This window comes from Physella acuta, unplaced genomic scaffold (genome assembly GCF_028476545.2).
Source record: "Physella acuta isolate Inbredline_101_S28 unplaced genomic scaffold, ASM2847654v3 ptg002435l, whole genome shotgun sequence".
Lineage (NCBI taxonomy): Eukaryota > Metazoa > Mollusca > Gastropoda > Physidae > Physella > Physella acuta.
The window spans coordinates 1-54,107 of NW_026733920.1; the positions used below are offsets into that span (position 1 = coordinate 1).

The window sequence follows — 54,107 nt, forward strand, 5'->3', positions numbered from 1 at the left end:
GTGACATTGTGTGACATCGTGTGACATTGTGTGGACATCGTGTGACATTGTGTAACATCGTGTGACATTGTGTAACATCGTGTGACATTGTGTGACATTGTGTGACATTGTGTAACATCGTGTGACATTGTGTAACATCGTGTGACATTATGTAACATTGTCTAACATTGTCTAACATTGTCTAACATTGTCTGACATTGTGTGACATCGTGTGACATTGTGTAACATTGTCTGACATTGTGTGACATTGTGTAACATCGTGTAACATTGTGTGACATTATGTGACATCGTGTAACCTTGTCTGACATGGTGTGACGTTGTGTGACATTGTGTGACATCGTGTGACCATTGTGTGACATCGTGAAACATTGTGTGACATCGTGTAACATTGTGTGACATCGTGTGACATCGTGTAACATTGTGTGAAAGCTACTTTTTGAGCTTTTACTTCATCCCCAGGACTGCCCAATTTCCCCACTGACTAAATCTGGTGAACCATTCTACGCCCGTCTCCCGTTCACCCTGTTCTACTATTTGACCTTGACCCGTGAGTAGTAGGGTGGGTGGGTGGGATGACCAGAGCTGACACACTCAGAAAACGTTGATTGAATTAGTTGGACCATAAGAATATGGCACACAAATGTCTAAAAATATGGCACACAAGTGTCTAAATATGGGGCCACACAAAATTTATGTCTAAAAATATTTCACACAAAAGTCTAAAAATATTGCACACAAATTTTAATGTCTAAAAATCTGGCGCACAATTATCAAAAAATGTCAGACAAATGTCTAAAAATATAAATGTCGTATATGACTAGACAGTACAAACAGTGACCGTGTCGTCAGATAAAGTCAACATTAGGTGCACACGTCGATTAGACTGTAACACGGCTTACACTAAAACACAACACGGAGCATAAATAACTTCTAAGCTAGGCGGACCGTTTGGTCTATATATCGTTGGTGTGTCATTAGTTGCATGAGGTTATCATTGGTCTATATATCGTTGGTGTGTTATTAGTTGCATTAGTTTATCACTGGTCTATATATCGTTGGAGTGTTATTAGTTGCATTAGTTTATCACGAGTGTATGGATTTTGGGAGGTCGCGACGACACGGCTAGTGTTGTTGTTGGTGAGGATCAATATACAGTATTGCTGAGGGTCAAGAAATGTTGACCAGTGTTGATGAGGGTCAAGAAATGTTGACCAGTGTCGATGAGGGTCAAGACATGTTGACCAGTGTTGATGAGGGTCAAGACGTGTTAATCAGGGTCAAGACGTGTTTAACGAGGGTCAAGACGTGGTTAACGAGGGTCAAGACGTGTTAACGAGGGTCAAGACGTGTTAACGAGGGTCAAGACGTGTTAACGAGGGTCAAGACGTGTTAACGAGGGTCAAGACGTGTTAACGAGGGTCAAGACGTGTTAACGAGGGTCAAGACGTGTTAACGAGGGTCAAGACGTGTTAACGAGGGTCAAGACGTGTTAACGAGGGTCAAGACGTGTTAACGAGGGTCAAGACGTGTTAACGAGGGTCAAGACGTTAACGAGGGTCAAGACGTGTTAACGAGGGTCAAGACGTGTTAACGAGGGTCAAGACATGTTGACCAGTCTTGTTGAATGTCTACTAACATTGACAGCCCAGCGCCGAACGCTGGTTATCATCAACAGAAACGATGATGTTGGTCGTCCGTTCTTCTATCTCGCCGCTCCTTAAAACCTTGCACCTACTGTGTCGTGAAATTGCTTGTGTTGTACACGGGGTGTGACAATGCAAATATGTAATTGAGACAAGCGCTGCATGTTATCCCATATCTTGCTCCATCTGATATCAGCCTCAACTATCTAGTTAAGTGGCTGCTCTTAAAGCGCGTTCAACTTTATACGAAAGGAGGAGACGGTTGACTACTGGGGTTCCTGTATAGTTTCTATTGGTCGGTGTAACATTATATTTGTTTTTTTTTGTTAAATTGTATCAAGTGGTGTACCAAAGTCTAGTGATTGTGTACGTATAATTAAAGGCTTAAACTTAAATAAAATTAAAGTTTTCGTCTTTAAGCTTAGATCAACTTCATTAAATTTGATACAGACATACTTTGTGTATTGTTAGTTAGCGGTATTTTTGTTTAGGATTTTTCATTTCAATAAAACGTCTTTAATAAATAATCACCAAAGTTGAAATTTAAAAAATTAGTCCTCAACTCCGTCTGCTTGTCTGTGATCCGTCTGTCTGTGCCCATTCTCGTAACTCAATTTCGACCCCCTGCGGGCCTCTTTTAAAAGATTATAAAAGTTTTCAAATAATTCTGTCATTACTTTTTTCCTAGACTCTAACAGGCTTATAAGTTATTCTGTCTGTAGAGTCTATTTTCTACACGTTTATATTTTGATATCCTTACCACAAATTTTGATATCCTTACCACAGTAAACTTGCAGGCCTACTATACACATTCTTCATAGCCTACATTCTACAAGTTAATACTTTTATATCCTCAGCCGTCAGCGAGTTGTTGGCTGTGTGCGAGTTGTTGGCTGTGTACATGTAAAGATGGACGACCCTGCAGACGGAGTTGTCTTCCGACCAAAGCCCACCCCTAGAGGCCTTCTCTCCGCCTTGCTGGACTCGTCAGAAGATGAGGGCGACGGTGGAGTGCCCAGCCGGCCGGCCAGGAGCATCGACAAGACGGCAAGAGATCAGCTGAGCTTCGACTCCGAGGAAACCCTCTACACCAACGTGTCTGCTGCATTAAACGGGACTGGGGTACCTAGAACTGACGCTAAACTGTATGAAAGTGCCAACAATTCACCGTCGAAAAAAATTGCGCAGCTTGAGAAGTCGAACTCTTTTGGATTTGGAAATATTAACAGTCCATCTGACCACTCGAATGGTTTGAGCGATTCCTTCAATCAACGGTTGACACAGAAAGTACCTCCCTGGTTTTGGGTAGATTTATCCAGGTAGGTGAATGAGAATGTTTTGGGTAGATTTATCCAGGTAGGTGAATGAGAATGTTTTGGGTAGATTTATCCAGGTAGGTCAATGAGAATGTTTTGGGTAGATTTATCCAGGTAGGTCAATGAGAATGTTTTGGGTAGATTTATCCAGGTAGGTCAGTGAGAATGTTTTGGGTAGATTTATCCAGGTAGGTCAGTGAGAATGTTTTGGGTAGATTTATCCAGGTAGGTCAGTGAGAATGTTTTGGGTAGATTTATCCAGGTAGGTCAGTGAGAATGTTTTGGGTAGATTTATCCAGGTAGGTCAGTGAGAATGTTGTGGGTAGATTTATCCAGGTAGGTTAGGTGGACCTTATGAATTGTGCAGTAGATATGTATTAAATATGTAATGGTTGGGTGGGTGGCATTATCTGTGTGGTTGTAGAGGGAACGTCGAGATTTTTTTTTTTTTTGGGGGGGGGGGGGGGGGAAATGACATTATTTGTGTGGCTGGGTTGTCATGACTTGTGTGGTTGGGGGGCGTGATTTTTATGGGTGGGTGGAGTGACATGATTTGTATTGCTGTGGTGGTGGTGGGGGGGAGTGGCATGAATTTTATCTTATTTAGTTGAACAGCTAACCACTGACATAAAATTAAATTGTGAATAAAACTTTCTATATTTAGATCAGCCACTGAAGAAAAGCTAAAGGAGCTGCCAGATGGATCTTTCCTTGTGAGGAACTCTTCCACAACAGTTGGAGAATTCACATTAACTGTCAGGTAGGGTTTAGTTCTTGACTTGTTCAAGTTTTTCTTGTGAGGAACTCTTCCACAATAGTTGGAGAATTCACATTAACTGTCAGGTAGTGTTTAGTTCTTGGTTTGACTTGTTCAAGTTTTTCTTGTGAGGAACTCTTCCACAACAGTTGGAGAATTCACATTAACTGTCAGGTAGGGCTTAGTTCTTGACTTGTTCAAGTGTTTCTGTCAGTTTAGAGCAGCAATGTAGAGTAGTCTAGACACAGTAACATAGTAACAATCTTTGACCTATAGGGCTGGTAAGTAGGTCACCAACCAATTCTATGGCTCAATAAAACCTGCATAAGCTATAGAACTGGTTGGTGACCTACTTACCAGCCCTATACTGAAATTGTTAAGCAGGTTGGGCATTTGCAACTGGTTGTGGCAGACTAAGGGGACACTAAATAATGTGGCATTAATATCTTTATTAAGGATCTCAAAGTGTTTACTGATAGTCTCTATGAATATAACAGAAACAGAAAGACTCCAAAATGTCAACTTCTAAATGGTCCTTCTAAATTAAACAGGCACAAAAGGCCACACAAATATAATACAACCTTATCTAGCAGGCAGGGCGTAGCGACCCTTCCAGGCACCCGGGGACAAACTTTTGATTTGCACCCCCCTCGAAGTTTTGATTTGCACCCCCCTCCTTTCAAACTTTCAATTTGTTTTACCAAGCCATTTTGGCGCCCCCCCCCCCCTAAGGTCGGCGCAAGGGACTTATGTCCCCCCCCCCCTGCCCGCTATGCTAGCAGGCTACAAGTCCTAGTTGTGTTATTGAGGTCTTGTGTGACTGTAACTGTTGCTGTTAAGTCAATTCTTTTATGACTGTAGCATTTGCTATTAAGTCTATCAATTTTTAAAAAAATCTCTACTTTATACTCTGCCAGTACAACTGTTTATATAACGGTGTCAGTGTTTGATGAAGTAAATTGTTTTTTCTCTAGGCAAGATGGACAGTGCAAAAGTTTGAAAATACTGTCCCATGGTGGACGTTATGGGCTGAGGAAAAATGAATGCACCTTTGATTCCCTGACAGAGCTAGTGGAGTACTACAGCAGACACACACTGGCAGATTTCAACAAAAACCTCACCACAAAGCTAGTCTATCCTGTCACCAAGGTGTTTTTTTTTTCTTTACAACATTCATAAATTTATAGTGATAGGTTTAGTTAGGTATCTTTGTTGATGTAGATTTATGTTATCAAATTTTATTAGAACAATATTTCAAGTAAGCAACTGAAGTCTGCTGCCTTCTATTAAAAATGAATATTGTTTGTCTGCAGCCGTCCATACGAAGAGTGCATGTTTATGATGCCTTATCTCACCTCGCAAACCTGGGCAGATGTTTACAGAAAATGAAAATAGAGTATGCACTTCTGCAAAAAAAGCAATTTGACTCTAATCATGTGAGTTTAGTTTTGTCTCAAGATTTTAGATTTTTCAATGTTCTTCACAGTGTAATATATTTTTAACTGATTATTCATTTATTGTTAAAAAAAAATCAGTAATTTATTCTATAACAAATACTTTTCAATCAGTTTTAATTTAGTGTCTTCCTTCAACTACAAGATTGAGTCAGTGATAACAGTTGAAGTTATCCCTAAAATGTTTAAAACAATTTCTCTATTAGTAGTCATCCTCTCATTGATGGGGGGTAACACTACAATGTGGAGACAGTTGTCAACATGATAACTATGATGACTTTTTTCCTTCAAAGTCACATACAAAGCAAAACATGTTGTTTGATAAAATAAATGCCTGTTGCAGTAAACTTGTTGATGCCTACATTTGTTATTGCCTAGTGAACAAATCCCAGCCCAAGTATTTCTATACCTACATATATTATTGTTTGAGGAACAAATCCCAGTCCTAGTATTTCTATACCTACATATATTATTGTTTGTGGAAAAAATCCCAGCCCAAGTACTTCTATACCTACATATATTATTGTTTGAGGAACAAATCCCACCCCAAGTATTTCTATACCTACATATATTATTGTTTGAGGAACAAATCCCAGCCCAAGTATTTCCTCTTCATACCTACATATATTATTGTTTGAAGAACAAATCCCAGCCCAAGTACTTCTATACCTACATATATTATTGTTTGAGGAACAAATCCCAGCCCAAGTATTTCCTCTTCATACCTACATATATTATTGTTTGAAGAACAAATCCCAGCCCAAGTACTTCTATACCTACATATATTATTGTTTGTGGAACAAATCCCAGCCCAAGTATTTCTATACCTACATATATTATTGTTTGTGGAACAAATCCCAGCCCAAGTATTTCTATATTATTGTTTGTGGAAAAAAACCCAGCCCAAGTATTTCTATATCATTATTTGTGGAACAAATCCCAGGTGGAGTAAACTATGTCTCACATTTCTCTAACCAGGAACTAATGCAGGCACAGATGGAAGCCAAAGCGTTGGATGCGGCCAAAGAAATGTTTGACAATTTCATCAACACCAGCCACAACAGTGAAGATGAAATGGACGAGTTAGGGAAATTAAGTGATGACAAAAAGAACATGTAAAAATTTTTATTGAATAACAAATTCAAAAACACGTGGCATCTAGGAAGTAATTTGTCAACATTTTATTTACCAAACTTAAAACATTGTTTTGGATTTACTGTATAATTTTGTGTTTTTAGGTTGAAAACCAACTCACTAATGGCAGCCAAAAAACAAATGATGATATGTGAACAAGCGCAGAAGGCCTGGAACACTGTGAAGAGCAAGGATAGTGAACAAATACTTCTGCTACAAAACTTGAACGCATACGTGTCAGATCTGATGGACAAAGAGGAGCAGTGTGCTTGTTTTAGAGAGTAAGAGCCAATTTTGTTCAGTAGGAGATCCTGCCAACTGTTTTCTGACGGGCAGATGAGTTAAAACTGTTTATTTTTGTTTAACACCATAGTAAACTTTTTTCCTAGACCTTAATTCATCTTTTCCCGTGTGTGCCGCAGACACATGTGGCAGATGAAGTAGAGTTCATCTGTTTCAATGACCTTGACATACAAAGGGATAATGTGGTCAGCACTATGCCCAGCCTATTTTGTTTCCCTAATGTGAGTTAGGTACCCATCAGAGTTGGGTGGACTCAGAAATGTTCTACTGATTTGAACCCAGATTTGAACTTGAGACTTTTGGGTTAGCAGACTAGCTCTCTACTTCTAGGCCTCACGTCCCTTAGACCTTAGCTAGGGATCATTAAAGAAATTAGTCGTTAACAACTCAGTTTTTAGGTCATCTATTGAATGCTATACATAGCAACCACTATACAATTACATTCGTGATAATTGTTTTAATTTAATTAGAATGATTAATAGGTAATTTTTTTTTTAAAGTCAATTAGAAAGCTATTAGTAAGTTTTTTAAAAAGTTTAACTTAGCCAAAGAAGACTGCAGTTTTATTAAAAAAATAAATTGATCTGTTTGATTTTCCAGACAAGTTTTGGAATGTGGAGCCAAACCCGAGGTTGTGGAATGTATCCTAAATGAAGACACTGAGAACATCTCCTGGAGACAAGACCAATGGCTGGTCAGTTGTTCCAGAGAGGAAGCAATAAATCTGCTGACAGAGAGGGATGTGGGCACCTTCCTCATCAGACCAAAGGATGACGTGCAAAAACCATATGCACTTTCTATCGTGTATGTTATTTTTTATTACATTACATTTACACCACCTACCTACATGACCTTTCATATGAACAAACTACATAACCTTCGTGTATTCACCTCAGCCTAAAACGCAACACAAAATCAAAACCAACTCTAGACATTTGTTTAAGCCTAACCTTGACCATAACACTTACCCTAATAATAACACTAAATCTAACCCTAACTCTAGCCATAGCCCAAACCCTAACCTAATTCAATTTCACCTAGACTTCTATCTGACCATCACCTGTAGCTTGTACATATTTCTTTACCTGTTTCACCTGAACTGACCATCACCTGTACCTCGTACATATTTCTTTACCTATGTCACCTGAACGTGCCATCACCTGTAGCTTGTACATATTTCTTTACCTATGTCACCTGACAGATGCAGCATTGAAGACAGTGCCACAGAGGTGAAACACTGCGTCATCTACCATCCCACAGGTAGAGGCTACGGGTTCCGTGCAGATGGTGCTGTGTTCGAATCCCTGGATGAACTAGTATCCAAACACGCTTGCACATCCATCAAAATCTACTTCTCACACATGGACACTTGTTTAGCCTACCCTGTTTTTGAGGGCCGACAAAACACAGAAACATTTGTGTGAAGGCTAAACACAGAAACATTTGTGTGAAGGCTAAACACAGAAACATTTGTGTTTATCTAATTTGTTCAGCCCTCTTTCAATTACCTACACTCACTGTTGATTTGTTTAAAATTACTGATATTATAAAAATCAATTAAATATATTTGTAACTGTTGAAATTATATTTGTGCCATTCACATTTGAAGGGTTGTGGTTCTGAGAGGGAGGTGCTCTGTAGGCTGTTGTCATCATATAATGATCAGCCAGTTGTTTCTACATTGATGTAGAATTTACAAGTACAAGTGGCTGTTTAGACAACTTTGTTTTACAGTTTACAAAACTGTAAAGTTTACAAATGTTGACATAAATTTAATGACTCTAAAGTTTAAAGATGCTGACTGAAATGACTCTGCAGTTTACAAATGTTGACTGAAATGACTCTGCAGTTTACAAATGTTGACTGAAATGACATTGCAGTTTACAAATGTTGACTGAAATGACTGTAGTTTACAAATGTTGACTGAAATGACTCTGCAGTTTACAAATGTTGACTGAAATGACTCTGCAGTTTACAAATGCTGACATCCCTGATGCCCTCTTATAATCCCATTAAAAAGTCGGTTGATTGGGATTCACTGTGACCTCATGGCTTGACCCTGCAGGAAGCAAAGGTTAAAGGTCACCCCAGCTTAATGTTGGTCACATGATCTCTTCATGGGTTGTGACTAGAAAAATCCTCTTTGACATACTTGTCAGTGACTGTCACTTTTAATGTGTTGAAATGGCTTTATATTTGCCTAGGCTGTCTGACAATATTGACTGTTTGAATGACAGCTGTTTTTTTTTTGAGTTGTTTAATGTTTTTGGTCTTTGAATAACATTTCTATATTAGTTGTCTGACACTGTTTACTGTCTTTGAATGACAGTTCTATATTAGTTGTCTGACATTTGAAGGTTGGTTTAAATAATCTAAAATTATACAAACATGTGTCTAATATTTTAGTTGCTGTTAGTTGTATAGACATGCAATAGTTTGTCAGTGGTGTATGCAAGTTGTTAAATAGGCCTAAATGTAAGCATTTCACCCTAACACTATCAGTCTGAAATTTTCTCTTCTAAAATTTTAAATTATTTGCCTCAATTAGCCAATTTAAAAAAAAATTCCAAGCAAAAAGCAATTATTTGATAAAATATTTTTTCCTTCAGATTCTAACTAATCTTGTAGTGTAACTTTATTGTCATTGATGGGCTTTAAGATCGGGGCTTTCTTTATTACTAGAAATGGATTTGAGGCTTTTTTGTAATGATAGGCTTTCATAAGAGGTGCTTTTATTATGTTGAAATCATGATATGCAAATGTGTTGTGGAGTTATCAAGATGAACAAAAACCTCATTAAAACTATGCAATTTCTTTTTGTTCACATTTAATAATTCTGCTTTGTTAAAAATTAAATTTTGTATTATTTATTATAATCATCTCAATCAGCATTAAACTTACAATTAATTCACTTTGAGTTATTTTTTATTTTCCAGTACTTTTAGGAAAAATACATATTAAATCAACCTTAAAACTTGCAATGTTGCTTTAGAAAAAACCTTTTAGAGACACTACCTTGGTTGCTAGAAGTATTCTAAAAAGGGGAAATAACTAATAAAATAGTTAAAAACCAAATTAGTTTGTAAATATTTATTGACAGATTCAGTTTTCTTCAACTGCAAAGCAGTAAAGTTGCATAACATTTTAATAACTGAACAGGTAAAAACTTCCATTCCTTCACCATCCAGATAGGCAGAAAAAATATTGGCAAATACATGAAATTTTTTAAAAACTTTCATTCTTTAAAAACAGCTGCCACACAAGCAATAGAATGGAATAAAAGGTCAAAGGTCATTAACTCAGCAATAGGATTGCCAGGAAATATTTAGCATAAAAAAAATTGTATCCATGTTGTATATACTTTAAGGATAGGGTAACAGATAGGAATGTTACTGCACAAGGGTAAATGGAATCTACACAAGTTTTTGGACCTCAAGTTGTTTTTTAAAAACATTCAATGGAAAAATCTACAAGTCAAAAGAAATATCTGAATTATTGAACAAGAAAAACTGAATACAAATATTACTGATCAAATGAAGAAGAAAAAAAGTTTAATGCATTTTTTCCTTTGTACAAGTTTCTATCTACAGTGAACAATACAATTGAAATTCCCTTGCATGAACAAGTGTGTAAAACATTAACCTAAGAAAACTTTTTTACATGGACTTACACAAAAATCTGGACACCATGAAAGAAAAATATTTTTAATGCTTTATCAGCACATTAAAATTGTTAAACAAAAAAAAATTCATTAGAATATCTTACTGTTATTTTTTTTTTAACTATGAAATATAGAAATTATGATGTATGAATATCATCTTTCTCAATTTTAAAATAACTGTTTTAGTTAAGTTTGGTTATTTGAAAACTGAATATATTTTACCCATTAACATTAAGATTTGCATATGTCAAAAACATATATAAAAACCAGCAGATATTGGTTGTGTGAGGAATCAAGGCACATACAATGTAATGACTTGATACATAAGGCAATGTTTACAATTTATCTCAGTACCAACAGATTTGTCTAATAGAGCTTAGAACTCAGGTCAACCTGCCCAGACAGTGGTCAAACTGACCAGGGTTGACCTGCTTAGGGTGAAGTCAACCTTGCCCAGGCTGAAGTCAACCTGCCCAGGCTGAAGTCAACTTGCCCAGGCTGAAGTCAACCTGCCCAGGGTGAAGTCAACCTGCCCAGGGTGAAGTCAACCTGCCCAGGGTGAAGTCAACCTTGCCCAGGCTGAAGTCAACCTGCCCAGGGTGAAGTCAACCTGCCCAGGCTGAAGTCAACCTTGCCCAGGCTGAAGTCAACCTGCCCAGGCTGCAGTCAACCTGCCCAGGCTGAAGTCAACCTGCCCAGGGTGAAGTCAACCTGCCCAGGCTGAAGTCAACCTTGCCCAGGCTGAAGTCAACCTGCCCAGGCTGAAGTCAACCTGCCCAGGCTGAAGTCAACCTGCCCAGGCTGAAGTCAACCTGCCCAGGGTGAGGTCAGACTGCCCAGGATGAGGCCAACCAGTCCAGCACATGTCCAGTCAGTAGCGCCAGACACCAAAGGCACTGCCATCTACTGTATTGCTTTCTTTGTTTTATTTACATAAGAAAAAAAAAATGAAATTTACATAATAATTATGCAAAATCATTTACCAAAAATATTTATTTCCTCTTGCATGATTCCAACAGAACCAATAAAAACATTCATGCCATGTTATTAAAACAGAATTTATAAAAGAAAAAATATTTGAATAAACAATTTACATTGTTAAGCATGCATCGATTTCAATATCAAATGTATTTAGCCACTGTAATCTAATTCCACTTCAGCATGAATGTGATATCTTTAGCCATTGTCATCTAACAAAAAAAAAAAAAGGTTTCGTAAACTGGAATGTTTAGTTTAAGGCACAAAACGTTGCTGTATGATAAAATTAAACTGAAGCCTTCTTCTGCTTATAGGAAATTGTTTTGTTTCGAAACATTTCAAAAGAAAGCACGATTACTTTTTCCATAAATTTTCTCTCAAGTGGTACACAATTTTTAACATGTAACTTTTAATAATAATAAAAATGTATTGAAACCTAGAATTTTCTTTTTCCGCTTATAAATAAAAAAGGTCTTAAAAAAATCCTTGCATAAATGGTTATCTCTCCTCAAAATTATGACATTTTGTAAGTGAATGTCACACTGTCAAATCTGTGACTTTATAAAAAGTAGATTTCCTAGCACAAAACACCTGCCTATGAAATAGTCAGTACAGCTGACATCTGCATATTGTAAACAAACAAGATTAGGGAAAACCTATTTAAAAAAAATAAACATGTAAACTTTGGTAAATAAGTTGGTCAATATGAACATCTTTACAATCAACAGCATGCTTTAATCAAGGTTACAAGATAAACATTATGGTGCTTTGATGATTTTCATCACTTGGGGCCCAGGAAAAGTTTTCTCCTAGTTAGTTAAAAAAAAACATTACTTCTCCTCACTCAATGATTTATTGAAAAAATTTAACATACAGAAACTTGGTCCCTTAAATGCCCCACGTCAAATTAAGAATAAAAGTATGTGAAGCATATAAAAAAAGCATTTTAATAAAAGATGAAATTTTACTAATGGATAAAATGAACCCTCTGCGGAAGGTTTCTGGGCAACTAATAAGAGATCAAAATGTGAGCTGTATCTGAATGGCACGGCAAAACTCCTCCTCCACCAGTCCACTGACTGGACGAGTCATCTCACAGCAAGGAAAGACTTGGATGTTTTTAAACTGCTGGCCCCTGGAGTTTGTGTGTGCTGTAGACACCCACTGACAACATGGTGCCCTTTACTTTTTTGGGGTTCCAAAAAATAACCGTGATCAACATATTTAACTGGAGTGAAATGTGTTGTAAGCTTCCACAAAAAATCTTTGTCTGGCAAAGAATTTCCATGTCAACTTATCAATCCCCACAGCTGTGCAGCATTCCACATGAATAAGATACATAGAGACTAGTGCGGTGTTTGTTGGTAATCCATGTTAAATATCAGCTCCTTCTATATCCACAAGGTTCTTGAGCATTGAGCGTGCAAACGTCATCCTCTCGTAGACGTCCTTGCCGCAGCCCTCCTGCATGATGTGATTCAGGTTGAAGGTGCGAGCTGAGCGCTCCTGGTCGATGTAGGTCACAAGGTACTCATTCTTCATGTTGCTCAAGATCAGCTTGGTGTGATCATCGAAAAAGTTCACCTGGGAATATCAAGCGAAACAAATCTATTGCAGTATTTGAAACTTTGGAAGGTTGTTACAGTATGAATACAAGCAAACAAAACATAGGAAGTAATTGTAAAGTAAAGTTCATTTGTTTCTGTGACATCTGCATATGAAGAGATAATGTGGTCAGCACTATGCCCAGCCGACTTTAATTTCCCTAACGTGAGTTAGGTACCTATCAGAGTTGGGTGGACTCGGCAACGGTATACTGACTTGAACCCGGATTCGAACTCGAGACTTATGGGTTAGCAGTCCAGCTTTCTACCGCTAGACCACTCCGTCCCATTGGAAGTAATTGTACTGCTAGTAAATTGATAGACTAAGCATTGAGTTGAAATACTGAAGTGATAATATGCTGTTGGTTGACAGAGATGTAGAACAGGTGAGATATTCTCCTGCCTTACCTGCAAGGTGCCATCACTCAGGTAGAGAACGATGGCCTTGGCTGTACGAAACCACTTCTTGAGGAACAAGGAACCAGACCAGGAGATGGAGTCACTGTAGCTGGAGTATTCCAGGTCTCCACCCTGTAAGGCAATGTTTGGGTCACACATTTAGTCAAAACATTTAGAACAACCATTTATTAACCTAACAACTTGGATTCAAGCCTTTACCTACTAAAAACATTTAGAAAAAACAGTAAAACCATCAAATTCCTCAAGCCTCTACCCCCTAAATCAAGTTTAGACAAACATTCAGTAAAAAATTAATTACCCTAGGATACTTTATAGAGTTAAGATTTCACTTACTAAATTAAGTTTACTAAATCATTCTTTAACATTCAGTCGGTGATCTTCAACTGCTAAATTACTATCTACAATTCTAAGCTGAAACAAAATGTTTGAAAATAAAATTTAAAAAAAAACTTACATGAATAAGATGCTCATCCATGTATCTGGCAAAATACTGCAGTAGAGTTGTCTTTCTCTCCAACTCCTCAGGTACACAGTCTGAGGTGAAGGCTGAAAGTTTACCAGTCACATCGTAGTACTGGATGGCTCTGAAGGAAACAACAACGTACAGGTGAATATGTGGCTATTAACATTCACGTCTCTACACCTTACAGTCCACAGAGTTCATGTCACATTCATATGAAGCGATTGTGTGGTTCACACAGCTTACTTTACAATGTAATCTTGACCAAAATGGAGTCAGGTACTTAAAAGAGCTGAGTGGAATTATGAACCTAAACCTAGGAAGCGAACTTGAGATCTTCACATTTGCAACATGTGCTCTACAATCTGACCACACAATACCCTCACCTAGCCATTAACATTACACATCCATCATTGGTTGTTTATTTTGGGGAATGGGGGTGTGATAAGAGAGCAAGTATGTTTATGTTAATGATGAGACTAAGGTGTAAACGCTGACCTTCCATCAGGGTGTAATGAGATAACGAGTATGTTGTAATGAGATAACGAGTATTTTAACGATGAGACTAAGGTGTTTACACTGACCTTCCATCAGGGTGTAATGAGATAACGAGTATTTTAACGATGAGACTAAGGTGTAAACACTGACCTTCCATCAGGGTGTAATGAGATAACAAGTATGTTGTAATGAGATAACGAGTATGTTAACGATGAGACTAAGGTGTTTACACTGACCTTCCATCAGGGTGTAATGAGATAACGAGTATGTTAACGATGAGACTAAGATGTAAACACTGACCTTCCATCAGGGGGTAATGAGATAACGAATATGTTGTAATGAGATAACGAGTATGTTAACGATGAGACTAAGGTGTTTACACTGACCTTCCATCAGGGTGTAATGAGATAACGAGTATGTTAACGATGAGACTAAGGTGTAAACACTGACCTTCCATCAGGGGGTAATGAGATAACGAATATGTTGTAATGAGATAACGAGTATGTTAACGATGAGACTAAGGTGTTTACACTGACCTTCCATCAGGGTGTAATGAGATAACGAGTATGTTAACGATGAGACTAAGATGTAAACACTGACCTTCCATCGGGGGCCATGATGATCCTGGAGGTGTCGTTGAAGAGGACACCCAGGGCATCGCTGGACAGCTGGAAACCAAAGCCGTACTTGTTGGAGTAGTCCACCCATTTGGTCACCCAGGTGATCTCAGCATTGACTGGCGCCAGGGTACCCTTGGCCACTGGGAGAGGACAATAAGTGATCTTGGTTAAACTAGCTTTAAAGTAAGAACTCAATAATACCTGATGATTTAACTATTGACACTAATGGCAGTTAGATATCTTTCTAAAAAAACTGTAAACTTAGAAGTCAGAGCTACATGATGATATAACTATTGATTCAATAGGTCTGGACACTGTTTTTTAAATAATAAACCTGAGTATCTAGGTAACTATAAAACAGATGTAGCAACCTTTTGGGATGTGCTCTAGACAAGATCCCAGGACATTCAGCAACATGGCAGCAGATCCAGTCTTGGAGAGATCTGAAAACATGACAGGAATGTGATTTTAATCAAACGCTGGCGGTTACATTAAAGGGTGCAGTAGGTGCTGGATTAGCAGGTAAAAATATTATCAGACAAATCTCACACTTGTTTGAGGTTAATTAATAAAGGGGAAAATTAACTTAAATAAGAAATATTACTAACATTTAAAAAAAAATTAATTACATTTTAGAGCAATGAAAAACTTGGTGATTTAGAGATAATCTGGTTTCATTATTTTCTTCACTGTTTGAATTTGCTCTCATAATTTAACATAAACATTTTTCTAAAAATGATTAGAACTAATTTTTTGTCAGTTTGTTTTCCCCTTCTACAAACTTGTAATAGAAGATTAGTGTGCTGGATATGTCAAGTCATCAGTACTGACCTCTCTGGGGTGGTGACCTTGACCTATCACCTGAGCCACCATCGTTGTTGTAGTTGTTGGAGCTTGCAGGAAGTGTGTCTTTAGCTGTGCGGATATTTTCATAGTGTGTGGGGGAGTGGCTAGGAGATTTCTTCTCTATATCCTTAGGGGGGAAAAACAAATGTCACTAAATGTTTCAACTCAAAAAACTTTAAAATTTTAAAAAATTGAATCTTAATGGACTAACAATTGTAAACACAGTCCCACCCTTATGTATTAAAGAGATAGTGTGCCCCCCCCCCCCCCATGCAGTAAACAGACACAGCCCCCCCCCCCCCCCAATGCAGTAAACATACACAGCCCCTCTTCCCCCCCCCCCCTATGTATAAAAGAGACCCAGCCCTCACACATACCTCTAGCTCCTTCTCCTCCAGCAGATTCTCTGAGCGTGAGTCCAAGTGCATCTGACTGAGGGCGTTGCCCAGACGTCCCATGGGGTCGGACTTAGGCTCAGGTGGTACAGCATAAGACATGGGCCTGCAGGTGTGGCAAAGATAAATGTTTTAGAGATTGTCTGGACATGGTCAACTGCTAGAGAGGGTAACAGATTGTCTGGACATGGTCAACTGCTAGGGAGAATAACTTAATACCTATGGTGAATTGAAACCTATGGTGATTTAGGTCTCTGATTTGAACCCTTTGATAATTTGAACCCTATGAAGATTTGAACCCTATGAAGATTTGCACACTATGAAGATTTGCACACTATGAAGATTTGCACCCTATGAAGATTTGCACCCTATGAAGATTTGAACACTATGGTGATTTGAATCCTATGAGGATGACTTAACCCCTATGATAACTTCTGTCAGCTGGACAGTGTGCATGATAAAGCCCAGTTTTCAAGTGGTCAACACCTACCTGTTACTGGTGTAGCGTGAAGGAAACTTGGGCATGGCTGTGCAACAAGCTGGAGACAGAGTGTGAGGCAAAAACCCAACGGTCAAAAATTCATCCGAAAGAATATCCTGGGAAAGGTAAGAAAACATCAATGTATGTACAGGTCAAGTAAAACATCAATGGATGTACAGGTCAGATAAAACATTAATGGATGTACAGGTCAGATAAAACATTAATGGATGTACAGGTCAGATAAAACATTAATGAATGTACAGGTCAGGTAAAACATCAATGGATGTACAGGTCAGGTAAAACATTAATGGATGTACAGGTCAGGTAAAACATTAATGGATGTACAGGTCAGGTAAAACATCAATGGATGTACAGGTCAGGTAAAACATTAATGGATGTACAGGTCAGGTAAAACATTAATGGATGTACAGGTCAGGTAAAACATCAATGGATGTACAGGTCAGGTAAAACATCAATGGATGTACAGGTCAGGTAAAACATTAATGGATGTACAGGTCAGGTAAAACATTAATGGATGTACAGGTCAGGTAAAACATCAATGGATGTACAGGTCAGGTAAAACATCAATGGATGTACAGGTCAGGTAAAACATCAATGGATGTACAGGTCAGGTAAAACATCAATGTATAATGTATATATAGGTCAATAAAAACACCAATGTGTTTATAGGTTAATAAAAACAAATGTCTTCCTAGAGAATACATGCACTTAAACACTTATACAATCACAGGTGTCTAACATAAGGACAAGACTGACACTAAACATTACCAACCACTTTAACCCCCACATTTGCCCCCCACATTTGTACCCAGGTAACACACCTGAGTATCCACAGGTGCAGGGCATTTAGACAATGAGAAGTTTATCTACTGGACTGGTTTGACAAGATCTACTCCACCTGCCCTACCTGGTACCTGTCAAACTTACATGAAGGGTTGGTCGACTGGTTGGCTATGGTACCTGTCAAACTTAATGAAGGGTTGGTCGACTGGTTGGCTATGGTACCTGTCAAACTTACATGAAGGGTTGGTAGACTGGTTGGCTATGGTACTTGTCAAATTTACATGAAGGGTTGGTCGACTGGTTGGCTATGGTACCTGTCAAACTTACATGAAGGGTTGGTCGACTGGTTGGCTATGGTACCTGTCAAACTTACATGAAGGGTTGGTCGACTGGTTGGCTATGGTACCTGTCAAACTTACAAGAAGGGTTGGTCGACTGGTTGGCTATGGTACCTGTCAAACTTACATGAAGGGTTGGTCAACAGGTTGGCTATGGTACCTGTCAAACTTACATGAAGGGTTGGTCAACTGGTTGGCTATGGTACCTGTCAAACTTACATGAAGGGTTGGTCAACTGGTTGGCTATGGTACCTGTCAAAACTTACATGAAGGGTTGGTCGACTGGTTGGCTCTGGATGCAGACACTTCCTGATGAGGTTTTTGGCCGAGGTTGAGAGGGAGGATGGAAGACTGTAGTTGTTCTCTGTGATCCTCAGGTACGTCTCTTTCAGTGTGGTGGTTTCAAAAGGTGGACGACCCACAAGGAGAGCATACCTGTGGGAGCATTTTTTAAAAAGATAAGACATGGCTCTATCACAATAGAATACAATTATGATGGTGAAAATCTTAACACTATAAATCTAAATTTGTTTTAGGAATAAACTTGGAATGAGAGTTATAATAATAATATACAATTTTATTTTACTAGAGAAAATTGGAGTCATCATTAGGTTAAAATTGTGCATTTAATTTAGTTAACTAATTATGACAGGATAATTGCAATCTTACGTTATGCATCCCACAGCCCAGATATCAGCTTCAAAACTGTGACCCTTCTTTTGTAGGACCTCTGGGGCAATGTAATTAGGTGTACCACACACAGTCCTACAAGACAGTATACAAATTCATTATTAGGTGTATTACAGTCATACAATACTGTATACATGTTTGTTATTAGGTGTACCGCACACTGTCCTACAATACAGTATTCATGTACATTATTAAGTGTAACACACTGTCCTTCAGTACAGCATACAAGTTAAGTACTTGTTAAGTCATTATGATTTAGATAACAATGCTATTTATAATAAACTAAAACATGTCAAAAACAATACATTTGGCAATTTTAAAAGGCCATTATTAAGATTCAGTTTATCACATGAAAGTTAAGCTCATAATTTAGCTCATGGTATTGGTCTGATTGATTAGACATACTGATATAACCTAACTATTCATCAAAGGATTATTGCATCTAATGAGCTTACATCTTTTTTTCCCCAGCAAAGTCCACCTTAGTCGCCAGGCCAAAATCTGCCAACTTAAGCTCCATGTCTGAATTAAGTAGCATGTTTCCCAGCTTAAGGTCACGGTGGATTATCTGGTTGCCATGGATATAATCCACCCCATCCACCAGCTGTCTCAGATAGTAGCGGACCTCTGGCTCTGTCAGACATTTCCTGTGTTTTAGCACATGGACCAGAGACTGGAAGAAAAGATTTCAATGTTTGCTTTAAACAAGTTTCAAAGTGCTGGTTCAATTGATTTTGGACTGGTGGAGATTAGAAATGTTATTGTGATGTGGTGGTTCAATTGATTATACTTGGCCAGGGAAACTAATGTACACATTACAGATAAAGATTTGCACATTGTAATGAAGATAACTTTATACATTGAATACACCAGATTTAGCTACACAAAAATGGAAATTATCTAATTATTACCACCATGACAATATCTTAACTACTGGAATTTGCTATAAACAGGGCTATTTAATTTATCTTGAAAATAATAATTTGATATAGCTAAGCCATCCATCAAGTAGATGGTTCTCAAATTATTGCCAGACCAGACTGTAAGAATACTCTCCATGAGCCCATCATATTCCACCAGAGCAAGAAAAGATCAACACAACAACAACAATACAAGAATACGTGAATGCAAGCCTTACTTTGCGACTACAATTCTCCAGGATAATGTATACATTGCTGTCATCTTCAAAGTAACTGTTGAACTCAACCACGTGTCTGTGCTTTAGATTCTTCTGGAGCTGGACTTCACGTAAAATCTGGGGGAAAATTGTGGTCAAAATCACCTCGTTAATACAACATTTTAAAAAACTTACAACAACCAAATCATAAAATTTAGGAAAAATGTTAGGTAAAAATCACTTCATGAATACATCATTTATAAAAATTGTTACAACTAATCAACTGTCGCAGAGTTAGACCACATGTAACCTAATTTGACAGATAAAGAAAACTCTAGAACCACTGGTACAAGTGGAGTTAGCATCACCCAACCCTGTTATCTTTATGAATGTTTTTTTAGATGCCATTTATAAAACCTGAGCTGAAGAGGGTGTTATCCTGTGAGATAAAAACACTGGGAATTCCCTCTATCAGCACACAGGCATACACTTCCAGACCATCCAACACATTTTATTACACAGGAAATACATTCTTTTGTCAATAATATAATGTAGATAGATACATAGTTACAATTTTTTCTAAATAGAATGTTTTTTTTTAAAACTAAGATACTTGTAGTCATTAATTAGGGGCAGATAGAACCTAATTAATCTTTCCTATTAGGGGGGTGTGTCACTATCAGGTCAAGACTAGAGGACACCAGGCCCATTACACTTTAATTACTGTGTGCCTTAACTAAATTAGGTGATTGGTCACTTAATTCTTATTTTAAACTCATTTCACTGAAGAGTTTTAGTCTTTTTATTTTGCCTATTATGGTCAATAGTCAACCCATGTCTAGTACAGTCAAAAAAAAAAATCATGACAAGTCATTATTCTTTGTGTCTAGCCATGTGAAGCACAGCACCCAGTTGGTTGAGCTATTTGTGTAATTATGGTACACCCCGCCCCCCTGTTAGGGAGGTGACACTAACTACATGAGCACCAGCCCAACATTAGAGGAACAATTAACCCTCCACTCCCTGCTGCTATAATTAGTTCTCTACACATGTGATACCAGCCTAGAGTGAACTTAACATGAATGTGTCAACTGTTTAAAAATATATCATAACCAGTGTGGAAATATTTTAGATTACAAAACACAGCTTCTCTGTGCTATACTACAGACAAGATTTTGTTTGAGTTGGGGAGTGGGGGGAGAAGGGAGGGGCCCCTGTGCTAATTTTTTAACCTGCCATGTAAGCATCAGAAACTAGGTCATAAAAAGTCAGCAGTTGTGTTTGCTGGGCTGTAGGAACACTTTGGACTGGAATTTTGTGGACACTATTTGGTCCCATACTTCTATCTACTTAAACAACAATTTTTTAAATGAACAGTCTGGTAGTTTAGATTGTCTACTGCCCCTCTGTGTGTACAGATCTAGTTCTCACCTTCTGTTTCTGATGAGGCTTGGAGATGCGTGTTTTGCTTATGATCTTCCCAGCGTAAATCTTGTTGGTGTTGATGTTCAGGATTTCATAGCAGCGAGCAAATCCACCCTGGGGACAGAGAACATGGTCATGTGATTGTCATGTGACTGCTCATATGATAATACAAACAAGAAGATACAAAAGCCAGACAAGAGAAAAATCCATGGGGGGAGGGAGGGGGGGGGGGGAGTGTGGAGGAGAAGAGAGGAGGGGGGAGGGAGACTATCATTAAACTAAGCTGGAACACAAACGTGGAGAGAATTAATGAGATGCCAGGGCATAGAAAGGTGGGAGATTCTTGTGTTGATTTATTTAATGCCTTACACATACAGGAAGCAGACAGGGGATTACAAATGTTAAAGACAGGAGGGGAGGGGGGTAGAGTGTTGACACAAGCCATTGATCAATACAATCTACTGACTCACACACACACAACGTCCACAGCTGGTGGTGGGGGGTTCACCTGGTGAAATCATGCGTGACCAAAAACATGGCAAGACATCATCCCTCCAGTATTGTGTGACACGCCATATCCATTACAGGCCTTACAATGGGTACTTCATTCAAACCCAGACTATACCTGTAGGTACAGTATCGAGTACTGTAGGTACATTATCAAGTACCAGCTTGTGAGCTTAATGTATTAATGGAACGCATACAATAAAGTATCAGTAAAAAAAAAAGAAAAAGAATGACGCATGCCAATTAGATGACTGTTTGGGGAATTTCAAGCTCACAAAAAATGCATGCTTGGGAATGCTATACAAAAGTTCAACTCAGTTTATAAAACCTTGTTTTATATAGATGAAATTATTTCACCCAGATTAAACCAATGCTGGTGATGGGGAGGGGGGGCATGTACACGTGAATCACACAGTGATAGGCGTGCGCAGGTTTTATTTATAACATTATACAGCCGCGGAATGCAACATTTCGCACACACAAACACGCGCGTTGTCACAAACACTCCTCGCGTAGGGCCGGCCTCGGGACACGAGCGAGATAAAGAACGCCTAAGTATCCTGTAACATGTGCTCGCCGCATCGTGGGAAAACTTGGGCTCATTATGATTCAACTTACGCTAGGGAGGGAGGGGAGGAGGGGAGGGTGAGCGCCATCTCAGCATGTTCATTTTTTTTTTTAGCTCCACCGTAAACGAGGTCAGGTCTAGAATCCCGGGGTATTCCATTCACGTCTGGTGGTTCAAGGCTTGGAACCAAGTCCTGACCTACCCCAGCCGTCTGAACCCGAACGGAAGTCGTCGTGTCTGTTATGTAGCCAACTCGCTCAAAGATGGTAAAAAAATACAAGCAGGACGTAAGACGTTTTAACAGGTGCTATAGTTGGTCTTTGTTTGTAGCGTCGGCTCATGGGAAGACGCTGGGGCACTGTTGATATTTATAGACGTGATGCAAGGATTGAACCCGGCGCGGGGGAAGTTTCAGTACCAACCAGGCTATGATGATAGTCATTTTTTTTTACACTTCCGTACTTTAAGTCTGGATATTTGAACTCAGCGTTGACGTGGGAAAATAGAAACTTCAATGCCTGATCTACTATCTTGTGGTAACATGATAGCACTCACTTCAAGGGGACCGGGGTGAGAAACTAAATGTTAGGGAAACATTTGCTGAGGACGTGAAGAATGGTGAGCATAACTTCCCATAGAAAGATTTGGTGCAGAGATCGGATATAGGTAGTTCTACATGAGTTAAAATATAAGGGTATAGGGCCTACTTTCGATTTAAGCCACGACAAAATGATGTAGTCAATAACATCAAAGAGCAATAAGATAATAACACAGAGCACACTTCATTAACAGTGGGTACAAAACTACTGTTCCAGCCAACTAAGCTACACATTTAAAAAAAAAAGTATAGTAGCTAATTTATAACTAGAATAAATATTATAGCCTCAAAAACTTAGTAACTGGGTGACACTTTAAACGGTTGATCTAGTGATGTGGTTATGTGTGAGTTGATGCCCTGAACATGAGCTTATGTGGCTAATTGGAGGATGCATTGGGCGATAAAAGCTTAGGAAACCGATTTAATCAATTAGGAGAGTTGTGAAACGTGTTGACGTTACTGGCCATGAGCTAGCCCCAGCTATGATAACAGCTGTAGGCTACATCGTGTCCACAGAGACAGCGACAAGCCTGGTGGGATAACAAAGACATGCCTGCTCTCCAGCTAGCGTTAGTGGCCGCTCTGTGTTTGGCTTAGGTTCGCTAAATACTTTCTAGGCCGGTACCGTGGGCCTCGAGCGTGTTGACAGCTACACACCATGAGTTGAGGACATTTCTTGTAGGACACACAGCTGAGGACTTTTCTTATAGGACACACAGCTGAGGACATTTCTTATAGGACATACAGCTGAGGACTTTTCTTATAGGACACACAGCTGAGGACATATTTTATAGGACATACAGATGAGGACTTTTCTTATAGGACACACAGCTGAGGACTTTTCTTATAGGACACACAGCTGAGGACATTTCTGATAGGACACACAGCTGAGAACATTTCTTATAGGACACACAGCTACGAACATTTCTTATAGGACACACATCTGAGGACATTTTTATAGGACACACGGCTGAGGACATTTTTTATAGGACACACGGCTGAGGTCATTTCTGATAGGACACACAGATGGGGACATTTCTTATAGGACACACGCCTGAGGGCATTTCTTATAGGACAAACAGATGGGGACATTTCTTATAGGACACACAGCTGGGGACATTTCTTATAGGACACACAGCTGAGGACATTTCTGATAGGACACACAGCTGAGAACATTTCTTATAGGACACACAGCTACGAACATTTCTTATAGGACACACATCTGAGGACATTTTTATAGGACACACGGCTGAGGACATTTTTTATAGGACACACGGCTGAGGTCATTTCTGATAGGACACACAGATGGGGACATTTCTTATAGGACACACGCCTGAGGGCATTTCTTATAGGACAAACAGATGGGGACATTTCTTATAGGACACACAGATGGGGACATTTCTTATAGGACACACAGGCGAGGACATTTCTTATAGGACACACAGGTGTCTGCTCTAGCTTGCAGGTACTGACAGACACAATGACTGTAGTTTACATCAATTGACAGACAGTCACATTGACTGTAGCTGACATGTACTGACAGACTTATCATACATGTACAGACCGGCCGACTGACTGTAGTGAGACGTGTACTGACCGACAAACACACTGACTGTAGCTGACATGTACTGACAGACAAACAGACAGACTGTAGTTTACATCAATTGACAGACAGACTGACTGAACCCTACATATACTGACAAACACACTGACTGTATCATACATGTACAGACTGGCCGACTGACTGTAGTGAGACGTACTGTATCATACATGTACAGACTGACCGACTGACTGTATCATACATGTACAGACTGGCCGACTGACTGTAGTGAGACGTACTGTATCATACATGTACAGACTGACCGACTGACTGTATCATACATGTACAGACTGACCGACTGACTGTAGTGAGACGTACTGTATCATACATGTACAGACTGACCGACTGACTGTAGTGAGACGTACTGTATCATACATGTACAGACTGACCGACTGACTGTAGTGAGACGTACTGTATCATACATGTACAGACTGACCGACTGACTGTAGTGAGACGTACTGTATCATACATGTACAGACCGGCCGACTGACTGTATCATACATGTACAGACTGACCGACTGACTGTAGTGAGACGTGTGACGAGACAAAGAGGATAAAGATGAGCGCCATGAGAGCTGTGCCTCCCCCACCCCCTCAGGATGTCGTGCTGGAGTGACAAGTGACTACATCTTCGGGTCAACACAAACCGGACGTGAACTCGAGCTGAAGTCATGTCCGCTTGCCAAAGTTTGGACAGGGCGACGATAACACTAACACGCTGGTATTCTTAGAGACAAATCTTGGGATTACTCGCGGGAGGCGGGGGGGGGGGGGGGGGGGGGGGGATAGAGAGAGAGAAGGGAAGATAGAGGGCCAGTGTGTGTAAAGAGGGGGGAGGGGGAGGATGGGAATATTTTTAATGAAACAATGAAGTAATCTGTTGTAAGCGCACATAACGGTATAGGGATAAAAAAAATTTTACAAGACAAATATACTGCAGTCATTGTCCACAACATTTTAAACCAGATCTGCAACACGAGGTACAAACCGGCTGACCTTAGTAAACGTGTACAGTGGATGCTGCATCTTGACCATCACAATAACCTCAGTGACCAACTATATGTGGCGTGCCAATGCACCTATCACCAAGCCAATTATCCCCCCTCCCACTTGACGTATCTCAAAGTAAACAACGACAGGGCGATAACTCCCACGTCGGTGCAGTAAACAATCTATCCCTTGAACACAGCAGATATGACAGTCACGGTCTCGTCTGTCACCTGTCGTACAACAACCGCTTGTCGCAGCCGTTGTTTGTTGCCTCCATCAATGTCTGCAGTCGACCCCGTGTCTGCCTACTTCAGCGACAACTTACGTCAAGTTGTCAATGAGCCTGTGTTACAATCACCACCACCACACCGCCGCTTACAACACGGAGACAAAAGCGAGACGGTGATTAATTTTTTTTTACCCATAAAACACGAGAATCAATACAACAAAGGGACGCTTTTAGGAGACTTGGCAGATCACAAGTATCGCTTTAATTATCATTTAAAATCTTGTATTAAAAACGGACGCTTTTAATGACAAGACTTTGTGGTTAAATTTGACGACAAAACTAAAAAAAAAAAATTGAATTTAAATTTAGATTTAATAAAAGGTGAAAACGATCATACGGCAAGCTCGTACAAAAAGTTTAGACTTTAAAGTATCGGAGGAGATGCGACTATGTTAAATGTGATCTATCAGTTTATTATTTGCCATTATTTTATGTCACATGAGATCTGCTTCTCAGTTGCCATTATTTTACTCATCAGGTCGTGTGAATGTGCTGGATAAGTTTCTCAGCACACATAGATCAGAACTGTACCAAGTTCGGACAATTGTGTGCTCTCCCCTAGTGAGTGCGTGACCAGGACAAGGGTCACTTGTGGCCACACAGGTAGGTTAATGGTGACGGCAGTGCTGCGATCGTTTGTCACACCTGACAGCCCATCTAGCTCTAATGACTGACGGGACTCAACACGTCACACCTGCTCGGAAGTAACTGGTTACTGTAAAGGTGACGTGCTCAGGTACTCGGAGGTCGGGTGTTACCGTGGGTCATCTGGGTGTGTTGGTGTACCAAGGGTATAGTGGGTGTGTTGGTGCACCATGGGTCATGTGGGTGTGTTACCACGGGTCGTGTGAGAACTGAGTGGGCGCAACACATTGCAAGCAAGTAGCCCAGTCCCACTAGAAACCAAGCCCAGAGACTGAGATAAGCGACAATCTACACATCAAGATTTCCTTTCAAGCACAGCGACAATTAAACCGGCAATTGAGAGAAAGCAATAGAGACGACCTGCTATCTATGACCATAGCCCCTGGGTGATAATAACATTAGCTTAACACTATCCCTGCCTATCATATCTCAAACATTAAGTAGGAATAGATGATAGATCGGTTCATGAACAGGAATCTGGTGGTGAAAAATAGAAAGCTAGCAAAGATGGTGTTTTTTTTACCGTAGGCTATTAGTGGGAATGTGCAGTTACCAGTGGTGTGTATGCAGTTACCAATGTGGTATACAGTTGCACTTACCAGTTGGGTGTGCCGTTGTGCTTAACACTGTGATGTGCAGTTGCACCTACCACTGAGATATGCAGTTGCACTTAGCACGGTGATGTGCAGTTACCACTGTAGTTAGTAGTTATTGACATTATGAAAAAAAAAAACATTAAGAGGGGGGAGGGGTCAGAGTTAAGTCTCATGATAAGGGAAAGTAGTTAAGTCTCATGATAAGGGAAAGTATCTACTGGCAGTTAATGGAAGTTATTTCTGTCTCGGGTTCAAAGAAAAGTACCCAGCACAGCAGACAGGCAGAATTGTAGCTTTTGGTCTATCCTTAAAACTTCAAAAAATTATTTTAAAAAGATACTGTAAAATACAAGTTAAAAGCGAGCAGGTTTACGGTAAGGTTAGCGAGTGTGGCCACTTGAATCAGCAACAGTTTAGGTCACCAGGAAACCAAGCTCAAGTGAGCGGATGGGACGCTTAAACTTTACTCGACTTGGTGCAGCTGTCATAATTTATTAAATATTTATTTTTACCACATATATTAATACTTCTTTAATTAAAAAAAATCTTCAGAAAATAAAACTGAAGTGAGATTTCCGCGAGGCAAGCTCAGGCATATTGGACACACGAGAAATCCGCTGAGTAACTCAGACAAGAGTACATAAACAAATGGTGACCTAGTGATACCACGAACCTTAGCCCCGACTGACCCTTGACCCCTATGCCTGACTGGGACCTTAGGATTCAGGTTACTGTTTACAAAAAAAAAGGTACTGGTCTAGATTTCGCATGCTGAACTGTTCGCGTTTTAGCCCTAGAATAGAAACGGTGGTGCCTCAGCAGTCTTCCTGCACAAGTGTAGTTTATTTAGGGTGGTCTAGAGAACAGTTGGATCAGGTGTAAAAACACAATAGAGCGTGTTGAGTGGTTGCTATACGCGTTACCTGGGCGGTTGACAGATCAATAGGTAGGTAACATGTGGACCACACGCTCCCGTTACAAAGTGAACCGGGCCACGTTGACGGCTACACCTTATCATGGGAGACAATGGACGTGCACGTCAGCCGACACGCGCATAGACACACACGAGAGTTGGTTAACTAACACAACACTCCAGCACTTTAAACCACACATTGTCATCAGCTACGACTATACGGGCTGTTCTCTTGTTTTACGTCTCTTTATTTAATATATAGGTAGGCCTACTTAATGACACATGGCTTCGTGTTTCTAGTGGATTGTTTGTTGCTATTGCTACCCCAGTCATCAACAAAGCTCTAAATCACTATGTATTGTCCTGTCTGCGTTATAGACTCATATAAGAACCAGCATATAAAACTTATTAAAAGTAGATTCTATATATAGAAATACAAAAAAGCTTGTAAAAATTGTATTTTTCGGCAAGTGGGAACTCATAATAAGTGGTATCCATAATAAAATGGACAAAGATTAACGGCAATGCTAACATGTCAATGGGGGGAGAGGAGGGCGGTGCGGCTAACCATATTCACAGGCTATTTATTATTTTCCCGACCCCAATTTGCATAGACCGGTGGGGGGGGGGTCGGACACATGAAAAGCGCCGCTATTCCTGTAGCCGCAGATGTGTCCAACGCTTGATTTATTGACAGATTACTGTCGCTAAGTCTGAATGTCAAGGACAATACACAGACGGCTGTTCAGCCCGTGTGACCTAGTTGCAGTGAGTGTAATATAGTTTTAGGCCCATATTAAACGCTGGGTCTATTGGCGGTGATAAGAAATTATTATCGGGCAGCTTTAAGATAGACTGGCACATGGATCATCACTAGAGATAATGGAATCAGTAACGGTTAAGATTAGGATTTCATGGTCCGTTTTGATAATGCACGTAGTCTTATTAAATGCATTAGGCCTCAGTACCAATGTTAATGTATACAATGTAAAGTAGAAAACTAAAATAGTTAAAATAAAGAATAAAGATGGGCGTCGACATACCCAAATACTAGCCTCTACTATTGTGTTAGTGTTGACTATCAGACAGCAGTGTTTGTTTCAAACTTTTTCTCTGTGTGTGTGGGGGGGGGGGGTCGCATTAAATTTTACGGGGAACAGACACCGTAAAAGTATGTTTTCTATATAAATTCCATTTCGATCGGGGAGAGAGAGAGAGAGGTGGGGACGAGTTGCATGTAAGAAACTGTCAGACAGCCTCTTGACTCTATATAGACGAGGCACGTCTAGTATTTACAAGCTGACATAGACAAAGTAAAATAATCGCAGATCTAAATCTAATGAAGACATCGACAGTTACCACCCCTGCCAGACCAGTTTTTCTTCACTCACTCATGTAGAAATGTTCAAATACAATCTAAGGGGTAAAAGGGGGGGGGGGCGTAGTTATAATGACACGCTAGAAACGACAGACGGTCTGAAGACACCACCCACCCACCTAACTAACACAATATAAAAACCTTTGTAAAGCTGCAAGGTATTTTTTCCACGGCCCAGTGAACTGTCCTTGTCCACACATCACTTCCCCCCAACCAAAAGTTGTATGACTCTCAAAGAGTCAACTACGTCTTCCACTAGCAACAATGCACCGAAAAGAAACCATCCCCTGCGACAGCAATCAGTCGCTGAAGCCAAATTCACGTCAAACGTATGTGATTAATACAAGAAGAATGGCACAAGAAGTAGCAATCAATGTGTAGGTATAAGATCTAGGTAGGTGTTACCGGTCCGTCACAGGTGAATGACGAGGGGCTAGGAATGTCGTAGGTGGTGGGGGGATGGGAAAGTTTAGCAAGACATTCGCCTTTATACATACAGATATACATACAGGCAGACATACATACATACACACATACATATATGTCATATACATATCGACTGTATCATACCAAGGTTATGTTGATAATTACAACGCAGTTCCGTGTGTAACCTACTGACTACCCTTGAGTGTGCGAGGTGTATTTAAGTTCCATTCAAGTCCCTACAGACACCGGTTTGTCGGGTTGTCAGACGCGACACACTTGTGTGTTCCTTGTGCTCGATCTATGAAGGTCGTCGGGTGCAGCAGTGACAGTTCCACCCATAGAGCACATGTGTAGTGTAGGTGCAGGAGATGTGGGTAGTGGGTGATAGGTGTGGGTGATGTGTGGGTAGTGGGGGTGATGTTTGGGTCGTGAGTGTTATGTGGGGGTGATGTGTGGGTAGTGGGGGTGATGTGTGGGTAGTGGGTGATGTGTGTGTGCTGGGTTATATGTGGGACGTGGGTTAACGAAAATAACCAATGGCTTACATAAAATGTATGAGATTTCCAATTTCAGGTATACCCAGGCAATATTACTAGATATCGGATCAAACAAATCGATAATTGATTTCTGTTCAACAGACGGCGCAAGGCGATTTAGATTAGTCTACTAGCCCAAGCTGTGAATTAATCGCTGGCTGGCTAAGTAGAGATACGGTTGGCTGAATAGTGGGGGTATATAGTAGAAATAAGAGCTGAACCCCACATTTGTACCATCAGTCCCAATGTCAACATATGGGACAGCCACAACCTCAGCATCTAACAACTTTCATGACTTGGTGTCCTAATGTCAACATATGGGACAGCCACAACCTCAGCATCTAACAACTTTCATGACTTGGTGTCCTAATGTCAACATATGGGACAGCCACATCCTTAGCATCTAACAACTTTCATGACTTGGTGTCCTAATGTCAACATTAACAACTTTCATGACTTGGTGTCCTAATGTCAACATATGGGACAGCCACAACCTCAGCATCTAACAACTTTCATGACTTGGTGTACTAATGTCAACATATGGGACAGCAACAACCTGGGCATCTAACAACTTTCATGACTTGGTGTCCTAATGTCAACATATGGAACAGCCACATCCTTAGCATCTAACAACTTTCATGACTTGGTGTCCTAATGTCAACATTAACAACTTTCATGACTTGGTGTGTCCTAATGTCAACATATGGGACAGCGACAACGTCAGCATCTAACAACTTTCATGACTTGGTGTCCTAATGTCAACATATGGGACAGCGACAACCTCAGCATTTAACAACTTTCATGACTTGGTGTCCTAATGTCAACATATGGGACAGCCACAACCTTAGCATCTAACAACTTTCATGACTTGGTGTCCTAATGTCAACATATGGGACAGCCACAACCTTAGCATTTAACAACTTTCATGACTTGGTGTCCTAATGTCAACATATGGGACAGCCACAACCTCAGCATCTAACAACTTTCATGACTTGGTGTGTCCTAATGTCAACATATGGGACAGCCACAACCTTAGCATCTAACAACTTTCATGACTTGGTGTGTCCTAATGTCAACATATGGGACAGAGACAACCTCAGCATCTAACAACTTTCATGACTTGGTGTCCTAATGTCAACATATGGGACAGCCACAACCTCAGCATCTAACAACTTTCATGACTTGGTGTGTCCTAATGTCAACATATGGGACAGCCACAACCTCAGCATCTAACAACTTTCATGACTTGGTGTGTCCTGATGTCAACATATGGGACAGCCACAACCTTAGCATCTAACAACTTTCATGACTTGGTGTGTCCTAATGTCAACATATGGGACAGCCACAACCTTAGCATCTAACAACTTTCATGACTTGGTGTCCTAATGTCAACATATGGGACAGCCACAACCTTAGCATCTAACAACTTTCATGACTTGGTGTGTCCCTACTAAGAAGGATCAATGTGTACACTAAAAAAAAAAGAGATAACCCGATATTGATCTCGAGATTAGCTCGTGCGTCACTATCTGAAGTAGGATGAGAAATTTAACAGGAAATGTTGCTCACAGTTCATGACCCCCCATCCTCCACTTAACCTCCGTGTGAGCAAACATCTAGGGATTAAGATACGACCCGATGGCCAGCAGTTTCACAGGCCACTTCTTGTTTTAGTCCAAGTCTCACTACAATGTTGACAAACATTCGGAGAGTTTTTCTCAACGTCTAGCGCCATTTAGCTACCATCTGTACAAGCCAGAGGTTTGCCCTCATTATCCCACCGCTTGACTCGCCCCTGGCACGGCGGTGTGGTTTGTTTTATAAATTGAACAAACCATTTCAAGGCGTGGGACTGTCACCCCCACCCCCCGGGTCCAGCACAGACTAGCGGGGAGATTCGACTCTCCGGCTAGGCATGTTCGTTGTTTGGTTTTGGCCTGGCTCAAACATGACCAGGAAACCACCAACACGGTCTCAAGGGCAGAAATTAGTCCCCACTTTCTAGAGGACTTCTTGGTGTTGAGTAAAAAAAAAAACCCCATCCTCAACGTCAACCCTCCCTTTAGAAATCCGGCAACTGATCCTAGCGGTGACGTGCCCGAGGTGTAAACCAACGAGAAGGGGGACCGAACCAAGATCAAAGTCACCCCTTGAGCCTCACTTGGTTGACGAAATACCTCAGGGATTTTTTTTCTCCCTCTCACACAGAGCACGGTGATGCGTGTACCGTATTGACCAGCCTAACGGCTCAATGGAAAGCGTCAAGACCTGGCCTGACCCAAATGACCACTGTTATGTAACTCTACACCAACATTGCAGTTGGTCACCAACCATCACTGTGTACAGACCGTCTGTTCCTCATCCTACCACTTAAAATACAAGCCCCCCTCTGTTTTCTTCCTGTCGAATGTAAAAAGTTTAAAAAAGAACCCAAAGCCTGTAAATAGCGTGTTCAGGTAAGCCTTGTTTGCACTGCTTACGTCGTGTCGCGTTTGACGCCCAGCACGGCCGTGTAATGACTGGTGGGACACACGCGTCCAATAGCTGGTGACGTTTCAAGGGAAATTATATTTTTAGCGCTTGCCCTATCAATAACAGGAAATAGGGAGGTTGGGTCTCACAAACCTTCAATTACTGGTACTCAGGGGGGGGGGGGGGGGTATACACAATCTAAACCGGTAACCGTCTTGAGTTTACAGTTACGAAAATGAGGAGCGGACTATTAAAGTTTAGAACTTTAAGAAGACTAAAAAGATTTTCACAAAGTATAGATGTTGTTGACCTTTGCCCTCAACAAGTCTAGCTGACTAAAAGAGCTATAACTTCCTCATCACCCCTTGCTAAACTCGCCCACCCAATGACTGTGAGAAGGTACCCACTCCTTCGTAAATCTGCTGCATAACGCCCAGTACTAATCGGGAAAAATTACGCAGGGAAAATTCTAATTTGTAAGGCAAGCTGTTGCAAGATTTATTATACGATTTTGGGAAAACCAGTCAATGCGGGAAACTTTTTTTTTTGCTCTGCTGCTACCAAACAGACGAAACGGCGCAGACGTTTTTAAGGAAAATCTTTGGCCAAACAATGGCTAGTTACAGTGGTTAAATAGATGGAGGGGATACAAACGGATCTGGTCGGTGTGGATGCTGGAGTGATGGCATGTCGATGATGGTAGTTTGATGGTGATGATGATGGGAAGGGTGGTTAAAACGATGGTGGTGAGGTGGACGATGGCCGTGTAGGTAGCGGGACGGCCGAACCGTCGATGGGGGGAGAGAACGGCGTGTTGACATTCTATGACGTCACGCGGTGGGGGGGGGGGGGGGGGGGGGCAGCAGCACCGTGGGGACCAGGGACACGGTGACCTGGGAGATGTTTGTCCAGGATTTGTGTTACGTGTGCTAGTCGCAGGGTGTCGGCACTGGGAGATTTGCTCGTATTAGCGCTCAACTTTGGGCCGGCTATACCTGGTGGGGGGGGGGGGGGGGGCTGTCGGCTAACATGAAAAAGACGATAAGGAGGGGGGGGGGGGGAAGAGCGTTTGGCTGAACAAGATGAGGTCATAGAAACCAATACAAACAAACCATTGAGCCGCCATAAGATGTGCCTTGATGACACGAACCCTCTAATGAGGTCCATGTTCAGCATCTTTTCAACTCAATCAACACTGTCAACATGTTACAGCTGGCTTCATATCAACAAGATCAACATCTTTTCAACTCAATCAACAGTGTCAACATGTTACAGCTGGCTTCATATCAACAAGATCAACATCTTTTCAACACAACAGTGTCAACATGTGACAGCTGGCCTCGTATCAACATGATCAACATCTTTTCAACCCGATCAACAGAGGAAGTTACAGCTTGAGTCATGTCAACATGATGTGAAGTAGACATCATGACTAATGTAGACCACATTAGTATTTATGTATTCGTTACTCACAAATAGTGTGTTGAGCAGTGTGTGAATTCTACAGCATTAGTATACACAGAGCAATGTTACATTGGCATCTGTGTTTACACAGTACAAGCCTCTTTAACACACTGGTATGGGACAGGTTCTACAGTAAGTAAAAGAAAAACCTTTCAAAAATTCTCATGTAGGATGATGCAAGGGGGGGGGGGGGGGGTGGACCAGCTGGGGTGTATTTTGTTTAGTTAAGTGGGGGGGGGGGGTAGAGTGGTCCCTATGTGAAATCTTGCTAGGACCTTTAGACTATTGTAAGACAATATTTCATAGGGGGTCACCTGAAATGAGCAGCCTCATAAGACCACTACATCTTTTCTTAATCTGCCACAGACAAGGAGTACCAATATGAGGTGGGAGGGGGTAATTAAAGAGGGGAATTGTACTCACTTTTCCTAGAAGTCTTCCCCTGAGGTATGTAGTGTCTGTGGTGTTGTCGTAGATGATATGGTTGTGATCAAAGTGGTGCTGGATGTCGTTGTGACCGTTGGTATCCTGGGTGCTCCGCATGACCACATCCCCGGACGGGCGGTTGTAGTACTGGGGGGAGGGCTGGGGCGGCGGGTGCCCGGGCGCCTTCTGGTGACTGTTACTGCGCCGGTTACTGTGGGAGGAGGGACGAACCTGTTCTTTCATGCTGGACTGGGGGGCTGTGAGGGTAGGGGCGGGCTTTGAGACCAGCACCTCCACAGACATGAGAGGTGGGGAACCACTGGAGCCGATCTCACCCGAGTGGGAGAACCACTGATGTCACCTACACCTGGGGGTGGCACCTTGTAGTCACGGGTGGCACCTTGTACTAACGCTACACCAGGCCTCAATGACTGGCTCGGTAATCCTCAGGAATGTATATGGAAAGCATTGGTCCCTCCAAGAACGAATGGGCACAATGTCCGCTGTTCAATGACCATGAGATCTTGTTTCTTCTATATAAAGAGGTGAAGCCTCAAGTGCCTAAAATACTTGTGTCATAAAACCATCTGCTCTGAAATACAAGAATACGAAAGTTATTTCAAACCTATTTATTTCTAGTAAAAAAAAAAAGATAAAAATCACACATGAATATTTACACCGTTTACAGAGGCAGAAGCTGGCTATAAAAACTGATACAACTGTAGCGAAGGTAATTTAAAAAAAAAAATCACCCAGTACCAGGGTGCAGTATGATCACCAAGTGACGTCAATCAAAAACTGACCAAACAAACGAAATTACACCCGGTAAATTGGCTATCCAAATACATAAAGGAATCTATTTATAGCCCTGACGCGTACACAGAAAGTTGTTTGAAGGAACGTAAAAAAAAAAAACACGAGGGGGCTCAAAGAAATAAATCCCATTAAACCGTCGTGTAATGGGAAGATGGCTGACGTTCACAATATAAAAATACAATGACACGGACCTTACCTCGGTTACAGACTGTTAAGGTCTTATTCCGTGAAATAAAACATCAACGTTTATAAATAAGAGAGATTGTTCTATTTACATATGCAAAAATCAGATTAAAAAAAATAAACCGATGAAACAACGGAAAAAAACACCAGAGGTTTAAACTAAGGAAGAGCCAGGCAAGGAAGTTCGATTTCCAAATAGTTTCCGAATGGCATAAAAAGATTTTTTTTGTCAAAAAAGGGGGGTCTCGGGTGTGAGTCAGAGAATTTTTGTGAGTGGCCAGGACAAAGACCAGCCCCGCTGTGATGATGTCACGCCATTGTAGCGGTCCACACTGACGCAAGCTGGCCCACTGCTCAAAAAACACCCCGGACGGCAGACCAAAACATGTCGGAAACTAGGGTGACCCGCGCGGTCCAGCTGGGATACAACCAGCCTACAAAATAATGGCAACAAACCGAGTACAGAATGTTCTACATTTTACTCGCACAAATCCACACTAACCATTGCGGGAAACAAATATTTCTGCGTCAGTCTAAAACCATTTTTTTTCCACAAACAGATTAGTAACCAAGGAAACACTGTGGGGAAAAAAATTTAAACGACAGACTGTATGATCACAACCCACACAATCTGAAAACTTTTTTTTAGAAACTAAAAATTTGAACTAATAATTCAATAATTCAATCTGCAATAAACAAAAACAATGCCGTAGTGGAGGTTGTAAAACGAACGCCGCACCCATCGTTAGTGTAGACCGTGATCACACATACACAGCATAAAGATAAAAAGATAAACAGCATTTATAAACGAAACAAACATTCGGCGCTAGGAGTGTACTCATCAACACAATACTTGAAACGTTTTATTGCTGAAAGCCAACAAACAACATCACAAACGTAGAACACTTTGAAATTTTTACGCGCGAACTTTAACTTTACGCAATCATCTAAAGTAGATCTAGTTGAGTGCGGTACTAACACTCACAAACCACAATAAACCGGGTTAAACATCACAAGACACACCACAACGATGGTAGCAGAGAGTGGATGTTGAAAAACACAAAGTTGGGCGAGTCTTACTTAGCCAGACCGGACGAAGTCCACTCAAGGAGCAAAGAACTCCCTGACACCTAACCTCTCCACCACTAGTGGCCTCAATTGACCTGGGCCCGCTAATTGTCAACAACGACTGTCACACAGCACTCAGCAGTCTTCTAACTAGTTGACTGTAATGTTTCACACTGTCGTTAACTAGTTGGGACACTCTTGCTAAATATATAAATATATCTACATGTACTGTTTTAGTGTTAATGTTGCACGAATAGAATCGTGGGCAGATAATGGAGAACAATCAGCAGATACAACCACAATCTGCACCAAAACATGATACACCAGCGCAGGACAAACTTTGTTATCAGCTGCACATCTGTTCTTAAACACAGGCCGCGATTAGCTGAAGTTGAACGGAAGGCCTCTCTCAGACACAATGTTTATAAAAACACAAAGGTCGCTAGTCGTGACCTTTCGATTTCGTTTCAACTCAAAGCCTCTAAAAAACAGCATAAGTTTGTATGCGGCCACTCAGGTGTCCGGCGATTGATTGATCTCATTACTGGCAGCGGGGGGTGACAAGGGTTAACGCTCTGATGGCTGTCTACTGGCTCTTAGACACGGGACACTTTATGCTCCAGTTACTGGGGGAGGGGGGTGAAATGTAACACCGGCTTCAGCTCAAATTAACCGTAGGGCCTACCAATCTCCAGAGGTTAACGTAGAGGTCGGCAACCTATTCTGAGCCGTTTACAAACTAGCAGCTTAGAGAATGATTAAAGAGACGGAAGGGGAGAGCACGCACAGAGCTTATATTTAACTTTAGACCCAAGTAAATTTATTCTGTCTTCTTAAACTAATGCCCATTGCATTATAAAACCAAACATGTATATTTAACTATTCAACGATGGATTACTAATGTCGCGATACAATGATGACCGTGAAAGCTAAATAAATAAATCGGTATCGATATTTCAACCACTCACCGATAACCTTTAATCTTATCGTTTGAACCCAGTCGATAAAACTTGCACGGAGCGATTGATATGGTGATCGATTTACTGACTGTCGAGCTGTAAATTCAGTCTGACAGCACACAACAGAAAAGTTTCCCACTGTAACATAAACATCAGCAAAGCAAAAATGTAGCGAGCGCCCTAGAGGCGTGATGGGCATAGCTCCCTGATGACCACAAACGTTCTTGACCTTTCGACACCACCCTCAGGCCAGAGATGGATGACAGGTCAAAACATTGTTCAGGAGCATCCCCCCTCCCCCCCATAGACATTTGTGTGACCCCAGCCCTGCAGGAGAAGCTGACCCAGGACAAATGATGACCTGTGCGGGGTGGGGAGGGTGCTAGGTCGTCGACAGCCGTACACCAACTCTAACACCCGACCCGTGGCATTTGATGACATGTAAGGGACGAGGAATATAGGCACTAAAACCCCACACCTAGACCCGTGGCATTTGATGACATGTAAGGGACGAGGAATATAGGCACTAAAACCCCACACCTAGACCCGTGGCATTTGATGACATGTAAGGGACGAGGAATATAGGCACTAAAACCCCACACCTAGACCCGTGGCATTTGATGACATGTAAGGGACGAGGAATATAGGCACTAAAACCCCCACACCTAGATCCGACCTACGACGTGTAAGGGACGAGGAATATGGACACTAAGTGTAAAAACCCCACACCTACCACTAAATACTTGAAGATATCGCCGATAGCACATCCACGTACCCCTGGGTACGACTGACCGACAATCCAATGTAACGGCAAGCGTCATTAATTTCCTTATATGGAAAGTGAGCGAAGGGACGCCCAGTGCAGGTAGACACAGGCTACTATGTACTCAGTCGGTATCAGCGAGACTGGGGCCGTCAGCGGTTACATCTGCTCTGCGGAATGCGCGCCCTTTTGCTTCCCTGCAGCCGTTCAAGCGGGGTGAGGGAGTTTCTATTTGAGTGGTAATTTTACGATTGTCACATTCTATTTTAAGTACAACTGCACGCCAATATTGACTTTATCGCCATCCAAACAGAAGGGAAAAAAAAACTATAAAGCAAATGAGGCTAGACGGTGTTATATCAAATACTACACCCCAGCGGATTGAGTGCATTCGTTTGTTTTGGGTCTATTTTTAGTAACGGAAAAAGGGGAGTTCAGCCCACGTGACTTTATGGCCAACGCTACTACAAGTTAGATAAGTCGGAAACAGTAGCCTACACAACATATCTAGCAACAAAAAAAAAGATTTGTTATCAGATATACATTTTATGAGAAGTTGAGTAAAACAAAAGATAGGGTGAATTCAGATGGATAAGACAGTTTACACATTTGTATCCAGTTAAACTTTTTAGCTGGCTGTATTTTACCAGAAAGTGCAAAATACCAAATCGAGTCCCACACACAGAACAATAAATAACGTGTGCTGGTGTGTCCACAGCTTAAAATATGATGGTGTCCACACACACATTCAGCGACAACAAAAAGAGGAGCTGGCGGGGTTAAGGGTCAGGGGCTAGGAGAGGGGAGACTGAGGCACAAAGAGAAGTTTCACGGACCCACAAAAAATGTGGGACAGACGGGGTGGGGGGTGGGGAGATCCCTGACTGCCCGTGGCAGGGTACTGGGTGAAGACTCAAGTGCTGCCGTTACAATTGTAGAGTTGTGAATAAAGGAAAAGTATTTCTTCTGAATCACTCCTACCCCAGTAGATACAATCGGGGTAGTCTACCACCACCCCCCTTCCCGCCCCCAGAATAAATTGCAGCTCTGCTTTTATCTTGCTTCATTTCCTGCGTTTGTATGACAGTATTCACCCCCCCCCCCCTTCAAAAATGTCAATTCAAAGCGGTGACTGTTCAGCTTTACAGGACAAGTAATTTCGCTGACAAATACTGAAAGAAATCTTACCAGACATCCGAGCAACATAAAGAGAATAAAGAGAAGGAAATTAAAACTTATAGTAGGAAGTTCAGCTGAGTTTTAAAAAATTAAATTATCCCTAGAAATGTCAAAATAGGAAAAACATTAAGTAGACAACTTGACAACTTCCGCTCTAGACAGAGTGTGGAGCTGAAGAGAAGGGGGGGGGGTGTGGGCTTGGGTGGTGTTTGTTACATGATATTTAAAGAAATACAAGCTGCATTTGGAACACCAGCTAAGCATACCAAGCAATTCAATTCAAAACATTTAATGGGGAAATGAAATAGCTTATTGTCAGTTTTAAATTAATTCCAGAACAGAGCCAGAAAACTTCAATTTGAGTATTCGTAAATTATAAAATGTATAGGCCTATACCATATAATATATAGATCTACTGCCCAATAAAAAAATTTCTGATGTACTCATACCAAATGGATATATTTTGCTTTCAATAAGTTTACAGTTTAAGGTGAACAACAACAGGTATTAACAAAATTTATTAACATAAAAAAAACTTGATTATCAGCAAGCTATATCAAAACATTGTCTGACTAAAAATAAATAGCCCTACAGATTTCTGAAAAGACAAAAATTAAAGCTGGATTTGTAATCACAGCTTTTGAGAAACAGATAAGAGTAATAATGTGCTATGATGAGATAACTCTAATCACAAACTCAAGCCTGACTGGTGTGTACAACAACACATCAGTGTAAACCAACAATGTGTAGCCCTGGTGGAGCTAGGGTGTGCTAGTAGTTGGTCCTCAGATAGGCCTAATCCTTGGTATGATAACTCAGTAGGTGGGCACCTCAAACTCTTGAGTGTGGAGATAATATTTGCAACGCACTTGAAATGTCAAGTTCTCAGACCTAATGTTATTTTGGGTAATTAATAAAATGACATGACATTCAATGATTGATTATTGCTAAAAATACAAGCCAAAAAAATAACATTGATACGACAATAAAACAACAGAAAACCAAAATGCTAAACATTTGAACTCTTGATAGGAATCTTGAATATTCTAAGTATAATGGTTGCAGTGCTATTAGGTCCCTAAATGAAAAATAATTATATAACATTATTTGTAAAATCACTTTGAATTTGAATCACTTAGACTTAAGCATAGATTTTATATGCATAGGGCCTATCTATAACATTTTAAATAATTTACTCATCAATGATACTTTTGATAGGCCCAATAATTTAAATAAAAAAGGCATACAAACAAACTAAGACTACATGTAGACAAATAAATCTAGATTATAGTAGCAGGCTATAGATTTTTATTCTAAAATATATTTCAGTGATTGTCATTAGGCCAATAATCGTACAGATTTTAGTTCCATGTTCAGTTATTTGTGTTTTCATTTCTACTGAGTTAAAACTCCGATCTAGGATTATTTTAAAATGTAGGCCTATAGATCTACATCTAGAGATGATTGAGGATACAGATGTCTGGTAAGACGGTACCAAAAATGGATGTACTAGATCTAGGTTGTATTCTCATGTGTAGTATAAAGGTTAGAAATTAGGGTCAAGCGTATGGGAGGACTATGGTTGGGGCTAGGGATAGGATAGGCATAGATATTAGCAAATTAACTACAACTGTGACTAAACTAACACACAATTTTAAAGATTTTATTACTGGGCCATAATGGTGGAGATTTAGATCTAGATCTAGTCACATTAGGAGTAGTGCATATTAATTATAGTTTATAGAATTAGAATAGGTCTAATATTTAGTTTAGGTCTAATACTAATAAATTAATAGGCCTGAGCCAAAATGAAATTTTAATTATAAAGTAGATCTATAATAATCTAGACTAAGCCAAGTATAAACTTAAAGTAAAAGACAAAAGGAAGCAAAAGACGAAAGGAAATAAAAGTAGGGACAATATGCTAAAAACAAACAATTTTAATGTAGGCCTTAGCCTTATTGTAGGCAAACAATTTTTGGTAGACCTAGCTAGTTTAACTCTAGATTCTAGACTAGAATCTATTCCAGATTCTAGATCTAGATTTCTAGATCTAATCTAGATTCTAGGATCTAGATCTAGACTAGATTCTAAGTCCTAAGTCTAAATTCTAGATTCCTGATTTGCCTGATTTTCTAGATTCCTGAACTTTTTGGCTTTTGGTAGGCCTAGATCTAGATTCTAGTCTAGATCTACAGAATATAGAATTATAGATCTAGATCTACTAATCAAAGTAAATTTTAGTACAACACACTTCACACGTCTGTAAAATTAGTGTACTGTAAAATGTTAAATGTAGATCTAGGCCTATTGATTCTGTAACTTGATCCAGTCTACTATTGAATAAAAAATTAAATTGGCTCACCAGATGACCTGTTTTGGCACAAGTTCTAACAACAATCCAGATCCAGGATAAAAATGGTGACAAACTAATGTTTGATACACACTTTCGAACAATTTCACGTCCTTTTATTTTACTGTTTACAATCTTTCTTTCTTTTTTTCGAACGGGACATTAGATGTCCCTGAAAACTTTCTACAACCCCAGCTATACGACACGGTGTCCCTCGTATAGCTGACGGCAGCATAACACTACACGCTCTAGATGTGTCTGACAGTTTGTGGGCCTCACTAAACTGAACCTTTAGCCACTCCCAGTCGTCCGCCTTTGAGGTGTCGACACAAATTGCATCCCACGCTTTATTACCCCGAGTGGGAGAAGAGGTATGGGCACTTACATATAGCGCAAGTATTTAAAACATTTACATAGGTCTAGTAAGGAATACGTGTGCACAATTTGAAAAAATAATGAATTACGTTTCAGAAAATTCCGTTTTTTTTGTTGTGTTTTTTTAAAAATCATAATGTTATTTTTGTTCAAAACAAGTGATTCTACTTCTGCTCTAATGACGAATGTGAACTAGATCTAGATCTAGATTCTTTTCCTTTCGTTTTTTCTTTTCTTTTTCTTATAGTTTTATTTACAGCATTTTAGTAACATTTTAAAAATTAATTTAAAAAAAAACATCAACAGGATAGTATATTTATAACGACATATAGATTTATTTATAGATCTAGATCTAATGTATCAAAACTAAAAAAAAAAAAAAGATAATAGGTTTGCAAAATGAGTTAACACCAAAAAAGTTGTTTTGGGTAGTTTAGTTCAGGGTGTTAGGCTGAAGTTAATTTTGATGTGGGATAAAGATATGATTTAATATAGAGATATGGATCAATAACTTTTAGGCAGAGCAATGATTAATTAATTTTATTGTACCCCAGTCCCCATCACACATAAAGAGATGTGCCCATGATTCATAACCCAGCCTGAGTCACTTCACACTTAAATAAATTCGAACATTTAAACTGATTATTATTATTGCCCCTAAGAAATTCATCGATAATAAATGCGCTACAATGAGAAGCGAGGAAACAACCACACAGTGCAGTGACGTCACCGTGTGTTTTGATGCCTCAGGCAAATTCCGTTTGTTGTGCCCCCTTATGTGACCGAGCAAAGTCGTGGGTACTGAAGTATATTTCACAACTTTATGTTTAAATAATCTGTAGGTAAGCCAATGCTGGGCAATAACTTCGTTATAAATCACGTTTTAATTGGTGCACACTGTTTATTGGTTGTTTTTGTTCAGGATTGTTTAGACAAATGATGTGGGTGGAGCTAGATATATTTATTTATTGAGAGAGGGGAGGGGGCTGAGCAGTCTGTAAGTTCTTCCCGAGATCCGCCCATAGCTATACAAATATACATTAGGAAACTTTAAAAATAGAACATCTCAAGGTCTCAAGTTCGGATCTCGATTGGGACTCAGGAATGTAGGCCGTCCCTGAACTCTGACGGGTACCTGACACACGTTGGGGAACAATTGTAAAGCCTTAAATTGTAAGGTGTTAATTGTGTTAACGAACGTGAAAACCAGTTGTGAAAACTTATTTACCCATACATTTTTTAAAAAAGCAGACATTATTCAAATACAAACATAATTTTCAAATAATTTAAAGATAGCGTTATACACATTTTGCCCTGTATAACAACACCCCAGCATACGTAACATAATATTTAAAAAAAAACGAAACACCCGTCTTCCCGTAATTTGTTGTGTGTGCTTCTAAACAAACTTAACACATCTTCAGTTACAGCTTCTTGTAAGAGTCCTCGTCATAGGCACACATCGGACAAAGAGAGACAATCGAATTTTTACCAAAAAAAATAATACAACCAAGGAGTTGTTCCTCTTTCATGTCGTTGTGCGACTTAGGTAATTTATAAAAAAAAAAAAAACAAAAAAAAAACAATGCATTGATAGATTGGAGACGGAAAGAGGGTTTAAATTATGTTAAATATTAAAGGAGGAGGAAGGATAAGTTATTCTATGTGGGGGAGGGGTGCGGGTTAGAAAATTCTGCGTTTATTTAGTACTTTTTAAAGGTAAAAATGGTTGAAAAAAACTTTTCCCACCAGTATAATTAAGATTAATGCGAGTTAAGTAATATTAACTTCGTGATTTGTCATTTTAGGGAAGAGTCCGGCTATATGTGACGCCGTGTGACCATGAGAGGTGAGAATTAAAGCTAACCTGTGAATAGAATAATAAATAGAATAATAATGCTTGCCAATATATATATATATATATATATATATATTGGCATATATATATATATATATATATATATATATATATATATATATATATATATATATATATATATATATATATATATATATGCCTATATAATACATGAAATTTTAATGATATATCCTGAATCCCATAAGTATTTCCAAGTGAGAACATCCTGAATCAACTCACTTGTTACTTGAAGGCCTACATGTGAACGTTAGTCACAAAGTTTCACGATGGGTGAGTGTGAGAAAAAAAATACAACCACAGTTTCCAGGTTCTGCTTTCATCAAGTACGTCACGAAGGAGTGATTTCGCCATTAACAAAATGTGATTAAATGCAATGGCGGCTTTTTGTGATGATTGAGGAACGTGGGGGGGGGGGGGGGGGGAAGCGGGGCTAAAACAGAATAAATAATGTGTTGTTTTATACCCCCCCCCCCCTTTACCCCCCCCCCCCCCCTCCCCCTCATATGCACTATAACTTTCACCGATTATTTATTTATCGATTCAATATATTGACTTATGAATCTCAATGAAATCAGTACCAGTATATTAAGAAATGCACATCCAATAGCGTCACAAGACGGAAGCGTTGTGTGTGTGTGAGGGGGGGGGGGTTGCGCCGGGTAACACCATCCAATGGGGTGACACAATAGCTATATGCGTCATTAGGGAGAGAGTGAGGCTATACGTGATGGGGGTGACACCAAACTACATATCATCACCACTGCCCCCCTCCCCTGAGGTATAGACCACCGAACAAAGATCCCCAGAGTACCTTGCCCGGTACCATTTTCTAAACCTGACTAGATCTTGTACTTTCAGCTTCAAGGTCTTGTCGTCGCCAAATGTTTCTTGAAACTACCTAAAGTTTTAGTATATCATAGTCGTTTGTAGAGGGAATGGGAGGGCACCCTGGGTTGCAACCCGACTTAGTAACGCCACTGTGTCTATCATATATGACACCCAAGTAAAGTTCCTCTTTAGACTTAGCAGATGCAGTAGAGTTCTTGACCTCGGCATAAGAATGGATAGTGTGATCAGAACTGTGCACACAGAGGCGTAGCTAGGGGAGGGCGGGGAGGGCGGCCGCCCCGGGCGCCGACCCTAGGGGGGCGCCAAAAAGGGGTAGAAAATAATGTTAAAAGCTCATTTTAAGCTGCAGTTTTGAATTATAAACAAAGTAAAGAAATGTAACGGCTGAGAGCCTTTGCATACTGATTTAACTGTTTTCTACCTTGTAAAACGTATATCATTAAGAAACAGTGACCGGGAAAACCGCTTTCCAGCTTCCTAGATGGGGGTGGGGGGGGGGGGGGGAAGGGAGCGCTTTTTCCAAGAATAAAATCGGAAATATTCACACCGGAATGAAGAATAAATAACCGATATCACTCAGAAGAGAAACCCGTTGTGCTAAAGCGTATTTTACGATTGTGTAACATTAAAAAAAAGAGTTAGTGACGTTTAAAATCCGCTCTACCATTTTTGTCCAAGATGTTGGGGGGGGGGGGGCGCTTCACCAACAAAATCCACAGGATTTGTACTGGATCGGTGACTAGATAACTCTTTTAACACTTAGAAAAGAAATCAATTGTATTAACTCTTAATGTACAATTTCACAACCCAGTTTTGCTAAGTAATAACGCGACTACTTCTTTGTAAGATTCTTACAATTCTCTAAACTTCATCATTAGAGATCAGATACTTTTACTCGATTCCATTACATCTTACCTGGATCCCTTCATTAAAGAGAAATAAATATCATTCTTGTATCGCTATCCGATCAGTAAAATAGCAGACTATCGGAGCGGGTGGTGGAAAACGACACACTTTGCCAAAATTTTAATAGAGAAGAAAATTAGTATATTGTACTGAATTGATCATTTTTTGATACATTTTTTTCATAACACTTTGGTCAACCTAACTGATAATTTAAAATTGTAATAGAGGCCTAACTATTATCGAAATTGTTCTAAAGACACGACCAAAAGTAGACCAAATAAGGCTTGCACCTTCTACAAACTACATTCTAAAGCAGTGGTTCTTAACTTTTTGAAGGCACCGAACCCCACCAGTTTCATATGCACAATCACTGAACCCTTCTTAATAGTTATATCGTTCACTCTGACAAAATCCGATCGTGAATCATATGAGTCGGCTGTGTGTCTTGACCTCAGCTGAAGCCATGAGACTGAATTATCGAAACTCTCGGGTTCGATGGAACCCACTGTTCTAAGCTCTTTTGATTTTCTTCTTTTTTTCGTTTCGGCTTCATAAGGAACATAGGCGTAGGCAACACTCCGTCAACTCACTTGATTTTTATGAAGATAGAACCCTAATAATCCAGCCTCCTCCTTCTCTATTTCAAACGATTTCCTTCAGAACTTATTTAGTCTTTTTCTCTTCCACTATCCCCATGGACTTCATTCAAGCATCTGCATAGTGATGTTATTTTCTGTCTTTCTCATATTGTGTCCTAACCACCACCTTTTCATTCCCCACTGTCTTTAACCTAGTTCCGAGCCATACAGTAAAAGATACACACACACACACACATATATATACACACACATATATATATATATATATATATATATATATATATATATATATATATATATATATAAGGGGGGGCGCCAAACTGAAAGTTCGCCCCGGGCGCCGGGAGGGGTCTCTACGCCTCTGTGTGCACAGTCGCCTTTACTTTTCCCAATGTAAGTTAGGTACTCATTAGAGCTGGATGGACTCATGAACGTCCTGCAGTCGCAAATCCAAACTGAGATCCGAACTCGAGACCCTTCGGGCTAGCCAAACACGCTCCACTATTCAATCACGCCCGTCCCATTGCGAAACTACACTTCAGGTTCGTATTAGTTTTCAAAGCCCTGTTGTTGCTACACTACTGTTACTTGTCAGCTGCGGTCATTAGACGAACCATCAAACACCAAAAATAGCAAACAACAAGAGACAGCCTACCAAAACTACAACTCATGAAACAATCCAGTCTCTCTTCCCCACCCACACAGAAATGAGAGCAAATATTTAAAGTAATTAAACACCAATGTGCTTGGGATCGATTGTCTATTGTTTGCTGATCTTGAAAGCCAACGCTAAAAAAACAGGCTTGACTTAACATAATCGATCAAGCTATTCACCACTAAAATGCTTTTAAATTGACCGGAAAATCAAATATTTTTCACCATATGAGGAAAATGTATATCAGTGAAGCAAAAAAACAATATTTCTTGATCATGTATTGAAATTATTTTGCTTTTTTAAAGAGGTGGTTGTGGGTGATATAAATGGTTGATAGAAATGAGTCTTTGTGAACATTAAATCGTTACATCAATGACATAATGAAAACATTATATCCACCTATCGGAATAATTAGCAGTCAGATTTTTTTCTTTTATTTGGAGGAAATGCTACGCAAAAAGATAGTTTTCCAATTGTCGACATTTCTACCCCAAAAAAGTAGGACATATTTTATTCTGATCGTTTATTTTTTTTTAATATTTCCTTGAAATTTTCGAATAAAAATTGTTTCACCCTCCTCCTCCCCCACCCACTCTGTTTTTGGGTTCTTAAGTTACTTCTCTGCCAGAGTTTCTTCCAGGCATCTGGGGGGGGGGGGGTGAGGGTGAAACAATTTTTCATTCGGAAAAAATGTTGTCCACCCCCACCCCCCCCCCCCCCCCACCCCACCCCCGGAGAAAAAGGTCCGGAAGAAAAAAGACTGATAGTGCTGACCATGTCAGAAAAACATGACCTCTACTTCATCTGCACTATGGACGGTCAGGTCGGAGAGTTAACTTCGTGTGTGTTCATGTGTAGCATCTGACAACTGGTCAGACGTGGGACGTCATCTGACAACCGATCAGACAAGCTTCACTTTTTTTTGTCTGTGGAGTTTGTCGTTAGCTGAGACGTTGGAAGGTAATTCTTCAGGTCGGGTCATCAACCTACCTCCCCCCTCTTCTCTATGAGTCAGCGTCGTATAGTGTGTACACGCAATACAGGTACGTTCGTTAGTGCGTACGAGAGTACTCATTTGTGTGTGCAAGTGCGTAATCAGAGTAGAACAATGTGTAGGCCTACATCTTCATGCATGCATACAAGCCCATATATAAGTACACATGTGTAAATATCGTTTTTGTCTGCGAGTGCGTATATGTGTACTACTATGTGTATGTACACAACCGTGTATACCGGGCTCGTCACATGTAGGCGTACGCAAAAAAAATGTATTATTGTATAAACACCCTTTTCTACTAGCTACAGAACCAATTATGCGTACACATCCATTGTGTACGTGTACGACCATTCCTGTACCACGGTCAGCGTACAGACAAGACGATACCGTTCTTCACACTTAGCACAAATCCGACGCCCCCCCCCCACCCCCCCACGCAACCACATACACCCCCCCCCTCACCACAAACCCCTCCCCACATCAGCTGTGTACGGATTATAATTACTCGCTTGCCAGTGGAGGCTGCTAGGCTAGCCAGCGATAGTTCGACCTGTGTTCTTGTGTTGGCTGGATGGTCCTATGTTCCTGGATGTGTGTGATGGAGGCGTTGTTTTATGACAATGAATGATGAACAAAGGTAATTTAAGGTAAGGCTTATTTATATTTTTGTACTTTTTACCTACGCTATGTTTTGTGGTTATGTTCAAATAGCTAGAGGATAAAGCATACTGGAGTAGTTTGACTGTTTTTGTTTTGTTCAAAGAAACAGGTTTGTCTCATCGTAAACAAAATATGGATTAGATCTAGAATCAAAATTTTGTATGCAATTTTCAGTAGGCCTATCTGTTTATTAATTAAAGTCAGGTTAGTTTTATTGTATCTAGATCTTTATTGAATTAGCATTACTAATTAGGCCTAACTATTACTAAACTTATCAGAAGGTATAGGGGGCCTACAGAGAAAAAAATAATGCTTGAAAAAAAGCCTGTTATTGTGATCCTTAAAAACCAGTTCGTATTTTTTAATAACCGTTTATTTTTAGAGTGTTTACACCGTGGCTTGTACTCACCATGGTGTGCTGCACGGTGTGTAGCCAACGCTGTGTTGTACACACTACATCACCTAAACACAGCGCTAGCACGGCAAAACAAAACTGACCTAGATTCCTCCCTGCGGTTGCTCGATGTAATCCCTTCTGTTGTTGTCTGGCTGACTGCTCACTGACATCTTGACCTACCCAGACCTGGACTGTCAACACACTCACACGCATAGACAGGCTAGAGTTTAATTCTTGCTTGTTATACTTCACTCAATCTATCCTTTGCTTGTTATACTTCACTCAATCTATCCTTTGCTTGTTATACTTCACTCAATCTATCCTTTGCTTGTTATACTTCACTCAATCTATCCTTTGCTTGTTATACTTCTCTCAATCGAATTATTATATTTGTTACACTTCACTCAATCTATCCTTTGCTTGTTATACTTCTCTCAATCGAATTATTATATTTGTTACAGTGCACTCTATCCATCTGTCAATCTATTTATATTTTTTACACTTTCACTCTTCTATCCATCATTTTAGTTACACTTCACTCAATCCATCCATTATATTTGTTAATATTCACTCTATCTATCCATCGTACTTGTTACCACTCAATCTATCAACTGTTTCGGAATTCCCCCCCCCCCCTCCCAACTTACATAGTGACGTCTCGTCACAAAATACCATATTACCCTTGGAAATGACGTCACCAAAATCCCCCCCCCCCACATCATAAATTACCACCGTTCTAAGAAAACTGTTCAAATGTCTAGTATTCTTAACTTTAGAAAAACAGAATAAATGTTAGGTCTACCACCCGTTTCTCTCCAAACACCAAGGTGTCATAAAGTCTGATCCAGTGGTTTCACTTGGTTGGGTGTCACATGTCACCCCCCACCCCCTCCAACAATTATTTTCCATTTGGTATCACACACCCCCACCCCCTGTTAATCTTATAACTGGATAAAACATTGTTTTTAATTTTCAATGGTAGTTCCACGATTTTTCAATGTTGTGTCACCACCCCCCTCCTCCCCATCCCCAAATGATATCACCCGGTGGGTCCCGCACCCCCCACCCAGCCCTGTGCCGCTCCTTGACTGCCCCCCCCCCCCCCCCACGCTTCCTGGCTGTGACGTCATTTATTGACTACCCGTCCTCACTATTTCCGTCTCACTTGTCACAGTCTACTCACACTTTCCACCTGTCGCGTAACTCATTCTGCACGTGCTTTGATCACTTGTATGATGAGCGTGACAAAAACAACAATAGGCTGCAGACGTGTAAGCATATGTGGCTCTATATGTGCCTCTATATGTCCCTCTATATGTGCCTCTTTATGTACCTCTATATGTCCCTCTATATGTACCTCTATATGTACCTCTATATGTGCCTCTATATGTGCCTCTTTATGTGCCTCTATATGTACCTCTATATGTGCCTCTATATGTATCTCTACATGTACCTATACGTGCCTCTATATGTGCCTCTATATGTACCTCTATATGTACCTCTATATGTACCTCTATATGTACCTCTATATGTACCTCTATATGTACCTCTATATCTACCTCTATATGTGCCTCTTTATGTGCCTCTATACGTGCCTCTATATGTGCCTCTATATGTGCCTCTATATGTACCTCTATATGTGCCTCTATATGTATCTCTATATGTATCTCTACATGTACCTATACGTGCCTCTATACGTGCCTCTATATGTGCCTCTATATGTGCCTCTATATGTATCTCTACATGTATCTCTACATGTACCTATACGTGCCTCTATATGTGCCCTCTTTATGTACCTCTATATGTGCCTCTATATGTCAGAGGCGTAGAGACCCTTCACGGCGCCCGGGGACAAACTTTCAATTTGGCGCCCCCTCGGGATCGACCTTTCAATTTTCGATTTGCACCCCCATCCCTCAAACTTCGATTTGCACCCCTCTCTCGAACTTTCGATTTGCGCGCCCCCTACCCCCCCCCCCCCCCTCTTATATTTTTTTAAATATTTATACAGCAAAAATGCAGCTAAAATGAGATTTTAATTTGTTTTTCCAACCCCATTTTGGCGCAACCTAAGGTCGGCGCCCGGGGACATATGTACCCCCCTGCCCCCCTTCGCTACGCCTCTGCTATAATGTACCTCTATTTGTGCCTCTATATGTACCCTCGCATCAGTGATGTCGTAGAGCTAAATAAAACTGATGGTACGAGAATAAAGCTGACGACATCACAGACAATGGGTTTCTATGAACACTGGGTGAAGGGGATAAAAAAAAACCATCCTCTTTAGACCTAGCGATCCTTAAGGCACAAGAAGAGAATGTGTGGTCAGCACCAGAGTTTCTTCCAGGCATCTCTCTATCGCCCCCCCCCCCCCCGAACGAAACGAAATTTATATAGAAAATATATACTTTTAACAGTGTCCGCCCCCCCCCCCCCCCGAAAATTTCAAGTGACCCCCCCACCCCCCACCCCCCCCCCCCCCGGAAAAAATGTCTGAAACTCTGGAAGAAACACTGGTCAGCACTTTGCCCCAGTCGCCTTTACTTTCCCTGAGTTAGGTACCCAAGAGAGCAGGGTGGACTCACCGAAGTTCTATTGACTTGGACCCGGATTCGGATAAGCTTAGGCCACGTCGTCCCATGCCGGGTGAAGTGGGTAAAGTAAAAATCATCTTTAAAAAGCTTAACGTCTTTTTTTTAAACGTCCCTTAAGAACGCGAGTAGAATATGTAAAATGAGGCCCAGCTTGCTACTGTCGTCAGGTATTCATCACCGTATTGATCTTTATTTTATTGTTTGTCTGCGTAAGTTCCTAATCCACTCAATATGTTGCAGACGTTAAATTTCGGGTTGTGGACGTCAAGTATCGGGTTGCGGACGTAAAATTTCGAGTTGCAGACGTCAAATTTCGGGGTTGCAGACGTCAAATTTCGAGTTGTGGACGTCAAAGTTCGGGTTGCGGACGCGTACAATTTCGGGTTGCGGACGTCACAAGTCATTAGCACTTCCTATCAATTTTTACGTGTCTACACTAAGCGTTGGTGAAAGGTGCTGAATATTGTCAGGTGTACAATACAGGAGGCCAACCACGTAAATTATTAAAAATTAAATTATATAATGGGGTTTTTTTTAAATAGTTAAATACATGATGTTTTACAAGGCTTGATTTGACCGTTGTTACCTCTACTCTAGCGAAGGAATTTTTTTTCCTTCACATAAAAATAGGGGGAGAGTGGGTATAGAAGAGGACAGGTCAACTAAAACAGATTATAAGATTAAGACCCCTGGTCTAATCCATCTCGTCACTTACCTGGAAGTTGCTTTAAGCTTTAAAGGAAACATTTTTTTTATACCTGCCCGTCAATTATAAAGTTTGTTTTTTTAAATTCTCTTAAATTCATGCCCACTGGCGTAGTTGAGTGTACGGGCAATGAAGGGTTAATTATGTAGGGGGTAGGGATGTTTTTGTGTGTATGCGGGAGGGTTAATGGTCTGTGTGGTGAGGTAATGATGTGTGTAATGGGGGGGGGGGGGGAGGATGGTAAAGCTGATCAGGCCCGCAGCAAATGTATGATGAGTTATAACTTTTCCTGGCTAATACTAAACTTAAACGGAAGACTTGGCTATTTTACTGTAGCTTTAAGTGCACATTGTTTGTTTCATCTTGTACGGGATCAAAGGTAACTTGATCGCTTTAAACACTAAACGTTGTTTCTACTGGTACACTTATCAAAATAGTGCGAAAAAGGCGAAGGGGTCATCCGTAAACGACGTGTCACTCTTAGCAGGGAAGGGGGCGGGGGGGGGGGGGTCTTACTTTAGTGAGGATTCATGACGAATGTAATAACACTCTTTTGAATTTTAAAAAGTAAAGTTTGAAACTAAATTTTATTTTTAGTAGTTATTTCTTTCTTTTTATAAAGTCCTTTTTGGAATAAGTAAAAATGACCATTATACTCACTGTTGATTCAAGTCATTTTATTTTATTATTTTTTTAGGAAGAAATCGCCGTTTAAAAAACACACAACTTAATTGCAACTTTAAGTGGCGTGGTAGGCTGAGACATGACGTCAATTTAAGGGGGCGGTCTGACACTGTGTGACGATAGGAAGGGGAGGGTTAAATATAGTTTTTATTGCAACTTAACAGACCTCCACCCCCCTCCCCCCCTATTATACAACAAACAAGAAACACCAAACTCTCACAAAACAATGTCCTGCAAAATGTTAATTGGAGACAGTTATAGTTCTTGTAAATATTTTGGAAATAAAATGCTAAAAAGAAAAAGAGTAGCGAAAATATAGGAAAAAAATCAAATTGATAAAATAAAAGCGTTACACAACAGACGTTTGTTCAGCCCTACCACAAATGATAAACCACCACCCCACCCTTTAGTTTTAAATAATGTACACATTTTCTAATTGAATTATTCCTTTCTTAACTTGACTTACTTAGTCCTCTTTGCTCCTTATGGAACATAGGGCCTCCACCATTTCCTTTCTTAGCACATATAGCAAAACTATCTTCAGTTTCTGTCAACCATCGTATTTTTTTTTTTATAGATAGATGAGATTATCTTGGTAAAAACGGAGGAGGGGTGGGGTGGTGGTACACAGGCCACATCTGATGGGCGTTAGCTGGATTACGTTTGGATAAGAGATTAACTTATTTATTCTTCATAATCCATGTGTGAAATCTTTATTGTCCAACTATTGAATTAAAAGATATATCTACACCAGGGGGTCTCCAAGCTACGGCCCGCGGGCCAGATGCGGCCCTCGAGGTCCTCTCATCCGGCCCGCGAGATCTTTTTGTCCACGGAATAATGTTTGTTAGAGGTGGCTGAGAAACTATGTCCAGAAAAGTCAAAACAATTTGAAAAGGGAGCTTTGGTTGCAATACCATTGCCCGCCGTGTTGCAGATATTGATGATAACATTGTGACTCAAATAGCGAAAAATGCAAGCAAGTTTCGCAATTTTTTAATTTTAATGGATCAGTTGCTGGGACAGCTGTTCCACATCTCAACTGCTTATGTTCATTAGAGGTGTGGATGAAGACATAAACATAACACAAGAGCTGGCTTCCCTACATTTACCGGAGAGAATATAGATAGTTC

At 40.3% G+C, this 54,107-nt stretch overlaps 2 protein-coding genes across 7 annotated transcripts; one reads left to right on the top strand and one right to left on the bottom strand.

Annotated features, from left to right (window-relative positions):
• The first annotated feature begins 2,504 nt into the window (after positions 1-2,504).
• LOC131933271 (phosphatidylinositol 3-kinase regulatory subunit gamma) lies at positions 2,505-9,518 on the top strand. The gene is made up of 8 exons (XM_059290057.1): positions 2,505-2,962; positions 3,624-3,719; positions 4,691-4,865; positions 5,030-5,152; positions 6,149-6,285; positions 6,409-6,585; positions 7,208-7,411; positions 7,809-9,518. Exons 1-8 carry the CDS (start codon positions 2,553-2,555, stop codon positions 8,029-8,031), a joined length of 1,545 nt encoding a protein of 514 aa, XP_059146040.1. The 5' UTR covers positions 2,505-2,552; the 3' UTR covers positions 8,032-9,518.
• A 164-nt stretch (positions 9,519-9,682) lies between these two features.
• On the bottom strand, positions 9,683-41,988 carry LOC131933270 (serine/threonine-protein kinase PLK1). 6 transcript variants are annotated; one of them, XR_009384916.1, is made up of 16 exons: positions 41,686-41,988; positions 34,350-34,944; positions 20,951-21,058; positions 19,541-19,657; positions 18,858-19,075; positions 18,382-18,477; positions 17,979-18,147; positions 16,580-16,686; positions 16,072-16,195; positions 15,680-15,821; positions 15,220-15,291; positions 14,829-14,988; positions 13,725-13,854; positions 13,259-13,381; positions 10,778-12,830; positions 9,683-10,696 (listed from the first exon to the last, which is right to left on the bottom strand). XR_009384916.1 is itself a non-coding variant. In XM_059290056.1 (15 exons), exons 2-15 carry the CDS (start codon positions 34,653-34,655, stop codon positions 12,621-12,623), a joined length of 2,082 nt encoding a protein of 693 aa, XP_059146039.1. In that variant the 5' UTR covers positions 34,656-34,939; positions 41,686-41,988; the 3' UTR covers positions 9,683-12,620. The 6 variants fall into 6 exon arrangements, 5 of the variants coding, with proteins under 5 accessions (XP_059146039.1, XP_059146035.1, XP_059146038.1 ...); XM_059290056.1 differs by having other exon boundaries at positions 9,683-12,830; positions 34,350-34,939; XM_059290052.1 differs by having other exon boundaries at positions 9,683-12,830.
• Positions 41,989-54,107: the final 12,119 nt, after the last annotated feature.

What these genes read in the sequence shown, in the direction of transcription:
- LOC131933270 (XM_059290056.1), bottom strand. Translation starts at nt 34,655, where the DNA reads ATGTCTGTGGAGGTGCTGGTCTCAAAGCCCGCCCCTACCCTCACAGCC. An exon ending in AAGGTCACCACCCCAGAGAG is followed by an intron (nt 15,292 to 15,679) that starts GTCAGTACTGAT and finishes TCATGTTTTCAG; the next exon opens with ATCTCTCCAAGACTGGATCT. An exon ending in ATCATGGCCCCCGATGGAAG is followed by an intron (nt 13,855 to 14,828) that starts GTCAGTGTTTAC and finishes TGTTTCCTTCAG; the next exon opens with AGCCATCCAGTACTACGATG.
- LOC131933271 (XM_059290057.1), top strand. Translation starts at nt 2,553, where the DNA reads ATGGACGACCCTGCAGACGGAGTTGTCTTCCGACCAAAGCCCACCCCT. An exon ending in AGCAATTTGACTCTAATCAT is followed by an intron (nt 5,153 to 6,148) that starts GTGAGTTTAGTT and finishes TTCTCTAACCAG; the next exon opens with GAACTAATGCAGGCACAGAT. An exon ending in CCATATGCACTTTCTATCGT is followed by an intron (nt 7,412 to 7,808) that starts GTATGTTATTTT and finishes GTCACCTGACAG; the next exon opens with ATGCAGCATTGAAGACAGTG.